General features: G+C 49.2%; 20 protein-coding genes across 20 annotated transcripts; 8 read left to right on the top strand and 12 right to left on the bottom strand.

The window, feature by feature from the left end:
* Positions 1-2,692: 2,692 nt before the first annotated feature.
* DSM5745_02329 (uncharacterized protein) lies at positions 2,693-3,283 on the top strand (the record flags this gene model as incomplete). The annotated part of the gene is made up of 2 exons (XM_026744345.1): positions 2,693-3,006; positions 3,082-3,283. 2 exons carry the CDS (start codon positions 2,693-2,695, stop codon positions 3,281-3,283), a joined length of 516 nt encoding a protein of 171 aa, XP_026607508.1.
* A 1,736-nt stretch (positions 3,284-5,019) lies between these two features.
* DSM5745_02328 (putative endoglucanase) lies at positions 5,020-7,882 on the top strand (the record flags this gene model as incomplete). Its single annotated transcript, XM_026744344.1, has 7 exons — positions 5,020-5,125; positions 5,176-5,320; positions 5,371-5,569; positions 5,638-5,878; positions 5,928-5,981; positions 6,026-7,804; positions 7,878-7,882. The coding sequence occupies 7 exons, from the start codon at positions 5,020-5,022 to the stop codon at positions 7,880-7,882; spliced, it is 2,529 nt and encodes an 842-aa protein (XP_026607507.1).
* A 972-nt stretch (positions 7,883-8,854) lies between these two features.
* Positions 8,855-9,402, top strand: DSM5745_02327 (uncharacterized protein; the record flags this gene model as incomplete). The annotated part of the gene is made up of 2 exons (XM_026744343.1): positions 8,855-9,296; positions 9,368-9,402. 2 exons carry the CDS (start codon positions 8,855-8,857, stop codon positions 9,400-9,402), a joined length of 477 nt encoding a protein of 158 aa, XP_026607506.1.
* A 3,687-nt stretch (positions 9,403-13,089) lies between these two features.
* Positions 13,090-14,601, top strand: DSM5745_02326 (uncharacterized protein; the record flags this gene model as incomplete). Its single annotated transcript, XM_026744342.1, has 1 exon — positions 13,090-14,601. One exon carries the CDS (start codon positions 13,090-13,092, stop codon positions 14,599-14,601), a length of 1,512 nt encoding a protein of 503 aa, XP_026607505.1.
* Positions 14,602-15,070: 469 nt separating this feature from the next.
* On the bottom strand, positions 15,071-16,784 carry DSM5745_02325 (putative MFS maltose transporter; the record flags this gene model as incomplete). The annotated part of the gene is made up of 3 exons (XM_026744341.1): positions 15,071-15,651; positions 15,710-16,526; positions 16,578-16,784. The coding sequence occupies 3 exons, from the start codon at positions 16,782-16,784 to the stop codon at positions 15,071-15,073; spliced, it is 1,605 nt and encodes a 534-aa protein (XP_026607504.1).
* A 3,836-nt stretch (positions 16,785-20,620) lies between these two features.
* Positions 20,621-22,770, bottom strand: DSM5745_02324 (uncharacterized protein; the record flags this gene model as incomplete). Its single annotated transcript, XM_026744340.1, has 3 exons — positions 20,621-22,381; positions 22,437-22,601; positions 22,666-22,770. The coding sequence occupies 3 exons, from the start codon at positions 22,768-22,770 to the stop codon at positions 20,621-20,623; spliced, it is 2,031 nt and encodes a 676-aa protein (XP_026607503.1).
* A 1,010-nt stretch (positions 22,771-23,780) lies between these two features.
* On the bottom strand, positions 23,781-24,439 carry DSM5745_02323 (uncharacterized protein; the record flags this gene model as incomplete). Its single annotated transcript, XM_026744339.1, has 4 exons — positions 23,781-23,952; positions 23,994-24,163; positions 24,242-24,358; positions 24,422-24,439. 4 exons carry the CDS (start codon positions 24,437-24,439, stop codon positions 23,781-23,783), a joined length of 477 nt encoding a protein of 158 aa, XP_026607502.1.
* Positions 24,440-25,413: 974 nt separating this feature from the next.
* On the bottom strand, positions 25,414-26,465 carry DSM5745_02322 (uncharacterized protein; the record flags this gene model as incomplete). Its single annotated transcript, XM_026744338.1, has 4 exons — positions 25,414-25,701; positions 25,798-25,913; positions 26,005-26,124; positions 26,177-26,465. 4 exons carry the CDS (start codon positions 26,463-26,465, stop codon positions 25,414-25,416), a joined length of 813 nt encoding a protein of 270 aa, XP_026607501.1.
* A 1,783-nt stretch (positions 26,466-28,248) lies between these two features.
* DSM5745_02321 (uncharacterized protein) lies at positions 28,249-29,664 on the bottom strand (the record flags this gene model as incomplete). The annotated part of the gene is made up of 5 exons (XM_026744337.1): positions 28,249-28,666; positions 28,741-28,894; positions 28,964-29,273; positions 29,361-29,545; positions 29,613-29,664. 5 exons carry the CDS (start codon positions 29,662-29,664, stop codon positions 28,249-28,251), a joined length of 1,119 nt encoding a protein of 372 aa, XP_026607500.1.
* A 484-nt stretch (positions 29,665-30,148) lies between these two features.
* On the bottom strand, positions 30,149-33,111 carry DSM5745_02320 (putative dynamin family GTPase; the record flags this gene model as incomplete). The annotated part of the gene is made up of 6 exons (XM_026744336.1): positions 30,149-31,477; positions 31,537-31,669; positions 31,726-31,979; positions 32,037-32,309; positions 32,368-32,602; positions 32,843-33,111. The coding sequence occupies 6 exons, from the start codon at positions 33,109-33,111 to the stop codon at positions 30,149-30,151; spliced, it is 2,493 nt and encodes an 830-aa protein (XP_026607499.1).
* A 411-nt stretch (positions 33,112-33,522) lies between these two features.
* Positions 33,523-37,662, bottom strand: DSM5745_02319 (aminophospholipid-translocating P4-type ATPase DRS2; the record flags this gene model as incomplete). The annotated part of the gene is made up of 3 exons (XM_026744335.1): positions 33,523-34,371; positions 34,418-34,721; positions 34,766-37,662. The coding sequence occupies 3 exons, from the start codon at positions 37,660-37,662 to the stop codon at positions 33,523-33,525; spliced, it is 4,050 nt and encodes a 1,349-aa protein (XP_026607498.1).
* Positions 37,663-38,331: 669 nt separating this feature from the next.
* DSM5745_02318 (exosome non-catalytic core subunit RRP45) lies at positions 38,332-39,314 on the bottom strand (the record flags this gene model as incomplete). The annotated part of the gene is made up of 3 exons (XM_026744334.1): positions 38,332-38,935; positions 38,986-39,105; positions 39,151-39,314. 3 exons carry the CDS (start codon positions 39,312-39,314, stop codon positions 38,332-38,334), a joined length of 888 nt encoding a protein of 295 aa, XP_026607497.1.
* Positions 39,315-39,531: 217 nt separating this feature from the next.
* Positions 39,532-40,471, top strand: DSM5745_02317 (spliceosome-associated CWC15 family protein; the record flags this gene model as incomplete). The annotated part of the gene is made up of 6 exons (XM_026744333.1): positions 39,532-39,541; positions 39,591-39,613; positions 39,661-39,737; positions 39,786-40,067; positions 40,114-40,195; positions 40,247-40,471. The coding sequence occupies 6 exons, from the start codon at positions 39,532-39,534 to the stop codon at positions 40,469-40,471; spliced, it is 699 nt and encodes a 232-aa protein (XP_026607496.1).
* A 387-nt stretch (positions 40,472-40,858) lies between these two features.
* DSM5745_02316 (RNA polymerase II mediator complex head subunit MED22) lies at positions 40,859-41,457 on the top strand (the record flags this gene model as incomplete). Its single annotated transcript, XM_026744332.1, has 4 exons — positions 40,859-40,865; positions 40,960-41,024; positions 41,128-41,196; positions 41,272-41,457. The coding sequence occupies 4 exons, from the start codon at positions 40,859-40,861 to the stop codon at positions 41,455-41,457; spliced, it is 327 nt and encodes a 108-aa protein (XP_026607495.1).
* Positions 41,458-41,993: 536 nt separating this feature from the next.
* On the top strand, positions 41,994-42,914 carry DSM5745_02315 (dihydrofolate reductase; the record flags this gene model as incomplete). The annotated part of the gene is made up of 1 exon (XM_026744331.1): positions 41,994-42,914. The coding sequence occupies one exon, from the start codon at positions 41,994-41,996 to the stop codon at positions 42,912-42,914; it is 921 nt and encodes a 306-aa protein (XP_026607494.1).
* Positions 42,915-43,305: 391 nt separating this feature from the next.
* Positions 43,306-46,100, bottom strand: DSM5745_02314 (chloride channel protein; the record flags this gene model as incomplete). The annotated part of the gene is made up of 3 exons (XM_026744330.1): positions 43,306-43,461; positions 43,518-44,847; positions 44,899-46,100. 3 exons carry the CDS (start codon positions 46,098-46,100, stop codon positions 43,306-43,308), a joined length of 2,688 nt encoding a protein of 895 aa, XP_026607493.1.
* A 1,011-nt stretch (positions 46,101-47,111) lies between these two features.
* Positions 47,112-47,972, bottom strand: DSM5745_02313 (uncharacterized protein; the record flags this gene model as incomplete). The annotated part of the gene is made up of 1 exon (XM_026744329.1): positions 47,112-47,972. The coding sequence occupies one exon, from the start codon at positions 47,970-47,972 to the stop codon at positions 47,112-47,114; it is 861 nt and encodes a 286-aa protein (XP_026607492.1).
* Positions 47,973-49,352: 1,380 nt separating this feature from the next.
* DSM5745_02312 (uncharacterized protein) lies at positions 49,353-50,337 on the bottom strand (the record flags this gene model as incomplete). The annotated part of the gene is made up of 4 exons (XM_026744328.1): positions 49,353-49,412; positions 49,469-49,818; positions 49,894-50,023; positions 50,086-50,337. 4 exons carry the CDS (start codon positions 50,335-50,337, stop codon positions 49,353-49,355), a joined length of 792 nt encoding a protein of 263 aa, XP_026607491.1.
* Positions 50,338-51,557: 1,220 nt separating this feature from the next.
* Positions 51,558-53,395, top strand: DSM5745_02311 (cytochrome P450; the record flags this gene model as incomplete). Its single annotated transcript, XM_026744327.1, has 8 exons — positions 51,558-51,614; positions 51,675-51,846; positions 51,893-52,025; positions 52,291-52,408; positions 52,503-52,791; positions 52,906-53,152; positions 53,221-53,346; positions 53,392-53,395. 8 exons carry the CDS (start codon positions 51,558-51,560, stop codon positions 53,393-53,395), a joined length of 1,146 nt encoding a protein of 381 aa, XP_026607490.1.
* A 550-nt stretch (positions 53,396-53,945) lies between these two features.
* DSM5745_02310 (pectate lyase) lies at positions 53,946-54,991 on the bottom strand (the record flags this gene model as incomplete). The annotated part of the gene is made up of 5 exons (XM_026744326.1): positions 53,946-54,051; positions 54,125-54,273; positions 54,328-54,383; positions 54,542-54,584; positions 54,644-54,991. The coding sequence occupies 5 exons, from the start codon at positions 54,989-54,991 to the stop codon at positions 53,946-53,948; spliced, it is 702 nt and encodes a 233-aa protein (XP_026607489.1).
* Between the last annotated feature and the right edge of the window lie 12,473 nt (positions 54,992-67,464).

The raw sequence follows: 67,464 nt of genomic DNA, 5'->3' as shown, positions 1-67,464 counted from the left end.
CTCGCTCGCTCGCGGCCTCGGAGTCGGACAGCAGGGATTCCATTTCCCGTCCGACACCGGCGGTTGTTCACAAATCACGAGGAAATGTAGACTACGCTACGTAGCACTAGCCGCAGGCATCCGCGGCATTGATTATGGTTATGAGCGTCAACATCCTGGCCGGGCTCTGAGGGTGCTTCCGGAGTAGAATATGCATGATCATCTGATCCAGATTCCATATCGCGTTGCGCCGGGATCAGAATCACATTCACATTCACCGGGCGGCGGGTGCAGGCGCAGGCGCCCTACGATGTGCTTTTGTTTTCGTTTTCTACACCGGACTCGAGGTCTGTATGCAGTTGCGCTATGCACGCTGCATGGAGCGTCCATGTGCTTGTGCTCCCTTCGTTACCCCTCACCCAGCTGTTCTACTAATCATCCAGGACCCAGTCGATATGGAGTTGGTCAGTGCCGCCGGAGCCCTGTTGGAACTTTCAACTTTTCCTTGAGTTTAATTCGCGGTCGCACAGAGTCAGATTGTATCTGTATCTTCATCTGATGAGATGAGATGAGGGAGATGGGACGAGAGTAGTCCTCGCAATCGGAAATCCGGAACGGAAGCTGGAGGAAGGAGGAACTTGGAAGGAAGCTCGGGGGGCTGTTATCCCCGAGTCCGAGGCCGGGTCCGTCCGTACTCCGTCCACTGGCACTGAGCCACTCTGATCGACGTGCACGGACTCTCTGGCAAAAGGGCGTCCGGCCTCCGCGGGTAAGGCGGGGACCTTGGGGCTGGGGCTTGACCCTTGGGCTAGGGAAGGTTCGGTTTGGTTGGACTGTTGGGGTGAAGTTTTATGTTTCCGAGGTTATGTTTTCGTGTTTTCACTACTACAACTATAGACTTTACGTGAGAGGAACACGAATATTGTGATTTATTGCTTTTGACCATGCACATCTACCAAGATGCCGTTGAGGTTGAATGTGTTTTCATATTCCTTTTTGCTCTTGATGCGTCCAAAAGTGCGGAGTCTTGGCTGCCTAACTCACTGCTTTCGCCTCCCCAACATGCTGCCGCGGTGATGCGGGGTAAAGGGTTAGAGTCATACAGATTACAGACGCTGAGACGCATATTGCAGAGTACTCCGTAGACTAGCTATGCATTATTATTGCGAGGGCCATATCTGTCCATGCAGTAGCAGGTAAATATTAAACAGGTCCCGCCGGCCATCTGATAAGGCTATATAAAGGTTTGGTCCAAGATGCCCCGCCGCCGTAGCTCTGAGACGCAAGGGCCAAGGCAATATAAGAGAAACTTGTTTTCTGCTTTGGTCTCAGCGTTGCTGAAGCATTGACTCCAAGCAGTTGCCCGGGGCTAGAGCTGCGCATCCAGTCCCGATACAGCAGATGAGAACTCCATCCATCCATTGGGATGTGCACCGAGTGGCCGGGGATAAGGGCCACCCTCGGCCATCTTTGGGATTATCTCGGATCAGATCAATGAGTTTAACCTTGCAGCATTGCATCTTGCGTTTTCTGCATTTTCTTACTTTGATCCGAGCTTAATCCATAGGTAGATTAGGGCTATGTCTACGTCGGGGTAGGCTCGGCGATCGCTCGGAATTGCAGTTCTGAGGGCGGGGTTGATAGAGATTTTTTGATCTGAGTTTCTGGTTGCCTGGATTACGAATGTATTTTGAGATTAAGGAGGACTTCATTACGCGACGCTGATGCAGAAGAAGTGGAAGGTGTGCCAGTTGACCGGATGCTCAATGGACACCTCTGTATGCGGACCACTCATGGAACTACTTACAAAGGCACTTTAGTAAGTCGTCGGGCTAACGACCGCTCTGCAGAAGTTGTCTCCTAAGATAATAGGCGAGAAATCATTGACCCGATACTCTAGATACCTAGACTAGAATCGATATCATCATGACCAAAAAAAACGCCTTGATTCTGATGAGTGGCGAGCGATGCATAGGAGGACGGAGTAGATATGTAGTTATACTCCGTGGATGACTCGACATCCCCACAAATTTCAAAGCTCATGATTCATGGGCTGGGATGCCGGCGGGAGTATACTCCGTAGCCTGGAGTAAATACGTACCCCAGAATGCGTAGCTCTGACTTCATGGCCCAGAACATGAACATCAGTTATGAAGTGTGTACTCGCCTCCCCACACTTTAACCTCGAACCCTCCTCTATATTATGTTTGTATAGCTACGGAGTACGTCAATGCATTTATGCACTCCGGGATGACCCTGCAAGGGACACCCCTATCCCTACCCGGACCAGCGGAGCACTCCCGGGCTCCCGAGGCAGGCGTCATGTACTCCGTATAACCTGAAGGCGCCACCCAATCCAAAGTTACTCAGTACGACATCTCATCATGATGTCGAAATCTCTCAAGCTAGGCAAAAAGATTAATGCAGCAGTTATACAACGTACGATGAATGATGTCGCTCGACGGGAGATACCGGGGATGACGTATTTGCCTCGACCGGTCTAGCCGAGCACCCGCACCCGGCCATCAACAAAACCGGACCTCATATGACCTCAACGTTCCTGACTGTCTCTGTTCCTGAACTTAAGGTTACGATCCCGTAGCTTGAAATATCCACCGCCCACATCCATCGCTGCCCTCACAATCACAACAAATAACAAGCTCCAGCTGAACTCATTAGCCCCAAGCCACTAGCATACTCTCTAGCCATCACCATGTCCCCCACACTCACAGTCCCCGCCTCAACCCCGCAAAATCCCAGATCACCAGACGCAACCGCGAACGCGAACGCAAACACAGACACAACACTCACGGGGACATGCCCCTGCGGCTCAATCTCAATTACAGTCCAGGCGTCCGACCCCTCACTACGAAACGACCAAGACAACAGCAAGAATGCCAACGCGCTCACCATCGACGCCGACAAAACCGCGATCCAGGACCGACGAAGTACGCTGAAGATGTACTTTGACCTGGAGATGATGAGCGGGCGGCAGATCGAGAAGTTCTTTTGTTCGAGCTGTGGGTCGTATGTCTCCTCTCCTTCCACTTTCACTTACATCAAGATCCATGGGTTGAGCTAGTTAGCTAACGCGCCGCCCAGACCCGTCATGTCCATGACGGCGCTCCTGCCCGGCCGCGTGAATCTCACAATGGGGTTGGCGCCGCGGGTTCCTGAGTCGGGGTTTGAGAACAGACAGACTGCGCTTCGGCCTCCTGCTCTTCCGAGGCATTCGCAGTCTGGGAAAGGGAAGCTTGATGATGCTGTTCAATGGAGCACCAAGGCGAATGCGGGGGTGGCATAGTTAAGATTAGAGTGATGGGAATAGATGAAGAAGGATGAGACGATTTAATTTGATCTGTAACGTAGCTAGATGGCTTCTTTATGTCATGAGTGATGAGATCCGGAACGATGAATGAATTGAAACATTCGAGGTTAAAACTTTCTTAGCTCTGGCTTTGTTGGTTTCGTATGGCCGGGACAATGTGTCGGGTATCGATAAAAAAAAAATAGCTGGGCAGATATGGTGGCTTCAAAGGCATCACAAAGCCCGTCCACTGTTATGGAAAGGCCAGACAAGGAAGGCAAAGCCATAAACAAAGAAAAGCTGAAAGCTGTGTCAGAATGCAGCATTAACTTCCACGACATGGATCTTTGACACCATCCCTTAAAACCACCTTATCCCTGCCTGTCTTATCCCGGCAAAACCACGCCCAATATTTCCAAGGTTGCCAATAATAGCACCAAACCAAACAAATTCGTAACAATACGTCTTCGCACTTACCTAGGGATAAACAAACCGTACACAATGCCGGCAAGCAGTGCCCAGCCGTATGACCCAACCTCCGGAGCCTTTGACATGGCCGTCAATGTCGCTCGCCGAGATATTACCCCCGGCCCGGGCATATACTATTTACTCCCGATAATCATCGTATGTCCGCTTGTCGCGGCATATATGGTCTGGATTTGGTGGGGTGATAGGAAGAGGATTAAGGAGGCGGAGCAACAGGAGCAGCAGCAGCAGCAGAGTGGTGTTTAGGTTATTGACGAGGTGGTGCAGCTGGGTCTGGGTTACCGTGATGAAAGCTGTCCTATAGGCTTAAGGGGAGGATTACGTGCGATTACTATTCTTTCAGAGCTATAAGTCTTGTAGAATCTGTTTTATATCCCTTGATTTTCTGATCGTAGAGCGGGATGCATTCCAAGGTTACTATGGTACTCAAAATGACATGATGTCTTACTGGCCCTATTCATCCAGGACCTGAAATAACCCTAGTTGGAGGCCTCACGTTCTCTGGGTACTTTCGGAATCGTATACTACATATAACAGTGAGTCTTGACAATGAGCTAGAAACTGTGTCTTCGGTGCGATTGTAAAGACCATTCCCCCGGATTAAGCTACGCATGCTAAACTCGCTAAGACGCAGGCCACTATGGGTCAACTTCACTACAAAATACATCGCTATGCCCCAGTGAATATTGTGGCTCTGATTGAAGACTTGATCTGTCTCCCTAATGCGCTCCGTGTCGGCTACAGCCTCCGCTCCCGATCCGGTTGTTCGGCTGGAGGGCCGTATTAGGGTTTGTGGAATGAGGGAAATGTAGCCGATGACAAGATCGTTAGATTGTTCGGGACAGGGGGTGGGCGCATCATCTGATGCTCTTTTAGTACCTGAGCTGTTTCTACAATGGAGTTCTCCAGCGCCGAGACACGCAATGGTGGGTTCTTTCTGCAGGAACCCACCCCGGTTTGCATCCCATGTGCATATGCATACCATACCTAACCCATCGGCGGATCGGCTCTTCTGCCGAGCAAGGATCGCAACTATGGAGTGTAAGTCATACGGAGATTTTGTACCCGCAATCTCCTTGGAGCATACTCCGCATTGGAAATGCCGGGGTATTCACAGACAGGGAGAGTCTCATGATGCGGAGAGTACCTCGTGGTGCGAGGCTATATAAACTCATCATATCTATCCACGGTCATCTGGATAGGTAGGTTTCTTCAGGCCGGCTGGTATCTACTCTCTTAGCATTGTCATGAAGAATCGCAGGCTCGCCCTCCTGGGCGCCATCGTCGCTTCGTGCATCGACGCAGCGTCCGGTGCATCGCAGTCCTATACCTGGAAGAATGTCGTTACTGGAGGTTCGTCACTACCAGCTTGACCTAATCAGATGCCAACTCTAATCGTTCAGGCGGCGGCGGCTTTGTGCCGGGGATCGTCTTCAACCCGTCCGAGCAAGGCCTGGCCTATGCCCGCACTGACATCGGCGGCGCATACCGTCTGAACTCAGACGATACATGGACGCCTTTGACGGACTTTGTGGGAAACAGCGATTGGTATGGTCATCTTCACCCTTTCTGGCTTCACTGAGTCTGACAAACGCCAGGAACCACTGGGGCATCGACGCCCTCGCTACAGACCCGGTCGACACAAACCGCGTGTACCTTGCGGTCGGAATGTACACCAACGAGTGGGACCCGAACAATGGAGCGATCTTGCGCTCAACGGATAAAGGCGAGACATGGACGGAGACGGCATTGCCGTTTAAGGTCGGTGGGAACATGCCTGGGCGGGGGATGGGAGAGGTAAGCACGTCGATATCTTAACAATGTCTGAGCTTCTCCTGGGCACTAACTACGCACAATGGCCATAGAGGCTTGCAGTTGACCCCAACGACAACCGCATCCTCTTCTTCGGAGCCAGGAGCGGCAACGGCCTCTGGAAGAGCACAGACTATGGCGCGACTTGGGCCAAGGTTTCGTCTTTTACGTGGACAGGCACGTACTTCCAGGACTCGAGCTCGACCTACACCTCTGCTGTTGTGGGCCTTGCTTGGGTGACGTTTGACTCTACGTCTGGCCAGTCGGGGTCTCCTACTCCACGGATCTTCGTTGGTTAGTAGATCCAACTTGCTTGCTCAGTCAGAGCTAATGATGGGACCAGGCGTCGCAGATACAGGCCAATCCGTCTTCGTGTCTGAAGATGCCGGTGCTACATGTAAGGCTCACCTGCACCCGATCCAACCGCTGCTGACCTTATAGGGAAATGGGTATCCGGCGAGCCCCAGTACGGCTTCCTCCCGCACAAAGGCGTCCTCTCTCCATCCGAGAATACGCTGTACATCTCGTACTCCAACGGCGCCGGCCCCTACGACGGCACAAACGGCACAGTCCACAAGTACGACATCTCCACGGCAACATGGACCGACATCAGTCCCACCTCCATGGCAGACACGTACTACGGCTACGGCGGCCTCACCGTCGACCTGCAAGCCCCCGGAACCCTCCTGGTCGCCACCCTCAACTCCTGGTGGCCGGACGCAATTATCTGGCGCAGCGTCGACTCCGGCGCAACCTGGTCGCCCATCTGGGAGTGGAACGGATACCCGAATATCAACTACTACTATGACTACGATGTTTCGAAGGCGCCGTGGCTGGAAGACTCGACGTCGACCGCTGAGTTCCCCGTCCGCGTGGGCTGGATGATCGAAGCGCTATCCATCGACCCCTTTGACTCGAACCACTGGCTGTACGGCACCGGCGCCACGATCTATGGAGGGCATGACCTGACAAACTGGGACTCAGGGAACAAGGTCACGCTGCAGTCTCTTGCAGTAGGCATTGAAGAGATGGCCGTGCAAGCGCTGATTGTTCCCCCCGGCGGCCCCCTGCTCTCCGCCGTCTTCGACGAAGGCGGCTTCTACCACTCGGACCTCGACAGCCCTCCATCCCAGAAATACCACACGCCCACATTCAGCTCGACGAACGGGCTCGACTACGCGGGCAACAAGCCCTCCAACATCGTCCGCTCGGGGTCTTCAGCCTCCGGCACCGACCCCACCGTCGCCCTGTCCAGCAACTTCGGCAGCACCTGGTCGGCCAACTACGCTGCGTCGTCGTCCACCGGAACCGGGAGCGTCGCCTTCTCAGCGGATGCCGACACTGTCCTCCTCATGTCGAGCACGCAGGGGGCCCTGAGATCCCAGTACCAGAGCACATTCACCGCCGTCTCGAGTCTCCCCTCCGGCGCGGTGATCGCGTCAGACAAGTCCGATAACGCGTACTTCTACGGTGGCGCGGGCGGAGCCATCTACGTCTCCAGCAACACGGGGTCCTCCTTCACAAAGACAGCAACTCTAGGCACCAGCTCGTCGGTAAACGCCATCCGCGCCCACCCCTCCATCGCAGGAGACATCTGGGCCACAACAGACACCGGACTCTGGCACTCAACCGACCACGGCGCAACGTTCACGCGTGTCTCCAGCGCCGTCACAGCGGGCTGGAGTTTCGGACTGGGTGCACCGTCGTCTAGTTCGTCATACGCCGTGCTGTACGGCTTCTTCACGATCGACGGCGTAACAGGCCTCTTCAAGACCGAAGACAGGGGCGTAAACTGGGCGGTTATCTCCGACGCAGAGAACGGGTTCGGCGCGGCGTCGGCGAATGTTGTGAATGCTGACCCGGAGACATACGGGCTTGTCTTTGTGGGCACCAATGGGCGCGGCATATTCTATGGCGAGCCGGCTGGGGCTCTGCCGACGGCGACGGCGACGGCTACAGCTACGGCGACGTCCACGGGTACGACTTTGACGTCGACGACTAGGACGAGTACCTCTACGGCTACGGCTACGTCTACGGCCACGCAGACTACGACGACGACGTCTACGAGAACGACCACAACTGCTACAACGACGACATCCACCACTGCGCCTACGGCAACCGCCGCGCCGTACGGACAGTGCGGAGGCAGTGGGTATACGGGGCCGACTGTGTGTCCGAGTGGATGGACGTGCACGTACGCGAACGAGTTCTACTCGCAGTGTAAGTCCGCTCTTTGATCTGTGTTGATGGGACTAGGGTTATCTGACTTGTGTTCGTGGAACAGGTACGCAAGCGTAGGTTGGTACTAGGTTGGTAGCCTGGTCTGAGATGTAGTTGGGATGTGGGTAATGTGCTTAGTACTATACTGTATGGTAGTATAGTAGCCCTACCATAGCTAAGAAGAGAATCAGCGTCCATGCTACACTGCACCTGGACAGGGAAGACCTAGGTGGGATGTCTTGGACTCACCACGCGAATCAAACCCTATAATAGTTGACCTCATGCTACGAAAGAGCCTTCGTATTTGTCTCCCAGAAGAAGAGACCTCGGGAGTAAAGGCTGATGCTAATCTCTCGATTCATAGACTGCCAATGCCTTGTTGTAACTCGGTTACTATGGAATCATATCGGCACTGGGAAATATATTTTAATAATTTCCGGGGTATCCCCGCCATCCCATCATTGTGGCACAGCCTATCCATGGACCCCTTGCATAACAGCGAGAGTCTTCTATGGATGCTCGGATTCCATCGATCAACCTTCCAATGTTTGTGACCGTGCATGCAGCAGTGGCCGGTTCCGCCTTCATTCCCTATAGTGCAGACCGAGCAATATGAATCTCGTGACAGGTTCTCGGCGACTACCAATGGATAGGGTCCACGGGTACATATCACTTGCATGGTCCATGCGTGAGCGGTAGCAGTCCTCACTGAAATTTCTCTGAAATAGCCGGCGAATCACATCCGAATGGCCATACTCGAGGCCTCGGATTCACCGGGCCCCAGATGATGGCAGGGGTCCTGTGGCTGACACGTAGCAACCCTATATCCCATTGGAATGCTCGGAGACCGTGACACACGCACGCAAGGGATAAACGTCACGATTTATTCCAGACAGCATTCCCCACGAACAGCTATTTATGGGCTCGCAGTCCCTCCACATCAAGGGGACCTCTTTTCCAAATCTGTGCCCTCCTCATTCTGTGCCCTCCTCATAGCCTTGATACCCCATCCCCATTCCACAATCGCAAGGACCCTTCAAACAAAGCACCATGAAGAAGTCTACCTCCACTGCTCTAGCCATCCAGGCCCTATCCAATCTAGCCACAGCGAGACTCATCACTATATCGACGACGGTCGGAGATACCGTCCTTCACCTACAGGAGCCGACCCTCGATAATTCAGTGACGTTTACCTCGGGCACCGCAGCAGTGATCAATATCCAGCAGGGCTCGTCTCCTGAAACGTTTACCTTTCAAGCCAACGGCAACAATGTTTTCATCAAGTGCGTAAGCGCAGAGGAGCCCGGTTCCTCAGAGCCGGAGCCCTGTACGGGTGTCGACGGGGATTCCTCGAGCTTCTCTCTACAGCAGGTTGGTCCTGGGGTATTTTCCATCCAGTTAAGCAACTCCGAATTGCTCTGGACGGTTGCCCAGGATGGGACTTTGACTGTGCGGCCTTTGGGCGCTCCCGGCCAGTTCTTTGCTATAGATGGTATGTGTTTTGATTCTAGATTGTGTTTAAGCCTTGTTGTTGCATCTTGCTGATGGCTGGGGATGTGGCAGGAGCCAAAGAGGGGGCTAGCAACAGTGATCTTTGATCTGACTGGGGGGGAATGTCATTTTTTTCGGGTCTTCCGTCTGCTGTTGTCCAGGTCTTTTGTATTTATCCATGCTCCGACGTGCCCAGGGGGGAAAGTATCCTGTCGGGTCATTTCGGGTCTTAATGTCTGCTGTTGCCCAGGCTTTTTGTATTTAGGTAGCCAACCTGAACCAACATAGCACAGCTTTAATGATTACAACCTAACTCTTTAACAAACAGAGCTTGATAGATTTAACCCGTTATTTACAATAAACTTGGCAATGAAGCAAATAAGGTTCTATTGTAAACTCACCTTCCAATACACCACAACTGGCTTGGCTCATGAGCTCAAGAGTAACAGGCAATGTAGGCAGCGGGCTCCACAGACGCAATTGCCTGGGGACATGCTCAGTCCCTGGTACAGAGGCTTGTCTGGGCAGGGAATTGGTGGGCGACCTTGGACCTGCGCGATTGAGGGGTTCGCATGGGAGCGTTGTACGGGCTCGCCGATCTTGCTTTTTTTTTTGTTTTCTTTTCTTGCGTGGCAATTCTGTATCTCCAGTAGATCCACATTACAAATCGAATTCAAACGGAGAGTATATGACTGGCCAGGGCTGTTTCGAGCACACGCCCAAGTCCCTGCATCGGGTCAACACGATCACCCACGCTAATGTATGCAGTCCAATGGGAAGGCACCAGTGCTCACGCGGTTCTGCCAGCGCAATAAGAATTGCCTCGACTCCTTGCTACAGACGCCAAGTGAACTGAACTGCCATAGGCGCTACAATGTGCAGTCAGTTCAGGGCCTTCAATCAGTGCTAGTTGTGCATAACGCCCCAACCCTACCCTACCTACCAGGTCTATCTTACGCATTGGGTGAGATTGTTGATTTCAGCGTCTGAGCCCAAACAGCTTGCACATAGAATGATTGAATTTCCCGTAGTCGTCCTGGATGACTTTGTCTTTCCAACCCACTTGCCGCCATTTGCTACTTAGGTAGGTAGTTGTTCGTTTCCACCGTCTGATTTTCAGCCTGTCCAGTGGATGCTTCAGACGTAGCCAGCGCCCACTATTGGTACCCGGACGGAAGCATCTTTCGTCCAGTGAAAAAGCTCGAATCGCAGTTATTATTTGTAAGCAGCAGCTATATTGATATCCGCATCGACGGTGTCACTTTTTATCAAGCTACTAGGCATCTTAACCACGATGTGAAGATAAGATCTTGGTAACCATTTCCGTAGCAGTTAGGAAATGCTTACAGGGTGCTTAGGACTACCTGGCAGAGTACAAACCAGGTTCTATTTAGGATGCAGGGAGCTCCCGGTACAAAATCCTCTTGCCTGTGTCTTGCGTCGAAATGCCGAGATCTAACTGGGCTACATCAGTCGACGCCCCTCGCAGGGAAATAGTCAGTGAGTCGCTCAAGGATTGGTAGTATACCTGGTACCCATGGTCCCCAAGGTACCCCGAGACACGGGAAAGCCTGCAGGTAGTCGAGAAACGGCCAAAATTAGCAACGCCAGTCACGAATTGATAGGGTGGGTCGTCACGGGTGAATCATTGTAGGTGTACTTGGCTTGCACTGCCTTGGTACCTTCTCAGACCTGAGGTGGGATCGCAAGATTCCTCCCTGGAAGGGTCCAGGACTCCAGAAGCACAGGCGTAGCAATTTGAGTGTGGCCGGACCCTTCGATCAAGTCGGGGTCTATTTGATTCTGATTCCCATCCGTGCTGATCGAGAACTGGCTTGAGTTAGGTCCTTCAGTGTTCTATCCTAGTCCGGTCGAATTTCAAGGAAACATGTTTGCAGACTTGTTCTTCGTGATCAAAATTAATTCAAGATAGATGAGAGAATAAGCATTAAGGGGTAAGGTGTGCAGAGAAAAGTCACGGGACGCGACAAGCCCTGAAAAGGCGCGATCTCGGCGCAAACAAGCTACCTATGCTAGCCACCTGCCCAACCAGGAGACCAGGTCGTCGCAGAGAATGGTCTGTGCTCGTAACCTAGCTCCCCTTTGTCCGCTGCAAGCGGCGAGCCAGAGGAGGTATGCCCTTTCCCCAATCCAGAAACTCGGAAGCACCCCAACCGGGCCCGAGTCAGTTCGAGACGACCCGAAACACGCCCCGCGATCGATCGCCAACTGATCCGTGTGGGGTGCTATCCCTGAACCAAGATGGCCTGCAGCAGTGGTGCGACCTCTGAATGGACAGGCTAGTTTCAAGCACAGACTAGGTCGATTCAGCCTCGATCGGTTCGAACCCTGGCATGACTCGAATGTGACTAGGGTCTCAATCTGACACGATGAATACCAGCGGTAAATTAGCAGGGTCTCAGGGTCCCCTGCTCTAGAGCTGTGCAAGTTTGGTTGAGACTAAGATAGCTAGGTACCATAGGTGGGATCGCTCGGAGAAGGCTGGGGGACTCCGGGGCGAGAGCTCGGAAGGTTCTTAGAGCCTGCCCGGGCCTGGGGAGCTCAATCTGAAACGGCCCTAGCTCCAGCATTCTGGGGCCTGCTAAGTATAGCCCGGGACCTAGGGTTGGATCTGTGATGCTCACCCGGCCCTGATCTTATTCTTGACCCTCAGGCTTGGATGGCGACTGTCCCATGTAGTTCTAGATAGACTCCTCAACCTTAACTATGGATAGGCATGGCAAGGCCATCGAGAATCGAACACACTGCCACGACGCAGAGCTTGCTAGGTGTTAAGGTCCGGTGTAATTTATACTGGAAAACAAACCTGCAGGTGCTTAGGCATCGAAGCCCCTGTGCAAAAATGGCAACTTGACTTGGCGAACCTGAATCACGCACTGACTCATGGTACCCTGAGTGTTCCCTTTTAAATTTGTTCCAGACCCTACCTTGGTAGCGCTCCACCCGTGGACTGTTTGACCCGTGTGCTCCGAGGGTTTGCGATCTGCGTCCTTGGCTTAAGGGTTGGTTGTATACAGGTTGTTGCAGCGCATTCAGTGGAGTACATACCCTAGGTGCTACAGCAGCTGCGGCGATCGGGTTCTCTATTGGAGGTAGACACCAAACTAAAATGCCCTAGCCTGGGCAGCCTTTATCCGCACATCCAAGCATCGCGGTTTGAAGATGTCATATTTTAGTTCTTCAGGAATCTCCAAAGGTAGCCATATGGATGCAGGTCCGGGTGCGCATGACGGCCCCCCAGGAGCAGGGACAGTGAGTCCATGCAGAACCAGACGGCCTAGGCGAGTCTAAGGGCCACGAAAGTCACCCTTGGCCTGGATGGTCTTGACTGGACCGTATCGCCTGGTCTCATTCTCAGACCTGTCCCGTGCGTTGCGGTGTTTGCGACTGAGACACCGAGTGGTCTTGTCCTCATGCGGGCCCTAGCTCTCTAGGGTTAACTCAGATTATGCATCCCCAGCTGGGTATCATAGCTGTCTCTCGGCGAAACGCGCTATGCTGTCGAGCTAGGGTGGTCGAGCTCGAGGAGAGAACCCAAGGAAGAGGTCAAGGCCCGGCTATATAAACCAGCATCTCCCCAGTCTCAGTCCTCCTCATCATCACCTTCAATTCGTTCCATTCCTCTTCAAATCCTCAACAGCCGTCTCGATCGCTGCGCGTTCGTTCGTTACTCTCATCTCTACTCGCTTCGCTCATATCTAAGCTGCGCTTAGTCCAACTTCCTTCTCACTCTTACCCTAATCAACAAACCAACCCCAACCACCTCAATCGCAATGAAGATCCCCGCCGTAACCCTCGCCCTCGTCGCCGCGGCCCTCAGCGCGCCTACCCCCAACAAGCGCGACAACAACCTCGCCGCGATCGACAAGCGCACCTTCGGCCTCCTCGCCGGTCTCGCCGGCCACGGACACGCGGGCCTAGGCGCGCACGCGGGCCTCAGCGGCTCCGCCTCTGGCTCTGCAGGTTCCAGCGGCGAAGACTGCGCTGAGGGTTCTGCGGCCGGTGGGATTGGTGGCTCGGCCTCTGGCTCTGCGGGTGCGTCTGGGTCTGCGGGACTCGGTGGACATGCTGGGCTTGGGGCCGGGGGGTGGGGTGGACTTGGCGGTTCTGCGGGTGGCAGTGCGTCTGGGCATGCTGGGCTCGGTGGATGGGGTGGTCTTGGTGGTAGTGGGGGATGGGGTGGTCATGCTGGTGGTTCTGCTGGCGGTTCGGCTGGTGTTGGTGGATCTGGATTTGCAGGTGCTGGCATCGGCGGTTCTGGTTCTGGCAGCGCTGGAGGATCCGCTGGGATTGGAGGCTCCGGCTCTGCTGGCGGTTCGGCTGGCATTGGAGGCTCCGGCTCCGCTGGCATCGGCGGTTCTGGTTCTGGCTCTGCTGGAGGGTCCGCTGGTATCGGGGGCTCTGGAAGCGCTGGCGGCTCTGCAGGCGGTTCCGCTGGCATCGGCGGCTCTGGCTCTGTTGAAGGGTCTACCGAAGGCTCCGGCAGCGTCGGTGGCTCCGGCAGTGCCGAGGGCTCTACTGGGGGATCTGCCAGCGGCTCGGTTGGTGGCTCTGCTGGTGGTTCAGGTGACATTGGAGGATCCGGATCCGCTGGTGCTTCTGGCGATGTTGGAGGCTCTGGCAGTGCCGAGGGCTCTACTGGAGTGTCCCCCACCGGCTCGGCTGGAGGATCTGCTGGTGGTTCAGCCGACGTCGGAGGATCTGGATCTGCTGGTGCTTCTGGTGACATTGGAGGCTCCGGCAGCGCCGGAGGCTCGACTGGAGGCTCAGCTGGTGCATCCGGCGACATTGGAGGCTCGGGCAGCGCCTCAGGCTCAACCGACGGCTCAACCGAAGGCTCTGGCTCCTCTGGCGGCGACACCTCCGGCTCCGGCAGCGCATCCACCACCGGCAACGGCGACGGTTCGGCCACGGTTGACGGCGACGGCAGCGCCTCCGGCTCCGGCGACGGCTCGGGCTCCTCCGATGTTTCTGGTACTTCAGCGTCCGCGAACGGCTCGGGCTCCTCTGACATCACCGGCTCGAGCAGCGCCTCTGGCTCCGGCAACGGCGACGGCTCCGCTGATGGCGAGGGTGGTAGCGCCTCGGCCTCGGGAAACGGCGATAGCTCTGCGGATGTTGATGGGGACGGCAGTGCTTCGGCCTCTGGGGATGGTGAGGGCTCGGCGGGTGTTGATGGGGGTAGTGCTTCTGCTTCGGCGAGCGGACATGGTGAGGCTAGCGTTACGGGTTCTGGGAGTGCGGAGGGGTCTGGGAGTGGGAGTGGCGAGGCGAGTGCTATCTAAGGCGCTTGTTGAAAGCATGTCTTTTGGATCGTCGTGCTACCGGGGCGGCTTCAGTGCACCCTGCAGTGAGGCAACGATCTGGACACTCTGCCTGGACGACGAGTTGTGAAAGACAAGATCAGCAGGTTGGATCATGTTCCTGGCGCAGGATCGAGACAAGTATATGTATCTAGTTAGCTGAATGGATCTGACTTTGACAAGCACGCAACTTTGGAATGATCATACTATTGACAGTGGTAATAGTCTAGCCATTTACCCTACCTACCTAGGTGAGCTTGGACTTATGCAAAAGATGGCTCAGATTGGACTTCACAAGGTCTGCTGATTGGCTGTTTATAGATGTACTTGAGGATCATGGAACATCGGACTAAATTACTATATCTTATTCACAAATCTTGCCCTCCACCATCAAAAGCAACCGACTCAAAACGACACCCCATCGACTGCACAATGCGAATGCAAACGCCGTCTACTCATCATCCCGGATATCAACAGTAGTCTGCTTCCACTTCCTCGCCGAGACCTTCCGCTTAAACAGAATGTCAATCTCACGATACGACCGGTCCTTCATCTCCGGAACCCACAGCCAAGCGGCAGCGGTGCAGATGAACGCCGTGCCAGCCCAGACATACCCGCTCTTGCCGCCGAGGTGCCACTTATCATCGTTGAGCATGTAGCTCGACAAGAAGATGCAGGGGATGTTAACCAGGTAGTAGGCGCCGCGTCCGATACCGGTGGTCAGGGGCCTGAGGCGGATGGACGAGGTCTCGCCGATGATGACCCAGGATGCAGGGGCCGGGCCCAGGCAGAAGAGCACGGAGACGATCAGGCCGAGGGATGCTTGCGCGTTGCTGGCGGCTTTGCTGACGCCCACGGACGCCGCGATGCCGAGCGCGACGAGGAACGCGCAGTTGATGAATTGGCCGTAGATGTAGATCGTGCGGCGGCCCAGGTAGGTCGTCAGGATCCACGAGAGCATGACCATGATCCACTGGAGGGCCGAGGTGATGAGGCCGAGTGCGAATGCGGTGTTGTCGGCCATGCCGGCCTCTGAGAGATGTTAGGACCATAGGTAACTAAGGTTATAAGCAATGGCAGGTGGACTCACGTTTGAAGAAGTAGACCGCTTGGTTGGCGATCAGATTGCCCGTTAGATTCTGCGACGCGTACACACCGCACACGATCAATGTGCGGTAGCGGTCGGTCCCTTTCCACAGCTCAATGAGACTGGGTTTCTTCTCTGTCTTCTCGAGCTCGATGGTGCGGCGCATCATGGCGACTGCGTCGGCGGGGTTCTCATTGGCGCTCGCCCGGCCCAGGCGCCGGATGGACTTCTCCGCCTCCGCCAGACGGCCCTGTCGGACGAGCCACCAGGGCGATTCAGGCGCAATGAAGAGGAGGATCGCGAGGGGAGTGGGGAACATCCACTGCAGCGCAATGGGCATCCTGTACGCGTCGGAGTGATTCTTGGATTGGTAGTGGTAGGTGATACCGCCGACGATGATCGACCCAATCGCCCAGAACATCTGCAGCATCTGCGTCGCGGGCGCTCTCAACCGCAAGGGCACGATCTCGGAGCAGTAGGCGGGTGCATTGGCGATGAAGATGCCCCATGGGATGCCTTCGAGGATCTGGGAGGCGAAGAACATGCCCTGGCTGTTGCCGAAGTAGAAGATGAAGATGAAGCCGTTCAGGGCCATCAGGCCGCCGATCGTGGCCCAGCGGTATCCGATCCAGCTGGTGATGGGGCCTGCGAGGAACACCCCGATGAAGGCACCGATCGGTCCACTGCACTGGAAGGCGGACTGCCATGAAGCCTCGATGATCCACTGGTTTGTTTCATTGCTCCAGACACCGAAGTCCTCGGCGAATTTCCGTGTGGCGATGAACTGGCCCATCAGGAACACACAGTAGGACTCCATGATCTATCGCAGGTTAGAATCTGCCTGTGGGATGCCTTGGAGGCAAGAGCTTACAATGGTGCATGACATGACGAAGGCCCACCAGCTGGCAGCGGGATAGGCCTTGACAGCCTGGATCACAGTCATGTCAAACTCGGCCCTCTCGGCATGCATGGCGCCCTCGCGGTCGTAGTCGACCTTCTCGTCGGCATCGTAGATGGGTTCGCCCTTGGAGGCCTCGACCTCGGACGCGGTCTGCTTCTCTGGGATGTCGCTATTCATGACGACTCGTGCTAGTCATGCGACGACTGGGGAGAGAAAGGGGAGAACAAGAGAGTGAAACGACCGGGGGTTCGATTTTATAAGTATTGGGAAAGCCGATGCTAGCTCAATTGGTGAAGCTTATACCGGACCATCCGGCCTTGACCACTCAAGCAACACAGCTGCCCCTTGCGTGTAACGGTGTGATTTGATTAGGCTGGGGTGGCGCGGAGGAAAGCCAGAACAGTGTTAGTCGGGGGGAGATGGCCCGACCCCATCGGCCTGATTTCCCCGGAGTGCTGCGGGGGCGGGTTCTCCAGCTGTTGCTTCGGCGGTTAATTCTATCCTGGACGCTCAGGCGATGTCTTATATTGATATTGGTCTCTATTATACTTGCTAGCGATCCTTCGCTGCCTCGGAATACCGTATACCAAGACGCTAATGATGGTTTATAATTTGATGATTAGCATGTTAGGGACAACACTTTGCTGATAATCGGAATTAGAAAGAGGTCGAGGGATAAGATGTACACAGAGATTGATAGAAGAATCTTTGTCTGCAAGACGCCAAATAACTTGCCTTTTCAAATGATCCCATTCAAGTACCAAGTCTCAAGGGATAATCCTTCGCCATGTGCACCAATCACTTGGGCATCCAATCTCAGCCGTACTCCATTTAATCCACCAACCAGGGAGCGAGAAGGTTAATTCCGAGATGCACCGGTCCATAACCCCCGCACTGTTCGGTTGAGTCGGTTAATTCCGCAGTGTGGAGGGCCGGGGTAAAGCACTCCAGCTGTTTTGCCTCTTCTCCGCTTCCTCACCTCCAGCTGAAATATCAAGGACAACACCTCCCAAATCCTGCTGAAGCCACTGGTCATCTGATTGAAAGATATCCATCTGCCCACTTTGCCGGAAATAACTACCATAGGTACATGGTAATGTGACACTGTGGTGCCCTCGGCTGCCCAGATAAATCGAAAAGCTTTTTTCAATAACCTCGCAGCTCATAAGTTCATTGTTAGGCTGAGCCTTGCATTGATAGTGCTTAACATAAGTTTGATTGACTTCTGCTCGTGTCACACTACCCACCCGGACGCTTAAGTTGCGGGCGACAATGGGCCGAGCGCTGCGGGATCCAAAAGCCTTTCTTATCATACACTGTTTTCCATGCGCCTTTTCCTTGCCTCGAGTCACCGGTCCGTTTTTGGGTGGACACAGAAGGTACCCTAGTGTTAAAACCGGCGGTAATCCAGCAAGCGGCGCTGTCATGGCTAACAACCAGCTAGAGCTTCTAATAAATTATCTAACTATGGGTGTGCGCAGTGGCACCCGATGAGTTGGTACATGCAGACAAGTATGATTAGGTACTTGTCCAAGGAAAAAAAAAATTAAAAAAATTAAAATTCTCGCTTGACCCCAAGCATCGCTATCGGGAGATTTGGCAGGGCTACCCAGGGGCAGGTGCAATCTCTCCTGCGTCATTATCGCCTGCCTCATGGCTAAACAGCCACCATCCGGGCCTGATCCTCGTGGATGCCACTATCCGCTCGGCTGTCCTGGACAGAGTGCCAGCTTAGGTATGTCCGTCTTTGCGCGACCTCCGTGGCCAGCCTGATCACATCCCGACCCGACGACCTCGCCATTCTTTTTTTCTGCGGTCGACACTTTCACAACTCAGATCCGTGGCACGGACCAAATGACCTTGTTCGCTCCCTCGTCGTGCAGCTGCTTATGGACCTCTTTTGTGACGAATTAGTTGACCTGGACTTCATCAATGACCGCGCTTATGGATTCTATCGGCATTGGAACACCACGATCTCGTCAGCCTCTGCCAATTCCGCCACTCGCTAGCATACCTAGGGTGGTTTCGCAGTTCCCCAGAGAAAACGGTGTACTGCATCATCGACTCGATTCGTACTATGGCAAGAACGCAACGTTTGAAGACCTCCAGGGCTGCGGATCGTGCTCGACTATCTGCACCGATCATCAACGACGCCTCGCTGCCTCCGTTGTTCAAGGTCCTATTAGCCAACCCTGCTCAAAGCAATAGGGTGAAAACGCTACTGCTCAAAGCAATAGGATGAAGACGTTGCCGCTGTTCCAGGAAGATATGTCACGGCTGGTTAACCTGTCCTCATGCAACTTGGTTCCAGCCGATATATCCCATTGCGCCGTCGAGGGCCACCCTTTGGCTTTCCAGTGTCCTGTGACTCCGACTACATCTATGCCCGTAGGGCCCGGGCTTGGAGTTATTAGGGTGCTTACGATAAAGGATACAATGACGAGTATGAGGAATCCTGGCAGAGGCATTGGGCACCTGCATAGTCATCAGGTTGAACATGCCTACTGAGAATCATTTTACTATGACATGATTGTCGTCCCCGTCCACAGAATGAACCGACCAGGCACACCAGATAGTAGGTCCTGCTGCCTGCCCTAAGTCCCCACAAGGCCCCTTGTAACTTGGGGTACATAACTCTCCTTTATCCTTCCACAGACTGAAAAAAGCAAGGGACAAAGATTGAGCGATGGCAGTAACCACCAACACAACCACCGACCCAGACAAAGCCATGCGCCTAGCCATCGCCCGCTTCCGGACCAGAATGTCCTCCGCAAACACGCACTTCATCCAAGCCCGCATCGCCGAGATCGAAGCCCGCACCCTCGTCCCAAAGAACGAGAAGCGGGGCGCAATCGACTCCGTTTCGACCGGTACCTAGACTCCCTCGAATGGGCCGACGACGACCCCGCAACCTTGCACAACGAGAACGCGATCCGTCCCCCAAGCGACACATCCCTACCTATGCGACATCGACGTCCCCGCCGTCCTCAACGCCCTAACCTACCCGGACCTCCACGCAGACGGCGTCCCCCGCCCTCTCCTCCACACAGACGCATGGCGCCAGATGTACATCGACACGCTGCAGCGCGCGTCCCAACGCCAGGCAGACGAGTGGGAGACCGGGGCGGCGGCGCAGTGTTCTACGAGAACACCCTAGCGATCCCGAACCGCTTTGCATCCCGGCGTGCACCGAGCTAGCCCTGTTCCTTACGTACGCGGGCGGCGTGAAGGACCCGATTTCAGGTACGCGGGGATCGCCTTGTTCAACCCGTCGCTTGGAACGGGATTCCGAAACCGAGCTGGCGGGGCTGGACGAGGACGCGAGGCGCGCGAAGCTCGCAGACCCGCAGCTTCTGCAGGGTGAGGCGCGGGCAGGAACGCCTCCAGGCGCTTTTGGCCGATGACTCGTGGCTTTCGGTTCTGGTTAACAAGGGCGCGCTTGGGGAGGTCCTTCCAAGGTTGTTGACGATGACCTCGAGGTCAGGGCGGGGTTTGTCACGGGGGCGGCGTATAATGTGCGGCATGAGTATCCGGAGTGGTTTAGTGCGTAGGGTATCTTTATTGTCGGCTGTTTCCGGATGAGGAGGAGGAGGGGGATGAGGCTAAGATGAAGATGAAGATCCCTGGGGTCGAGGACGGAGACGAAGACAAGGACGAAAAGGGAACCATCCAAGACGCCGCTGCTATCCGAGACTGGGGGTGGCGCGTCGTCTTCTTCCGAGCCGAAGCGGACAATCCCACGCCTCTGTACGGGCGCCGGGCACGCTTGTACTCCATCCCCAAGTTTCTGGATTGGTACGCCAGCTGGGCCGAGCATCTGGATGCACGGGGGCTGCGGAGTCTTGAGAATCATGTTCTTGGCTGTGAGACGGATTGCGAGTCTGATTGTGAGGAGCACTGTGGCTAGATTGGGACTCTTTGTCCGCACCGGTATATCAAAATCATTTCTTATCTATCATCCACAGACAAAATGAATATAGTACATATCATACAATGACCCGCAGGCTGGGCTATCACCAGTCTCGCCCTCGCTCCCTCTCCGCCAAATGAACTATGTGGACTTCTCCACCCTCAACTTTAGAGTATCCCGCCTCATTCGACCTCCCCATCCACGTCCACGTCAACACCCACGGTAAATAACCCAGAGACCGGACCCGCCTCCAAGCACCCACAGGAACACGACCAACCCTCGCCAGCAGCGGAGGAAGATATGCAGCGCCACGACCAAGAACCAAACCGGCCATAAACACAAGCGCAAGCAGCAGTAGCAGCACGGATACAGACAGACGGCCATCCAGCACAGATTCCGGCTCCGGCTCCAGTTCCAGTTCAGGCCTCGGTTGCAGAGCCGCGAGGATTTCTTCCGGATCATCAGGGCCAGGCGATTCTGCACCAGTCCCAGCAGCCCAATACGGCGGCGTGGTAACGACCTCCTCCTCGGAGAACCCCAGGATCCGGTTATTGACATCCAGCGCTTCAACTGAGATATGGCTCAGATACCCTGGCACCGTAAACGCCGTCTCGAAGCCGCTCTTGGGCACGCTCCCAATTTCAACCCGGGGATTCGTGAAGTTCATATACCCGTATGTAGCCGTGGAATTCGAGGGACGCGGAGCACGCGCGTAAAACCGCCACCGTCGAACCTCCGTCGCGCCGTTCCAGCTAACATACACCGTCGTCGACAGCGAAGAGAACGCGGACGTATTTGCGCGCATCCCATGCGCAAATGCCACTAGCGCAGGAGGCTGCGAAGGACGCCGACTGACCCACGGGAACTTGAAGGCGCGGTACGTGTCGAAGCGGTGCGAGGCGAAGCGCGCTTCCATTAGGAGCGTCCCAGCGAGCGTATGCTCGGAGATGTAGGCGTCGTTGCTCCAGTTCACGAGGGCGTTTGTGGTCTCTGTATCTGTATCCGTGCCGTTGGGACCGGGGACGGACGACGACGACAAGCCAGACGTTCGGATGGTCTGCACATTCCCCCGGCGGTTCGTGATCTTTCCATCCGGGCGTGGATACAGGGTTAGCAGTGTTGCCGTCATACTCGTAAGATCGAGCTCGACATGCATGGCAGAGCTAAACGGCTCAAAGACGGCGCGCTCATCAGCGGCGTTGTTCAGGAAGGTCAGGCTCATGTGCGTCTCATTGGCAGTTAGGAACCGCGCGTCGTGCTGGCGCTCGAAGTGGAAGTTCGCCGTGAACGAGGACCTCTTCCCGCCGAGTCGCCAGATGATGTGCCCCGTGCTGCCGTCGATGTAGTAGATCGTGTTGCAGTGGCGCGCGGAGAGCAGGTAGTTTCCGTTTCCCGTCTTCTGGACGGAATTGAGGTGCGCGTAGTCTGGGTTTGGGGTTTCATCTGTGTGATCGAAGACGAAGGACTCGTCTAGAGCGATGTGCTCGTCCGCGAACCATTGGAATGTTCGGTGTCCGGTATCCAGGTCGAACTCGATGAACCCGCCGGTGTCGATGTGTGTGGTTTTCTCGGGCTGGCCGAAGGCAGACAGGTTGAGCTGTTTTGGGTACAGCACGATGGAGATCCCCCTGCGCGGGTTCGAGGTGATTTGCAGCTCGTGCGTGTCGTAGTCTGCGGCTGGGATGGGGGTCCGCGAGACTTCTTGATAGCGGTCGTTTAGGAGGACCATGGACCCGTCGGTGCCTGGTTCGTCGGGACTGGCGACGAGGCGTAAGGCGAGATGCGGGGTGTTGTCGATATCGACGACCTTGAAGTTCCAGACGTTGCGGTTCTCGTATTTGCAGGAGCCCGCCCAGATGAGTTCCTATGTCGGTTAACACGTCTCGGTTCTTTGCGCAGAGTACGTAGTGGGTACGTACCCCGTCTTGGTCGTAGATGTATGGCCCGACCTGGCATGGCGTCCAGCGGTTCGAGTGCTTCTCGCCGAAGAGGTACCAGTAGGGAGCCACGAACCAGTAGCCTGGGGCGACGGCATCTCGGTCGTAGTAGGTGATGTTCCACTTCATCGCTCGCAGGTGTGGCATCTGCACATGTTAATGTCGATCCGAGGGACTGGAAAGATTGGGAACCGACGGTGTGGAATTGAACCTGGTCTGAATCATCAAACAGCGCCATTGACAGGCTGGTCGAAGTGACCTGGGCCAGCACTGCCGCTGCAAGGCTGAGCAGGGAAAGAATGGTTGCAAATGCCATGTTGCTTGCTATGAGTGTGCTACAAAGTCATTGTTGGGAGTATTGAAGAAAGAAGGGTGAACAAGGAGAATCTCCCCAAACTGGAGGAAAGAAAACCTCCCTACCGTCTTAAATCTTGGAGATAGATCAAAGCAAGCGATTGGACAACAGCAAGTTTATCGAGATCGCCAGGCCCAGATCGGTTCGAGTGGACCCGGTGGGCCTGCTGTGCACGAACTGCTTCGATTAGGGCTAGCCAGGCCTATCTTGATTCCAAATTGTTTAGATCCGGGCATGCAGGCCGAGGCTAACTGTGGCAATCCAGCCGATACTGTAGTAATCAAGAGTGATTGCTAAATTCAAGCACATAAGTCAACTAGGGTAATAGGATGGCGCCTGCCGTCCTTCTTACTCGCCCATTCACCAGAGCTACCATCTACTTCAGACACAGATAATCATACTCCCAGACGCCATTGGGATAGTCCATACGGAAGACATTCCGGTCAATAAACCTCCAGCCTTGCCGATTCCAGTTCACGCGAACCAAACAGCGCCTGTAAGACTCTTCATCTTCCCCCCTGGGATCCAGAAGAGCGACCGGAACCTCCCGGACCAGAACCTCGCAGCTCTCAAGGCTCGAGGGCTTATTTTCCACCGCATGATCTCCCACATATCCACATTGAGTAAGCTTAAGCCTCGTCAACCAGTAAAACCGCGCCAGCTGATCAAAGAGCGGTTTCCACGCGCCATCGGCCAGAAACACCTCCGTCAGCTCGAGGCTCTCCAGCGTGGGCTTGAAGAAGCGGATGCTGTTGAGCGTGTGAAACGGGAGCGTTACCCGGTTAAGCTGGAGGCTTCGGAGCGGCGCGTTGCTGGGACAGATCAGTCCGGTGGGGGAGAGCGATGGGGAGTCGAGAATGCCGAGTCCGGCAAGTTGCAGATGTTCTAGATTTCTTCCGTGCTGCAGGGCTTGGAATACAGCTGTTCTTAAGCTTGGGATGTTGCCGGCGTCGTGCGCGAAATACCGCATCTTAGACATTATCTGTTTCAGATCGGAGTCTTCGCCGGACGAGAACGGAAGCAGGACCTCTGTCTGTCTTGTGTCCAGCCATTCTAATTTCGGCAGCAGGTGCAGCTGGAGGGCTTGACGGACGGCCACGGTCAGCGCCGAATGCATCCTTGCGCTCGCACACTTCTCGGACTCTCCAGGGTTGATAGTAAGCCGTCTTAGGTTGGGAAAACACGAAAGAATCCTCGGTATCTCGTCTAGTGCACGAGCTTCCATCTCCCTTGCTTGGGCCCCGGCTTCCGGATACCCCTTCCCCAGCGCATCAGTGATATAGATGTGCTGAACGGCGAGTCTGTGCTCGCTACCAGCGAGCTGGGCCAGGCCCCTCGGGATCCAGCTCTTATTCTTTTCATTGTAGTTAAATACTATCTCTATACTCTGGAAGAGCAAGCGCGAGGCACTGTGGCAGAACTTGGAGTTCACCTGGCGCAGGGCCTTGAGAGCAAAGAGCCGACTGTGAGAATACCATCCTCTACCATTAACGGCGTATGCTGTGATCTCGTCGTACAGCTCCTGCGGTAGCTTGGCGATTCCTTTTCGCTTTGGGTGATAAGGTAGGTATTTTCCGACGAATTGTTGGACGCACCTTAAGGCACGGCGTACCTGGCGCAGAGTGTTCATTTCTATAATTTCGAGTATATTTCTTGAGGCAGGTAGGAGAAAAAAGCGAAGGTTGGAGCGTCGTTTAATCCTGGATTTCGTATTCTCCATAAAGCTTTTCCGCTGGACTAGAACGCTGCAGAGTCTGAGTCAACGGTCCCCTGTTCCCTTCCAATGATAAAAGTTCAGCATGGCTTCGGCCATGGCCGGGGCGTCCGTGCGGAATGAACCTCCGGGTACCTGTTCCCTTACTCCCGGTACCATCGTGAACAGGAGGATCTAAGCGGCTATGAACTGTATTTACCAGACACCGTTACAGCTAAATCCCTAGGTCGACTCAAGGGTATCAACATTGTTGGCTGAAAGATTCAGTCGGGGGGGTAGGTACTTTAGGTACCCTAGGGCTGTGACCCGCTCAGCCCTAACACCGCGTCTACTTGCTGCGTAGCGAGATAGGGAAGTTCAGGATACGAGCAAGAAAGATCCATATAGATATATTCCCACATGTTGAAGCACAGAAATGAATGGATTTGTTTACAGATACGAAGACAGCGTATCTCCACGGTTGCCTCGCTGCCTCTACATTTTGCACCTGCACTGGTATGTACCTATGGATGGTACCTAGGTAGATATGGGTAGGTACCTAATGCCGCGAGCGATCGGAACATTCGTGCAAGACGCGGACGCCCCGCGCTTAGATTTACATGAATATAGATCACTTGCTGATCTGTTCATGGATTACCTAGAGACCCGCAATAATGATGCCCTTTCCGAGTGCGCACTGGGGTGGGAATTGTCATAGGCTAAACCGAACAGATGGATCCTCTGAAGCCTAGGGTTACTTTGGGATAGACTATTTGCAATCCTCTGCTGGACGCTGTAAATGTATATATGCCTATCTACCTACCTAAGTACCATACCCTCCCATTGTACGCGCCTAAGCCCAATGGCCACCGCACCCAATACCTCCAACATGGATAGAAACTCCTGAATCCCTAATCAACATTACTCGCAAAGTCCTTAAAGTCATCACTCCGATGCTCCTCCGTCCACGCCATAAGCGCCGCATAATCCGCACAGATGTGCTCCGTATCCCAGCCCGCCGTGCGCCCATTCGGATCCATCGGCTCGAGCGTCGTGTCCGCGGAACACAGCACGCTTTGCCGCAGGTAGTCGATGCAGTGCGGGACGTGCGTCTTGCCCTGCGTTTCCTGCACGCTTTTCACGGCGTCGCTCGTGTTGGGGCTGCGGATGAGATTGTAGTACGCTTTTTGGATGTGGTACTGCCATGCAATCCATCCATTAGTTAAGGGTCATGTTGGGAATGGCTTTGGGAATGGCTTCGGGGAATGGTTGAGGATGAGGGAAGGAAGACGTACAAGGCAGTGGATCTGGTGGTAGACGGTGAACGCCCAGTGGTCTTCTTTGTAGCTTGTGCGGTGGTTGCTGGTTACGGGGTATTGGTCGGGTGTGAGGAGGATGCCGCCGTAGCCGACTGGTATTTGGGATATGGATTAGCTTGAACTGATGCTGAGTTGAAGGGATCCCATCATCTCATGGAGGTTGCGGGAACCCAGGGAACTCACCCGGCATGATGCTATTCCACGCGTCCACAGTGCGCGGGTTAGTTTTGGGGTCATCGACGAATGTGTGGTTGGCGTTGAAGATGACTTTGCGCGTGCCCATTGGGAGTTTCAGCGTTGATACTGCGGTAATTAAGTATTTATCCCTTAAAATTAATGTTGCAATGACACTCACGGCTCGGCATCGCGGCACACGATCGTGCAAGTCCCCCAGTAACCCTCCATACCATCAACCCACCTAGACTTCCCGAGACGAGGATCGTGATCAGGGCAAGAAGGACCAAGGTGGAGCTTGCCCTAGGCTGAGGCGTGACATCTGGGTCCTTTTCCCGTCCCCAGTGGACGTGCAGGCTTTTGCTCTTCGTCTCGCTGTGTCTGCCGCTTTCGTCGTCGCTGCTGATGCTGTTTGCGTTCTCGATGCGGCTGTATTCGGGTTTGGAGTCGAACATGGCGGTTGGCAACATGGTGACTGCCCCTGAATCTGGTAATCGAGGAAGGAAAATTCGAGGTCGGTTCCAGCAGTAATTGCAACGAACTGCCTTAGGCAAGGAGGGAGGGGGGAGCATGAAGTAGCCCACCTCAAAATAACAAGTTACAAATCCATGTCCTTCAATCGGCACTTACGGGACTTTTCAACCAATCACAGGGTCACAAAGAAACTCGCGGCTGCTGTGGCACCCAGTCGATAGGGCTGCTGATGAAGTTGGCGGCGCCACGAGAACAAAGGACTGGAGGCCAGCTTTAGATACGAAGGGGACCAAAGCAAATCAAATACTTAGCGCATCTAGTTATTGCTGTCAAGTGCATTGTTGATACTATTATTTCATAGTATCTGCCAGATACTATGTACTACTGCCCCCAGGCGCTCGAGTCTCTAAACCCATAAGCTTGGGAATACTCAGGGCCAAATACAACACCCGAGCCTGTCGGCAATTACAGACAAAGAAGAAAAGCTTAAGCCGGTACTTCGCTGCCATAATAATTCGAGTGGATCTGTCCAGCCCTAACCCAGTATGGCATCAATAGAGCGGCTCAATACGGAGCTTCTATTGTAGACCCCCGGCCCCGAGCTCCTGATCAATAAAGCCGTTGGAGGTCAACATCGTCATCTCAGCATCTCACCCGTTTTGAATAAGCTACCCCGGTAACTTCAACTGCAATGCATAAGGCTTATGGACTTGGCGTCAAATACAAGTACAATTCGTCAAAGCCATGTCAAAGGTCTTTGCCCTAGAGGGGACCAACGGCATCATAATGTATCTGCATACCATGGGGAAAATGATCAACATTTCCAACGATAATTCTATACCCCTAGTGTTAAACATAACATGATAAAGCCAATGGTGACTTTGGGGCCCTGGCAGTTGCAGAACTATGTCCTGACTTTGAGCATTGCCTGGTCAACCCTGCACCCTTAGTGGTCATGCTGCAAGTCGCTACCTTGAGGATAAAAGGGGAATTATATGCGCACGCGCTTTCTGTGAATCAGTGATACATTTTCCAGTATTAGTTCCCCCGTCTTCTTACATTTCTACAGTTGATGTTCTTCGAGCGAATAGAGACTAAGGAGAATACAGCTGTAAGTAAGCACTGGACCGTTCAGCATTCCCGGTCCAGATCGTTAGGGCACTGTGGCGGAATGCCAGCTAAGCAGGCCCCTTATCCTCTTGTCTAGGTACTGTTTGTCAGGTTCACCTGTCTCTCATCAGGCCATCCAGTTATTTGCATCTCGCAGATGACCCAAGCCGATATAGCCCTCCTTCCCCCCTCCCCCCCCCAACTGTTTAGCAGAAAGCTGCAGTATCTACAAGGTTAGGCAGCGACCTTGGCGGATAGCATCCGCCGGATCTTTCACTGTTCATGATGTACCACGTTTGGACGAATGAGCCAGTTACCTAGGTACTTGTGCAAAGGTCTAGAAACGTTGGCATGGGACTGCATTCAGCGGTTGAAGGGACAGATAAAGACCAGGCTTGTCATGCTAGAACTATGGTAGGTATCTGATTTCATCCGCGCATATCTCCTAACCGACAGCACTTGCTACTCAGTTAGGCAGCCTGTCAGGAATCCATGTATTTCAGCTGTTGCTTCCAGTGGCGTCTATGGTGGAAGGGAGAATGCAGTCGCGTCGATGTCGATCATTCAAGACATCTTCTCCCCGTTTATCTCTATCTAGCCCCGTTCATGTCCAATCTATTCTTCCCTTCTTCTTACTTTATTGAAGCGCTGCCATAGCATGAATGGCTCTTAACAAGCAACCTCCTTCATAACCCCCTGAATCAACTCTTTACTCTCCCCCTCAACCTTCAAAAACACCTCCAACGCATCCCTAATCCGCCCAGCCGCAATCGGATCAGCCCTTCTAGCAGCCTCAAGTTCCGCCCCATTATCCTCAAGATAATCAACAGTCGTGCTAGCAAGTCTCCCATCCCAGTCCACAGCAGCCAGCAGATCCGCGCCCGCAAGATGCGCCAGACGTTCTGGCGTCGAGGAGACGGTATTCTGGTGCGCGGGGTACTGCGGTTTCGGGACGTCGATGAGTCCGCTTGGACGCGTTGAGGCGTCGTAGGGGAGGTTGACGAGTTCCATCAGGACCTCGGCGGATACGGTCGCGGAGTCGACGCCGAATTCGCCCTGTGCGAGGGCTTCTTTGGGGCTTATGAAGCTGCACATAGGGTAGGCACTCATTAGCATTGTCTGAACTTTCATGTGCCAGGGTGAAGGGTGAGCAGGGCATACTTGGCGTTTTTGATCAGCGGCTGCGTCTTCCCCGTCTCTTTATACAGCTGCCGATACGTCTCGAGCATCTGGATGAGCCGCGCGGACATCGTATGCTGTGTCGCGGGGTCTTCGACGTTCGGCCAGAGGGAGAGGTCGAAGTTTGCTCGGATCTCTGTAACGTATTAGCCATCGCATTAACCCGCTACCCATTCTTCTAGTAGACCCTCGGAAGACAACGCACCGTTGAAGTAGGGACTAATATACAGACACTCCGCCTGACTCGCGGCAATCGCCTGCGCAAGCGAGAAGACGGCAGTCCCCAGTGTCCGAATCCCCTCAGCTTCAAGGGTCGAGCAAACGCTCAGCGCGGGGCCGGTCGAGGGAATCTTAATACAGAAGCGCTCCTTGCTTATCCCCACAGATTCGAACTCCTTCGCGTACAGCCGTGCGTGCTCGAGGACTTTCTGAGAATCATAGGCGTATGAAGGCAAAATCTGTAGCAGGACACGGCCCGAGATGAGGTCGATATTCTTCTTGCAGAGGAGAACGGCCTATTCTCACTTAGCAGGTAGTCCCCAATCCGCCTTCATTTCTGGCCTAAGGGTTAGGCATGGAGGGAAACGGGCCCAGCAACATACCGCACGCGTATAGATCTCCACCCAACTCTTCCCCTTATACTCGTGGGCGACATCAAGCAGCAACTGTCTGTTCTTAGGCTCGCTCATCTGCCCGTGCACGTGGATCTGGTTGCTTGTCATGTCGTGGGGGATGATGGGGAGGGCCTTGATGAAGTCCGGGTCCATGGCGTCGACGTCGACATTTACTGATACATTGTCAGCACCGGCTTTTGGGCACCTCTGTAGTTGGAGATGATAGAATTATGAACGTACCTTGTTCTTCCAGCTTATGAAGCCAGGTTGGAGCATTGGTGTCGGCGGCCATTTCGATCGGGGTTGCTCCGAGGGTTGCTTAGGGAGGTAGTGGAGAAAAGAGTCGGTAAGAATGAATGGCAGAGTAATGAATGAGGTGATTGAAGCGTTCTAAGTGTGCGAGAGAAGGGAGAAAGTTTTACATGTATGTATGTGTGTTGGAGAAGAGAACCGACGAGGGGTAACAGAAGTCGGGCCGTGAGGGAGAAGGAGAAACAGGAGATGGACCGAGTCGGCCAGCTCTTCCGGCTAAATGCTTCGGATGGGCTCACATGATGGAGATGTTACCCACCGATGGATATGGATGATGAATGGGGTTGGAGCTGGGGTCTGGGGGAGTGGGTCGTGCATGCATCTTACGTGGAGTTCCTTGTCTGGCCCAACATTTGCATCAGGAACAACCCAGCTAGGTAAACTCAGCGGCGTTGGCCATTCCCAAACATGCCAGTCATATCATATCTAGCTACCGTTCTCAAATAGTATACTATCACCTCCAGCTAAAGCACACTCAGCTGCTCCCACCGCGCAAGGGCCTTTCGATACCCGTCTCTTGTCCTCTCCAGTCTTTGCCGCGTAGAAACGTCGACTGCGTCCTCCCCAGCTATCCGGCCGAGTTGATCATCGTCAAGCCGAGTGAACGTCTCAGAAGAGACAGCACGTAGTGGACATTTCGGCCCCAGCACATGCCGCTCAATCACCTGAGTCGCCACATTATCCACAAACCTATAGACAGCAATGCGATAGTAGGTTTCGAGCTTGATCTTTGTTTGGAGGACGTTGTCCACCAAGCTGGGGAGGGGGCTTCCCTGGTTTGGTGTGCTGTCTGAACCAGGATCATCATTTTGTCTTTGATTGAAGAATTCATGTCGCCGCTTGTCCAGAGAGTCCAGTTTTTGCTGAAATTCAGGATCCCCAGTGTACAGTGGTCGGACTTGGTTGTCGTCGATGAGCTCTCGCAGAGCATTGTCCGTATCCTTATTCCACTCCTCCCGTTTCCCGCTGATGAGCTTGCTGACCTCCAATCGCACGCGGTTATTGGGTATCGCCAGATGAAGCAGGATGTTGTAGCAGTCTTTAACGCACAGCTTTGCGTCCTCGACCGCGTCCCTTGCGTAGCGTGCCCAATGCGTAGACATTTTGCGGAAGACTGTTTCTTCAACATCCGGGTGAACGCTGCCGGGCAGGCCTGTTCCAAGACTGACCAAGGCCTCGTGATATATGATCGAGCTTATGCCCTTTCCGTTCTTGATGTAATCCTCCCGTGAGTGAGGATCGGAATCCCGAAGGCCCTTCCAATGGCTCTCATGTTTACCGAAACTTACAGAGAGTGCCCGTATTTTAAAAACGTCCCCAGCGAAATCGTCTAGCCGCTTCCGTATAAGGTAACGGAGACGTCGACTGGGATCTGTCGAGGCAATATCCTGATATCTAGCACGCAGAGCAGCCTCAGTCATCTCCTGCATCTTGGTGCAGAATTGCCATACGAAAGCCCGCTGCGCGCCGGGCGTGGTTCTGGCCTCTCCCATTCTTGTAAGATCATTTTCGCACGCTTTGAGTTCCTGGCGAATCTCGGAAATGATCTGAGGCATGCCTTTTTGTAGCTGCACACGACGCTCTCGATCGACATAGTTCATCAAAGCCCTGATCCCAAACCGATCCTTGGGTGCATCCCGCCAGGAAGGTCGCGAGAACTCACGTTCTTCAGCTTCGTCGCGTTCGGCATCAGTAAGGTCAGATTCAATCGGCTTTCTGTTTCGAACCCCGAACCAGCCATGTTCCAGGTGAGGAACATTTGCAACTCGGTTGTTCTGCAGCAAAGAGACCATCTACCGCGGGTGGTCAGATCGAATATGGTATTTGATTGGGGTGGGACGCTAGTCCTTACCCATTCGCCTGATCCTTCCTCTCTCTTGTCGCACTTGCTAAGAACTCCAATAGACCTGCTTTGTGATCCTGGAATGCTCTGGGCAATCTCCAAACTTCTCTGGCGACGAACATCGACGTCGTCAACGACAAGTCTAATCGTCAATTAGCCCATGATGCAGCAAACTTTGTGAGTTCTGGCCTTACTCACAGAACAATGTTTCTCTCATTTTGCATGTATTTGCGCACCAGCGCCTCAGCAATAGCTCCATCTGTGGCCGATGTCACACCGTTACCAGTAGTAGGTGAGCCATTGGGCATGGTCGAAGCCCCGTTCCGGACCAAGCCTGGCAGATCAACTATGGACCAGTGCATCTCATCTGGGCCTGAACGTTCAATGCGAAGGACTGCGTCAGATAGACGGTCACTCTTGACCGTGTCTTTTTCGAAAATACACTCAGTAGCCTAGCCGGGTTAGCATACCAGTTCTAAGTCCAAGGGAACTATCCCGGGTTTACATACCTTGTCAATCATATCCTTCAAGGCGTCCTGCGTCAGGGCTTCGCTTTTAATGCAGAAACCCTTTGTCCTTGCGCGAAACGCATCATCTCTCGCCATGAGCCGCCCGGGAGTTATAGTTGCCTTGACAGGCAGAACGGCCACCTCGGCAGTTTGGCGGAAAGATATCTGTATTGGAAATCGAGTACAGGTGTCTTGCTTCACCGGAAAAGATATCTCAGTGATCGCTTGGAGGACGGAGCTCTTTCCAGTACTTTGATCACCAACAACAACAAGCTAACAAAGTTATTGAACTGTTGGTCAATGTCAAGGAGCATGAAGGAGTGAGCCGCACCTCGGGTAGTTCAATGCTGCTGCTAAGCCCAAGCTTGTGAAGCTCGTCAATGAACGCAAGCTGCTCGGAGCTTTCCACTCCAACGAAGTGGCGGATTCTTTTTCCCATAGCGAGTTCGAATACGTCTTGTTGAACGAGTTCGGAGCACAGGCTTTGGGAACAGGCCGGATGGTCAGTTTTAACCATTTCACACCCTGGTCGACTTTGCAGGCACCGCCCCCAACCGTGGAAGTACCTGCAAACACTGATCAGCAGGTTAAGGGCGCAAATAGCGCACCAGGGGCAATCACAGTGATTCCGCAGACACCTTGCAGGGACTACCCTATTCAGCTGGGATAGTGCCTAGCGTAAGCCAATCGATGACGGGCCTTTCCAGGATCAAGAAACCAACCAGGACGATACGGAGTACAACATGGTCACTGGTTATTTGTAGCATATCAGACCAGAATTGACAAATCACGGATCATGCACTTACATCCGGAGTTCTTTGTACAACCCTGTGTAGTAGTACGTGGTTGGCGAGAAGCATGGGTTTGCTGGCGTCATTGAACCGTAGGTGATACCGCCCCCACCTCTCGCGGTTGCAGCGCGTACTGATGCCCAGGTCCAGGTGGTAGATAATGACTGCTGCTTCGGAAATGATGCCCAGAGGTCTCGGGTTTGAGATCCGTGTTTGGGACAACGTGCGGATGGTTCGTGCATCGTCGATCTTTTGCGGGTGTGGGCGTGCATTTCCGCGACCATGGCTGCTCTTAACTCCAATCACAGTGTCTCAGTCCCAGGAGTGAACCAACCAAAGGGATGGTGTCAACGCGGACCTTGAGGAACGGGGGATTCAGGATTCAGGATCAGTAAATGTGAGCGAATCACCTGACTTGCCCTGTTCACCTTCTAAAAGCGGCAACAGCTGGAGCCCCGCCTCCGCAGCAACAACATTGGAAAGTGCACCCGAGCGGGGTCCGTTGCCTGCATAATGGTCAGTGATAAAACATAAGTTACAGTCGGCTGTCAAAGTAACGCGTGTATATATAGGTGTGATGATCATTTCATTAGGTACATACATGCTGAACCTCGCTCGAAAGAGCTCCGATTCAGAGAAGGTAAATAACAGAGATGCAAATACAGGGTGCAGTGAACAAAAAGAAAAGTAACAAATCAAACCAAGTTCCGCGAACTAGTCATTTCTCCGTATCGTCCTCTTCCCCTCGTGGTATCGTAAGCATTGACAACTCTCATCTGTCCGCCCTCATCGGCCTGACTGAACGCGTAACCTCGTTGCTTGCGCATCCGCTGCACCTGTCGCACCTTGCGGATAGCCTTCTGGAACTGCTCCATGCGGGGCCGGTAGTCCTGGACGTTGTACTTCTGGATCTCTTGGACGTGGTGGTAGTGCTGCGGGTAGTACATCCGCTTGGCATACTTCCAGGCGTAGTCGCGGAGAAGACAGATGCAGGGGAGGACAATGGCCATCAGATAGAAGATGGGCGAGGTGAAGAGACGAGGGATGGTGCCGTAGTATTCTTGTGAGAACCCGATAGCGGGTGCAGCGTATCCGTAAGCCGGGAGGAACGCGAGCCAGATAATCATCGAACCAGGAATGGCGATGAAAGTGTACTTGGTCCAGATGTTGGTAATAAGTGCGGCTTTACCAAGCACAGTCGCCAGGACGGCGGTGTATAGCGCTGAGCCCCAGACCCAGTGGCCGGCGACTTTGCCGTCGCCTTGTGGCAGGTCGTAGAGGAAAATGAGCTGAGAGACGATGTACAGGAGCAGGGAATGGTAGAACCCATTGGCGATCCATGACCAGAAACTGTGGCGTTTGAAAAACATTCCTTTCTGACCGAGCTGGTACAACTGGGGATATCGGTCTAAAAGACGAGCAGAGATGAATTGATCGCAAATACCCATGGCAAATGGAGGAAGCACAGTAAAAAAGACGTTGTAGAAGGAAAGCGTCCATGATTCGTAAATGACTTCACCAGAGAACGCGTTTTGAAAAGAGTACTGCGGTCTTTAGCTTAAGCATAGCAAAAAGAGGTGGTGAGCTTACCCAAAACTGCGTCATGTAGAGAGCAATATTCTTGTAGAACGAGTATAGAATGACGCGACTGATTCGATGATAACTCCAAGCACCATGCACAAGAAGCAGTTTTCGAAGATAACGGAACTGAGCAATGGAAACATCGGCAGATCTCGAGGCTTGCAGACCTTCCACGCCACTGATACCAACACCGACGTGAGCGGCTTGAATCATGGAGACATCGTTGGCACCATCACCAATAGCCAGAAGAAGCGACTTGAGATGACGCTTGACAAGCTTGACAACCAGTGCCTTTTGAAGGGGCGAAACACGACTACTACTATTAGCTTGATTTGTGGATATGAATGGGAGACATACCAGCAAACAACGGCCTTGCATTGGACGGCAAGGTCAAGGAACAACTTCTCCATATCCTTCTCGAGAGCAAAAGTCAGAGAACGGCCGTCAATAATAAGGGCCATTTGTTCGGCTTCAGTCTGGCTCTGAACAGCCTGCAGCTTTTTCGACAGATTATCCCTGGTGGCCACAGCGCTGTCCTCGTTGATAATCAAAAGAGTCATGTCCTCAGAAATCAATTTGCAGGACATGCCAATATTGATAGCAGTCTCCTGCCTGTCACCAGTCAGGACCCAAATTTTGATACCTGCGGTTTGCAGAGTGTGAATGGTATCCGGCACACCATCCTGCAGTTTGTCCTCGATAGCGGTGGCACCAAGCAGATACAAGTCCTTCTCAATGAGCTCAGCAGCTTTGTCAAGTTCGTCCGCACGATTGCCGCCAACTGTCGTTGCCGCTTTGTCAAAGATCTGGTACCATTGCTGGAATTCAGCCTCAGGGATTTCCCGCATAGCTAGGCATAGAGTACGAAGACCATCCGATGCATACTCCTCAAGGTGTTGCAGCGTTCCTTCAACAATGGGGTTGTCCTGGTGGAGACGCTCCAGAATGACAGTATCAGCACCTTTGATGTAGATGCGGATACGCCCATCCGGGCATCTGAAGATCGTGGACATTCGCTTTCTGGTGGAGTTGAATTCGCAGACTGCCAGTAGCTCGTACTCGTATTCTTGTCCTTCCACCGTGATAATCACGGATCTAGGCTTTCTGTTGCTGAACTTGTAACCCATCTGGGCCGCACCTTCGACAAGGGCTCCTTCGTCGGGAGATGCTGCTTGATATTTGATTTTGTCGGGATCTGCTTCGGAACGTTCGGGAATAACAGTATGACAAGTAGCGAGAAGCGTCAAGAAGTGGTGAATCGCATCTTTGCTGGGATGGGATTCCAGGTTTTGGCGGAGTCTCTTGAAGTCGTGTACGCCCACCTCAGCACCATCCTCGACCGTAGCTCGTCGGTCTTCGGCGACATCCTCTCCGTACTGAATGCCCCCTATCGTACACTCTTTAAACTCCATCATGTTGCATGTCAAAGTACCAGTCTTGTCCGAGAAGATGTACTCAATCTGACCAAGTTCTTCGACCAAAGACGAGGTTCTGCAAGTAGCCGGGGTATCCGTCACATCGTAGTAGATGTCCAGATCGGAATTGATCAAGAAAGCTTGCGAGTACTTGACGATTTCGATGGTGACAAAGAGCGAAATAGGGACCAAGTTGGAGTAGAGAACCCAGTATGTAAATATGTCCATGATAAACTGTTTCCCGGGGTTTGTGCTACCGTAGTCCAGGTAGGTGAGCTTATCCTTTTCCTTCTGACGAATAATCAAGTCGCCAACGGAACTGACCACACTGAGAGCGATGAGAATGCTGACCAACATCAAAATCTGGATATTGACCATGCGCTCCACTGCAGTACGCTTGATCGGAGTTGCAGTGGCATTTCGCATCAACTTCGTTTCATGGCCGGTGAACACAACAATGCCGTGAATCCACGGAGTGTTTCGAAGGGTTGCTCCTCGGAGCATAAGCTGATCTGGCGCTAGCGGGAGCTCCCTTTCGCCTCCACCCGCGTGCATGGTCAAAGTCGCCTCATACGTATACAGACTGCTGTTTGGCTGTTCGGAGCGTATGCGTCCACTAAGCCGGCTCAGATCAGCCGGGCTGACTAAATGCGAAGTCTCCGGGATGGCTTGTTTGATTTTGAGGTTAGTCTCGCCGTCGAGATTTGCTGTCTCAATATAACATAGACCCTCCGGTTCCGAGGAGGCCAAAAGGACCAAATCAGCCGGGAAAGGCTGCTCGGACTCAATTCGGACGATGTCTCCCACAGCCACATCGACCCATTTGGTCTCCTGGAACGAGGACCCTTTGAGAACTTGCGTTTTCGAGTAGTTCAGCGACTTGTCCGAAGACCTCCGCTTGTAGTCCTCAACCAATTCCTTGATAGCTGATACCAACAACACAATAACCAACGGACCAATAGTAGTATATCGATTTGTCGGTGACACGTTAGGAATCTGCTGCAAAACGGCGGTAAACAAGAAAAACAAGTTGGCGTATTTCGAGAACTGTTCGTACAAGAATTTCGGGATGAAGGTGACGACGTTGTACTTCGCCGTAGACACATGGTTGTCGACAAACTTGTGCACTGCATTGGCCGGCGGGTTGTTCAGCTGGATCATACGAGGACCGAGAGTAGATGGGTCGACAGTCCTTCGGCCAAATCCAAACTTGAATGACGGCTTGCTCGGTTTCTTCGGACGCGGGGCGCCCTCTTCGGAAACCGTACTGTCGGCTCGCGCAGCTCGTGCCCCGGCTTCGGTCAAGGGAAGGTCCATCTCGGAGTACTCAGGCTTCATTCCCAACATGTGCTTTGCCCTACCCATGAGCCCACCTCCCATACTCAGTATGCTGTTCCGCTCCCGCATTCGAGAATCCCCCTCCATCGGATCTTGGTGCGACATATCGTAGTACCCGCCGGCTCCGTCATATTCATCCATAGAATACCGCTGGTAATTGCTGAGCCCGGAAGACTGCGAGTACGTCCGGCTTCGGGACGCATCGTGTCCCGAGTAGGGGTCGTTCATGTATACACCGGCCTGCGCCGGAGGAGGCGCGGAACCCGTCGCATGAGCACCGGCGTGCGGTGTCACCCTTCCACCGACAAAGCTGTCATAAGAAACGGACGGACGAGGTTGTGCATCTTCGGAGTCGTCGATGTTGAACTGTCGCAAGAGGTGCTCGTCATTTACCGGCGGAGGCCGCCCGGTGTTGTAGATCGGGGCCGAGTCCTCCAACTCCAGCAGGTCATCATCCCGGCCAGCGGCGGGATGACGACCTGGAGCCCTACCGCTGGCCATGATGATCGGGGAGGGCTAACACCGTCAATGTGGTGGTGCGGCCCAGGGGGAGCATCGATTTCAGGTGGGTGCTTTTCTTTGTTTGGCCCGAAGGGGGAGCTGGAAAGCAGAGTAAACCACGTGGAATATGCAGACCGATCGATAAGACTGACAGAGTTGACGAAGTAAAGCAAGAAAATGCAGGACAAGAGAAGAAACAGCTCAAGAATCTGGTGATTGCCTGGAGGGAGAATTGAGGAGCAGAGTTCGGGATGCGCTAACAGTGGTTGGGTTTGGCGTGCGGCGGTGCTCCAGCCCCGTTGATCTTACTCAACTGAAGCTTGACGTGGGCAACTGACGAGAAGGATTTAGCGGCAGTGGCACCTATATACTAGGATAAGTCGATATTAATATTCTGGGGTAAATAGTTGCTATACTTGCACGGACTTTCTTCTATATTACTCATTTTCAATGCTCTTAAACAAGCGGAACCTCTTTGTTGTCTTCTATCTCTCCGGTGTCAAACCTATAGGTAACGCTGTCAAATGTCAATCCTTATTACGGACGCGGGAGATTTTCATTTGAAATACGAGTCGCTTCTATTTTTGTTTGTATCATGAGTTCATTCATCTATCATACATCAAATCAAGCCTTCCCTTGAAGAAAAGTACTCTTTGAAATTTAAGCTGACTACGCGACCGGCCGATCATTCTCCGCTCTGGCTTGCTCCGCGAGGCCGCCCTTAGATCGTTTTGCAAGATCAGCCTGCAGGGCCTTGTCAATAATGCCGTTGACATGCTTAACCTTTTCCAACGCGACAGTCGTCTTTGTGACAAACACCAGAGCATCCACCGGGGAGCCTTGGAATTTAGAGACGTAGCAGACATCTCCGGCATTGTTCATCCCGATCACCACGTCCGCTTCTGACGCTTGCTCTTCCTTCCGCGTCGCATCGAGGATAACGAGTTTCCCCTCGTCGAATGTGTGGAATGTGACCGAAAGAGGCTTGTGGGTGATGTTCAGGGGCGCGGGAACTCTTTCATCCAGTCCGTAAACGATCACTTGGCCGTCCTTGACCACCGCATCGGGGCGACGGAAGTGCTGCAGCCCGGCCATAACTCCAATGCAGGACGCATCAATGAGGTTGCCATCGTAGTCGGTGATGTGTACATCAGCACGTATCGTCCAGCAGCTGACGCCTTTGAGGATGCAGAGGGATTCGGTATCTAAAGCGTTGGAGTGGCGAATAACTCGGTCTAGCACGTTTGTAACGTATGTTTCGAGGTCTCCTTGTCTAATCCGCAAGCATCAGCCTTGTTCAATGACACACATCGGTATCCATACCGGCCATTCTCCCAGGCGGGGGAGCCCATCGCGGTCAACTCCATGGCGATGTTGAAGATGCCATCAAACGGTCGGTCATCGTGGGGTTTCGCGACTTCGGCGGAAATTCGAACGATCAAGCTATAAAGGTTAGCGGCACCATCAACAGCGCGACAGAAAACCAACCTCGTCTTCCCCAGCTGCACTTTCACATGGCCGTATTCCTCGCCAAACGAGAGTTTGAGCGGACGGAACTCATCAGCCCCACGGCCATCGAGCCTCACGTCCTCGCGGAGCGCATCGAGGATAAAGTCGCGCTCAGCAATCGAGAGCGGTGCTTCTTTGTTCATAATTGCGGGCAGACTCGGCCCCGATGAGGGGATCTAGACAGGACGGACTTGGAAATTTCCTATCTGCAGCGTCATTGAAGCTGGGCGGGTCATCGATGTTCCAGCCAATGGCAAGCATCACAGCTAGGCGGTGAGCGGACACTGACCTGAGGCTCCTTTATCGATTGATCACGAACTTTCAACTATCTCAGACCTACTATTGAACTCACACAACACTATGACTACCGGTAAGAAGCTCATACCTGCAATGCAAGCGCTCCTACTGACGCTTTCTAGCCCACAGACCCACATTTGATCCCGTACGTCGCAACTTTCTCGATCCAGGACCGTCGCTCACAGAATATAGGCACGAGGGAAAGAGGCCCTCCGCGGCCCTGCATACCACCAACGCCTCCTCCCCGCACACACTCACCTGAAAGTCCGGTAAGTCGCCCGCGTCTCGTCACGGTCTGACTCTTCTGACGGAATAAGTCAATCTGGTCAGGGAACTGAGGGCGAATCGGCGCATCGCGACCTGCGCGCGGAACTGCTCGCGGCAGAGGCTTCTCACTTTGCCAAGAAGAACGGAACTCCCTTGCCCGAGGCATCCGTTGAAAGCACACCCAAGCGTCAGCTGGAAGGCGGTCCCGCGAACGGAGAAGATGGAGAATTAGAAGAAGATCCGGAGGCGAAACGGCGGCGGATATTAGAGGAAACAAGAGATATAGATGCAGACTCAGACGGGTCGGAGGAAGAAAGTAGTGACGAAGAGAGGTTAGTTCCATGCTGAGCTTGAAGCGCTCCATGCTAAGAGGCCCAGTGACGATGAGGACGAGGCCGCGGAGCTTATGCGAGAGCTCGAGAAGATCAAGAAAGAACGGTTGGCACAGAAGGAAAAAGAGGTTGGTACATCAACATCATGCGGGTCCGCGTAGTATACTTACCAATTCCAGGAACGCGAACGCGCAGCGCAGGAGGAGGAACAACGAGAGGTCGATATTGCGCGAGGCAACCCGTTACTCAACCCGTCAGACTTCAACATGAAGCGGCGATGGGATGACGATGTCGTCTTCAAGAATCAAGCGCGCGGAACGGACGACAAACGAGGAAAGGAGTTTGTCAATGACCTGCTACGATCTGACTTCCACAAGAAGTTCATGTCCAAGTATGTGCGATAGGCGCATCGCCGCTATCTTTCTTGCAGGCCGGTCTGCGTCTTGCGCATACTAGCTCATGATTCGGATGGGTGTTCCAGTCATCATGTTGATCTGGCGTTAGGGCGTTTGAGCTGAGATAGAGAATTGTATTTAAGCACAACAACCCATTTCAATGGACAAACAACGCCCATATCATCCATTCAAATCACAAATATCTACCCCTATCTTGGAGCAGAAATCCACGGGTTTCTATATCTACTCTTATCCATAAATTCAGTAGTGCCGGCATAAATCCACCGCCGACCCCCGCTACGATAGGTATCTCACTTCCTACCAACCCATCCAACAACAAGAAAAGCTCCAAATTAGAGAAATCTCAAGATGGACCTGCAACCGACATCAAAGAATATGCACAGTACGTCCAATGTCCCATATTCGCCCGCCATATGACCATCCATCGCAAAAACCGAATGAACTGAACGCCGGGCTCACCTATCGCACCCCTCCAGATCGCATAAACAACGACATCTCGCAATTGCTCCAGCGGTTCGAGAACATTATGGCTACAGCTACGGTGCGCATTCTCTCCTTCTCCCAGACCCAGATATTCTGCATGCGCGGTGTTCCGAGATGGGATGGGATAATAGCGTGCTTGCTAACTCGATTGTCTTCACCAGGTCGAAAGCACAAGCCACACCACCACCGCCGTCGAGACATACCAGCTCGACGTTGAGTCCACAGCACTGGTGCGTTTGACCTATAAAAGGACCAGAACTATCTATTGCCTTTACCGCAAGCTAACACTCCTTCCCCGGCAACAGATCCGCGCCGCAGAAGACATCCTCTCGCTCACCCGCACCATGAAAGAGACCTGGCTGTTTGGGAAACTCGACACGCTGGGCGAAGACGAGTCCGAGACGAAGCGCCGCGAGGAGCTGGAGCGCGATGCGGCGGTCATTCAGAAGGTCATTGAGGATGCGGGGATTCTGAAGGCCGCGAAGGAGTGAGCAGTGCTTCTTCTGTGCTGCCGTGCCTGGGAATGCGTGATGGATTTAGTTATCGGGTGAAATGGCGTTTGTTTGGCGGGATTTTATTGATAGAGGGCAAGGGAGGGCTGGCGCTTGGTGTTTGGGTACTGGGTGCATCATTTATATATCTCTGAGGTTATGGTTGAAACTTGATACCCGGAGTTTGAGTTTTTTTCTCTAACTAGACCATGTTTTTGATTTAGCTCTTTCCGGGCCTTGAAACTTCATAACTCATCTCTATATTCTATGAAAGAATGGAGAGGATTGCTATAGTTTTATAAAGCATACCCCGTAGGCTATAGCCCGCGTATCGGACTCGGAGCTCGTTCGATAAGAAAAAAAAGCAAGCTCTCCGGACCCCGCCAGCTCCGCGCAGCTCCATCCCACCACCTCAATCCATCCTAAGCAATACCTCCAGCAAACCACGAATCCACGCGTCGGAGCTTCAACTATTCACCCCATCAGATTTCTTTCCACAACATCCTCGAGCTCCTATCCACTATTCACGCCCCAAAATGCCCAGCCCACCCGCAATCCCCCCGCTCCCCCTAACGCTAATCGTCGCAACAACGCCCATCCCCTCCGCCTCCTCCGCGTCCAACCCCACCATCCGAACGCGCCTAGGCATCGGCCTAAACGGAACATTGCCCTGGCCGCGCATAAAAACCGACATGTCGTTCTTCGCGCGCGTCACGGCGCGTCCGCCGTCACCACACACACCCGGAAAGAAGACACTTACAAACGCGCTCATCATGGGGCGCAAGACGTACGATTCCATCCCGGCTAAGCTCCGGCCGCTCGGGAAGAGGAACAATGTTGTTATTTCGCGCGATGGGGACGGGAGCGTTGCGGGGCGCGTGAGGGGGGATTTGGAGGGGAAGATTGGACGGGAGAGGGAGACTGCGCTGGCGAAGGCGAAGGCGGCGCAGGCGCAGTTGGAAGAGGTGCAGGCGGGTGAGAAGGAGGGGGAGAAGAGTGGGAGTGCGGTTGTGGGGGCGGCGATTGCTGCTCCTGCGCCTGTTGCGGAGGGGAAGACGGGGGCGTTTGTGGAGGGGAGTCTTGAGGGGGCGCTTGAGCGGTTGGATGGGCTTGCTGCTGCTGGTGGGGAGGAGGGAGACGGGGTTGGGCATGTGTATGTTATTGGGGGTGCGGAGATCTATAATGCTTCGATTAAGCTGGGCTGTGGCTCTGGCTCTGAAGCGGAAAGCAACCTTAAGCGGACGGTGCGGATTGTCGTGACGGATGTGGAGAAGCTTGATGGGAGTGGGTTTGAGTGTGATACGTTCTTTCCCGTTGACCGGGAGGAGCTGGACAGTGGGAAATGGAGGAAGGTTAGTCCTGCTGAGGTGACGGGGTGGGTTGGGGAGGAGGTTACGGGGGAGTGGATTGAGGAGGGGGATGTTAGGGTGAGGATGGTTGGGTATGAAAGGGTTTAGTCTAGGTATGTGTTTGGTACATTGAGGAGATGGATAGTAGATACCCCGTGGTTCAGATAAAATCCGAGACAAAAATATACATATATGCATCGAGTAGAGTCGTCATACTGAGTATGTAGGTCATCGCTGATCATGCACATGCAAATGCAACAAAACAAACATAAATGACAAGCAAGCAAAAAACAAAAAGCAAACCAAGGAAGACAAAAAGCCAACGCTAATATACAAACAAACATCTAGACGAACAAAAAGCAAAAATATCGTAAACAAATCGACTTGGTTCGAGTATCCAGAACGGAACGTCAAAACCCATGTCAAAGTCGTAACATGCATATATACGGAGTAGGCTCCGGAACTCAGGGTCGCCCCGAAATCTGCATCTGCAGTCATTCTAGTCGTGCTCTTTCATAAACTTTACAAAAGCCTTCTTGTGGACGAGCCCAGCATACTGCCCATCATGAAGGACACAAAGGTAGCGCAAGCCAAGCTTAACAAAGCACTGGTAAACAAGGTCTATGGGGGAGTGGATGTCGAGGGCGAGGGGTGCCTGGACGAGCCCACGTTAGTGATCTTGTCAGAAGAAAGGGAGGGGAGATAACATACCGGATCTATATATCTAGTGAAATCCACCTGCAGAGTATCCTCATCGTCTGTATCAGACATGACAGATGAGGTATCGGCGGCCATGAGGCACGAGGTTCGATCCTCGTCGTCAAGACTGTCAAGGGCGTACTCGAGGTCCGGCGCGGGTATAAGTCCGATCAAGACGCCATCACGCAGGATCGGAAGACCACTGTCTAGCTCTCCGGCCATGAGGAGGTGCTGGAGTTTGGAGCGCAGCTCGCGCGCCGGGACGAGCGGGGAATCGGTAATATCGATGAGGCGGCTGCGACGGACGGGGCGGACGATGTCGCCGAGTTCGGCGTCGGAGATGGTTTGCAGTTTGTTGTCGAGGAAGGGGTAGGAGTTCATTTCGGTCAGAAAGTCGTAGATGCTGTGAGGCTCAATGGCGTCGGCGGTCCACTTGGCGCAAAGAACGGCCAGCGAAAACGGCAGGACATGGTCCAAGCTACCGGTTAACTCGAATAGGATCACGGCAAGGGTGACGGATAGACGCGTGACGCCGCACATGGTTGCACCCGCAGCGACCATAGCGTAAACTCCCGGGGTTACACAAGATTCCATGCCTGCAGTAGCGGCGCACGACGATCCGAAGAGGAAGAAGTCGGGGTACTGCAGCGCCACGTACTGCGTAATGTGGCCAACAATGCGGCCCATCAGGCCACCGACCACCATTGACGGGACGTAGATGCCGGCGGGAACTTTGATACCGAATGTGATGATCGTCAAGAAACTCTTGATGACGAATGCAAATGTCAGTGCGCGGATCACCTCGCCGATTCCATCTGGGTGCGGACATAAACCGTCTGGATCTGATTGTTCGCACGGGCTGGCCAGCTGGAACAACAGTTCGGTTACTGGGAGCTTTGTGTAAGGGTTCCAGAAGCTGATTAATCCGGTAATCAAGGCAACAAGAACCACCTCAAAAAGTGGCCAACGCTTGATGGCAGGGATGCGGCGGAAAGACTTGGCCCAAATGCTGGAAGCCTTGATGAACAGAGCGCCCGCCGCACCACCGAGTACTCCCAAGAGCATGAAGATAGCCAGCTCAAAGATCTCCCAGTCGCCTAGATACCGCACTTGAAAGAGCACAATCTTGCCGGTGCCGTAGGGATTGAGGAACTTGAGTGACAGAGCAGCGGCAATACAGCAGAAGAACGTCCGGAACAGCGTCTTTGGCGGAAAGTAGTAGCTGACCTCCTCCAGGCTGAAGAGCACACCACCGATCGGCGCTCCAAAAGCTACAGCAACGCCACTGGCCGCACTAGCACTGAGGACCTCACGCCGCTTGCCGTCGTTGAGATTGTACTTGCTGAATAAACGGCAGCAAATGTTTCCAACACAGGTCGCAATGTGCACGTACGGGCCCTCCTTGCCGAGACTAAGACCCGAGGCGACACTGAAGATCAGAGCCAAGGTCTTGATAACCAACGTCTTAAAACCGAGATAACCGTGCAGGACAAAACCACTGTTGATGACCTTGACCTCAGCAACACCGCTACCAGCCGCAGAATAGTAGATCATGTCCGGACGCATAGGCAGCGGCGGATACGGCGACGTCCCAGACCCAGACCCAGGCGAAACATCAGCATCAGTCGCCCGCTTCGAGTTGCCGGCAGCCAGATTCTCATCCAGCGTAGTCAGGCGAATCGACGACGGGACAACCGTCTTAGTCGTCAACGTCAAAAGACAAGAAATAACAGCCAGAGCCACCGACCAAAGGACGTAAACCCCAAAGTCGACCGAGACACTCCCTCCACCATGATGGTTCATCAACGCCGACCACGACCGCCAAGAAGGACACTCTTCGTCAGGGCAACAGGTCTCCCGACTCCGCAGCCAATGCGTCGTGCACACCCCACTCTTCACCCCAAAAACAAACTCCTCCGAGATGTCGACAAAGTACGCTATCGCCGCGGTGATACATCCAATCAGCGCAACCAGAAGCCAGCCCTGGGCGCCGTCGAACAAGGCCAGAAGCCGGCCGCGGATGTCTTTCCTCCGCCGCAGCTCCCGCAGCCGCACCCCGTCCGCGACGCTATCGTGCACCCAGTCCGTCGACGTGAACTGGTCGTACCACAGCCGATCGTCCATGAACGACGCGGTCATGGCGTCCTTGACGGAAGCGGCCGCGCTCACGGCCTCAGCCACATCGGCATCGATGCTCTCCCGCCGGCTGAACCGCTGATGCATCGAGTTCGCCCGGCTGTGGTGCCGCGACCGGCGCAGACTACTCCCCAGCATTGTATGCCTGAACCCGGACTCTGGTCCCGAGGACGCAGAGAAAGTAGTGTAGGAGCGCTGCGGGTTTACGCGACCGGATCCGCCTTCCTTCGCCTTGCCCAGGAGGCTGGTGTTCTCGCCGGCCTCCAAGGGGGGCTCGAGGGACTGGTAGGCGGTATGGGATTCAGAGAGGTGGCTGTATGATCTCCGCATGGCGGAGGGAGAGGGAGGGGCGGTTCGGGGGTTATGCGGAGGGCGTGGGCTGGGGCTGGCATTCTCCGGGTCGCGGTGGTCTTCCGCCGTCGGAGCGGAAGTAAAGTAGGACGGAATCGATCGGGGCATGTTGAAGAACGCTTCCCCTTACTGTTCCTTGCGGTCTTGCAGGAGTTAGCTGGCTCGGAAAGTATGTGACTCGGCTGCAAATTACTCACAGACCGGCATGATCCCCTTGCAGACGAGGCGAGGGGTAGGGACGTGATTGTGTTTGTTGATTTGGTTCAGGCCCAATAATGAGGAACGGAATTAGCTTCAGCTCCCACGGTACCCGATCGCGGCGACCGTGGTATTTGTCGAAGATGAAACACGGACAAAGATGACCGAGAAACAAAATATACTTTAAGAACGACAGAGCAGAAAAGTCAACCAGGTGCAGGGAAGTGGGAGAAATTCTCAGGAGAAAGTCAGACAGACGGTGAGGAGAAAGTCGCGGAATGGCGTCTTAGCGGCAGATGACCCGCCAGCTCCCAACCCAAAACAGTCACTCACCCTCCACTCCGCCCATCCCATGACAAGCTAGATATACATGACATCCGACCCGATGATCAGATCGCCCTGATGTTTGAGTCGGACGTCATGGGTGCCTCGCTGTCTGCAAGCCAAGAGATAAGCGCGATCCTTTGTCGCTGTCTCGCTGATGCACCCTCGGTGGAACGGCGATCCCTAACAAAGACGACGCCCTGCGCTTCAGGCGTCGTCAGTACTCGCCATGTCAAACACGCTCAAACAAGCAACACACTCCCGGCACCACTCAGGGTGAATAGGCAGATGTATCCGGCTGCGAGGATCCTGCTTTACCCGGTTTCTGGGTTGCTCCTTGGAAGGATGCGCAGCTGGTTCGGGCAGATCTATCCCGTCGTTCTTTCGGTTCCCCGTGGGGTTACTTAGGAGTACTACTGCGTCCGTTTACTCCGTACCTACAGCAGTGTAGATATGTCAACTCTAGTATGTCCCTCGCTTCACCTACCCAGCGAAAAACTACCAGCGCCAAGACCATTGCCATTACCATTACCTTCTTGTTCTAGTGGGTAAACAGTTCTGCCCTCTTGGAAGTTGCTTACTACCTGTCTAGCGAAACTATTCCGTACATGTTTCCTCGATGACCTTCATCGCCCTTCCACTGCCTGGATCCCTGCAGAGATAGTAATAATCCAGCCAGAACTCACGAGCAGCACTATGATCGGGCATATGTTTTCTCAACAAAGACTTCCACTCTCTGTCTTCCTCACTATCGGCGACCGAGGTGCAAACATACTCCCACCATACCGGAAAGTATCCGGACATCTCCCAGTCAATGATACCGGTGACAGATCCGCTCTCAACCATGATATTTACGTTAGTGAGGTCGCCGTGGGTAAATGTGTAGGGCGCAGCAGACGGCATGCGCTCTCGGAGTCGTATCCGCACAGCCTCGGGTATACTCTCTCCCAGTCCACGCTCCATGTCAGCCCAGAGCTCGTCATCAGAAGCTAGAGGACCGTGGGGTACCTCGGAGCGTTGATGTTTGAACAGAAAGTTGGAATAGACGGGACAGCCACCAAGCGCTTGAATCCGATCGGACTGTAGCTTGCGAAGCTGCGCCAGATACTCAGCTGTTTGCTTGGCTATGCTTTCTTTTTCATCGGCAGAAAGGTTGTGCCAAACTCTGCTGAGAGGCTCCCCGGGGATCCGTTTCATAAGGATCAGAGTGTGTTGGCCTTCCTCCCATGATTCGACCACAGTGGGAACAGGGATAGATGTCGTTTCCTGGATAAAGAGAATGTTCGGCACTTCAGACGTCGGGAGGCTAGCTCCTCGGTCTTTGAGAATCAAGTTCGAACCCAACGACCAGACGCCACGGTCACCGGCTTCATAGAACAGTTTGACATGGCTTTCGTAGTTGCAATGCTTTTGGCGTTCATGGGTCCAGCTACACGCTGAGCAAGGGTAGGATGCCATATCAAATAGATGATTAAAGTATCACCGACGTAAGGGATATAAAGCATCAGAGTTTGCCTTAGTATCAGTAGCACCGGAGGATTGGGCAGGAATATGCAACAAGAGCGGGGTACCAAGCCTGCCACCTGGGCAACCTAGCATATACAGAGCAAGGATGACGAGAGGAGACAGAAGAGACAAAGGTGCAATCCACAAGCAGGTAAGAGGCCTTGAGGAGCCCAGCACTTTCCCCTTCCTTGGGTTTCCATGCTCTGCAGTTCAAATCAAGTCATCCCATGCTCCGCCCGCCTTGATTCCTTCGCCCAAGGATAGAAAACATCAGTATAACGACGCATCTTCCGCATGGAATTCTGTTCTTCGGTTGGATTCCGAATTCGAGTGACTACACTACAGTATACTTGCTTGTTGAGAACCTCCCCAAGTTTAAACCCTACCTAGCTGTGCAGACTCACAATGAATCAGGATCATTCCGTGCGCGTCGAACACGATTAACCACATGCTCAACAGTGTCGAGGTCCGGAATTGGATCAACAAGCATATCTTTATCCAGATCAAGGACAATGGAATGATCCCTGGTTCACCTCAGGGTCCTGGAAAGGTTCAATGTGTGGCTGGTGTAAAGCTTCGGCCAGTTCTTCGGACGACGGCCGGCTGGTTCGAGGTAGGCCATGATAACACGGTCGAAGTCTGTGGGACTGCTGGACTCGAATCCTTGCACACGGAGGCGCAGGATGATTCGCTTGGGTGTGGGAGATCCTCGCATTTTTTCTGATGCCGGCATCTGATCCGATGGTAGGGTTAATTCCTTGACTAGGGTTGTTGGCGATGAAGGAAGTAGTCAACCTTGGAAATGATCCGGCCTGTCGGGAGCAACTGGAGAGGGTCTTGTTGGAACAGTACCTACCTACCGCCTGCTCTGAAACCTCAGCATTGCTCATTCATGATTGAGGAACCTAGGCGCCTCCAAAGTACCTAACAAGGCATCCCACACATCATTGCTGTCGCATGGTGCGACATGACGACTCTGAGTCAGGGTGGGTTCCGATGCGTCAAGTCCACAAAGTTGGCGAGGCGTGAGCCTCGGTGGATGGGGCAAAGACTTTCCCTGGAAGAAGGTTGGACCATGGTTGTTGCACTGCAAATGGAAGGATAAGGCAGTGCATGGACAGACGGGATGAGACAGATAAGACAAATAGTTGCAACATGTGCTTGCTTGGCAGGGACACGCCAGGTAGGTAGACAGAGCTAGGATGCCGGGGCAGCACGACCTTTATGTATAAGGGACCTAGGCACCGCATCTATTGATATGCTGCATTGGATGTGATTATGACCGATATAACATGACTACTACTGATACTTGAAAGCATGATCAAGGTCCGGTCAAAGCTTGTTCTGGCCAGCCAGAACATCAACCCCCGTGCCCTGCGACACAGCATTATCCTAGGCAGCAGTCAGCCATCGGTACAAGATTGTTCGATAGTAGCAGGGGAACCTACAAGAAGCGACCCAGGCAGCAAAGCCGTCCCAAAGCGCATCGAGCCCGCGCCAGCTCCGCACCAAAACCTCGACGCGGTGCCGTTGATAATCTCATGCACAACCTTCTCGCTATACGCTCCCAGTTCTTCACGCCGGTTCCCATCGCCGCCCTGGGCACGGGCTGCAATCGTCGCTTCAACGGGCCTGTAAAGCGAGTCCTGCGGAAGCCGAAAGTCTTCGAAATACGTCTGTCCCATTGTTTTGACAGCGCCGGTGACGACGGACAGCACGCGCACGTGGAAGGGGGCGAGCTCGAGACGGAGAGTCTCGGCTATGATTTCGAGGGACCGCTTGGAGGCGGAGTAGGTGCCTGCGGTGGATGGGCGTGTCAGTTACGGTCTTCATTGGTTGTTCGCGTTCAGAAGAACCGCTTGCATGGACATACCCATGTAGGGGACGTTGAGGTGTCCTGCTATAGACGTGATGAAGGCGACGGTGCCGTGGGCCTGGATGAGGCGCGGGGCAAAGGCCTGCGTCAGGGCGAGAGGGCCCCAGACATTAGTATCGTAGAGCGTCTTTGTGGCCTCAGGTCTTCGTCGAGGATAGACATGAAGTGGTTGCGGCCGGCGTTGTTGACGAGGTAGTTGAGTTTGCCGCCGGTATCCAGATGTTGAGAGACAGCTTCAACGGCAGCAGCTATATGGTCCTTATTGCAAACGTCCAGAGCGAGCAGAGTCACGTTAGGGAGATCGCGGAGCTTCGATATCTTCTCGACATTGCGAGCGGTTGCGAAGACGTGGTAGTCTTGCTGCTGGAAGGTTAGGGCTAGGCCGGAGCCGATGCCGTCGTCGCTGCAGCCCGTGATGAGGACAGTCTTTCTGGACGCCATTTGGATTCTAGGAGAGTGAGGTGACGGAACCCTGGTCGAGCAGCAGAGCAGGAGGAGAGCTCTTTGCTTGCAGGGCCAGATCAAGGACAGCCTCCGATTGGCGTAAGCCTTAACTCCGCCACTGGTCACGGCCCGGAATAGGCATCCAAGTCCGTCCCCGGACTTTGAAGATCCGACCTCCTTCGCAACTGCTAGCCTAGCATACCGCTAGACCAGAAAAGTCAATTGGCTATAGGCCTGCCCTTGTGCTCCAAGTCTTCAACACTTCTAAGCCTTAAACTCCGCAGCTTAAGGTCTTTGTGGCATAGGAGGGGCCAATCCATGCTTGCTGCTGGGCGTACATTGGGGGCGGTTCTGTGCAGAGCTGTGTTACTTCTCAGTAATCATCTAGCAATTTCCGTACAACTCATCAAGAGAAGCCCGCTTAATTGGGAACCTGCTGCTTAACTCTGGATACTATATTCTTTGGATCATGATAACCGGTGCTGACACCCCAGAGGCAAAGCTTACCACATGTACATCATCGGGACACAGAGAATTACCACTCCTAGCCCAGATACCTATCAGCGAGATCAGGTTCAAAGTTGTGCAGTACAGGGTAAGTGATATCCTTGCCAGCCGTCTTGGTTTTGCTTGCAAATAATATCAAGACATGAAAATCACGCATACAATGATGCCTGACACCGAGTATTGTTATTTGGATTCTGTCCATGTTTCAAGGTTGTTTGCCAAAGGATATCAATTCAAACCAGCGCTTGTCCTTCAGCAAACGTGGGGGCCTCAGATCTCTGCCACTATAAAGTATTGTACAACACTGCACAAGCAGACTCCTCATTCCATCTATCCTTGAGACTGTCTGACATCTAATCTCCATCGGGACCTCAATACATCTGTCACCAAAACAATGTCGGACGCTCTTTCCTCCTGGCTCTTTGCAGCAGCCTGCGTATTCCTGATAGCAAACGAGCTGTACTACTCGGTGTTCAAGGTATGTCAACTGTGTCTCTGCTCCACGACACTGCAACTAAGCCATCCACCAAACAGAAGATTTCCATCTTCTCATCCATTTCTAGCATCAGGAAAATAACCCGCGACTTCGTACGTGCAAGTCCAACCACAGCATAACAAAGGAATGAACCCTGTCATAACATCCCCAGCGAAACCACCGGTATTACCGCCCCTGGGCCCCAAAGCCGATTCTGATTCCAGCAACGCGGAAAATGATGACCGAGCTGAGCGAGACACCAGTTCTCTCGCAGCGGGCTGCCTATGCAGATGTAAGTCCACCCAGCACAGGGTACCCACTCGCTCGCTCAGACAAGCTCTAACGAGCCTAGATGTTTGGCTTCAAGCATACCTTAAATGGCCATGACTCCGACGAGATCACCACGAGGAAGTCGCGCCTGTTTGGCCGCGTCCTGCAGGTGCGAGGGCCGGCCCAGTTCCAGGAGCTATACCCTTTTCTTCATCGTCACTTGAGGACCGCTCTGGATGAGGATCTTACGCTTGGTACGTTAGGCTCGCTCAGTGCAAGCTGACTACCATAGTTGAGTAGGGTGTCTTGCCTATGTATACGTGTCACTAATGAGCCCGCTTTTGAGAAGACATCACATCCATCCGGTTATCTTCATTCAGCGAAAAGATCCTCTCCCGTCTGATGGGCATGTGGTTTTTCGGGGAAACGATGGGTAAGTGTTCCAAGGTTTACTTCCGTTTCCCCAAATGACACCACGACACACTATCCTAGGATGAAATTGGATAACCTGTCTACGTAGCGTCTGACCCGCGCCTCCGAGACGCTCTTTTGAACTACCCACATCAGATAAAGGCATGCTCGGCCGCCTTCCAGCTAACTCCAAGAATCCTTGCACCGTACGTTAAGACCCAGCCCTGCAATGCCACGCGAGTGGTATAAATCCTCCCTACCTACTAACATGACGACTCCGCACGCAGTCTCATCCACGCAATAATCACCCGCCGCGGAGCAGCAATGCACCTGATCCAAAACACCCTAATCGACGCAATAACCGGTGGGATGGAAAGGCTAGATGAAAAGCCAGAGATCACGAAGGTCTGCGCTGGCCCCTGGAATCCCCTGCCCTTGCAGCACGGGCACGCATTCTGGTCTACCTTACCTACGCCGACTGACAAATGCCCATGACCAGTTAACGCTCCTCCACCACCTCCTCGATTCAACCGCGACAGACCGCACGTACTGGACCCCGGCGCGCCTCTCCCAATCAATTCTGGGCCTCTGGCTCGCAGCCTCACACCAGCCCTGGATCAATCTCCACGCGATCCTGATCGAGCTGTGCCTGCGTCCAGAGTGGCAGGATGCGCTTCGAGACGAGGCCTTGGCGCACCAGGCCGGGGACCTCGCGAGCAAGATCAACGCCCTCCCCCTCTTAGATAGTTTCATGCGCGAGACAGCGCGCGTGAATTCGTTGGATCGAGGTATGGACCCGCCCGCCCATCTCCCATGGGCAGTCAATTCCAGTCTGGCCGTTGCGCCAGTGGAATGAGGGAGTACCCTACCCTATATTTAACATCCACTAATCCACTGAGCAGTCTCAATCCGCCGCAAAGCCCTAACCGACTATACATTCTCGACACGGCTCCTCGTCCCCGCAGGCTCAACCCTAGCCGTATCCTCGTACGCCGTCTCCCGCAACGCCACGGTCTACGCGGACCCCGAGGCCTTCGACGGGAGGCGCTTCGTCAACGGCTGCAACGGGGCGCAGTGCAAAGACCCCGCGTCCAGATTCGCGGATGTCTCGGAGAACCACTTGATCTGGGGGTATGGGTCGCTTGCCTGGTTCGTTTGATCCTTCCAAGCTGGTCATGTATCAGGTGGAGCTTAAACTGACTGACTGAGTCTTTTAGCCCCGGGAGACACCATGCGAGTTTCATCCTCAAGATTGTTATCGTGCATATTGTTACCAACTATTCCTTGCAGTTGGTGGATGCCGAGGGTCCGAGGTGGTGGGCTTGGGAGGACTTCCGGATGCCGTATGCGTCGACGCGGGTGGTTTTTAGTAAGAGGACTAAAGCCAGGTGATGTCTGATAGTATTGAACAAGGCACAAGGGCGGGGAGCGGGGTCGAATTTGACGGTAGTACTCTATGGGTGCCACAATTGGATGGACGAATCTACTTGACCTTGGAATATCTTGACTGGCCCCAGCGAATCAGTATCTACCTACATCAAAGCCAGCTGAAAAGGACCTTTTTATTAAAGCAACCGCAGGTCCACTCAAGACAGTAAATGTAGGCTTGACACCCAATCGGTTTCGGAATCCGGTTCCAGCAGCACTATACCGTTACGACATGTAAAGACAGCCCAGTCGATACTTGGGGGCATTGGCTTACAGAGCGTGCTCGGGCCCGCCTTTACGCAAACAGACCCAGACGAGATACGAAATGGAGAACAAGTACAAGAACAAATGTGATTTTCAGGGCTTCCAACAAATTCAAGCAGGGCTAGTGACCGCGCAAAGAAGTGCTATGCAGACCGCAACCGCAAATCCTACTCGTCGTCTACAGTGACCGATGAATCCTCCACCTACGCCTCCATCGCGAGCTAACCCTACCACCTCCGGCTTCGACTCTTTAACCAGAGCAGGCCCCGACCTTCGAAGGCTCGCAGCCGCCAGCGCAGCCAGAGTACATCTGGCACGGTGTCTTGGCATCGGTGCAGACGTTGTTCAAGGTGCATCTGCGTTTGGATGTTAGATCATTATGGTCTTATGGCTGAGGGTCAAGGTTCAGGTAGGACCAGGGAAACATACGTGTCGCCGTAGTTCTGGTTGATGCCGCAGATCTCGCCGCCGTCGTACGCGGTGACGCCCTCGATGTAGACGTTGCGCTTGCACTGGGAGCTGCAGTTGCCGCAGGAGCGGTAGACCTTGCCGTAGTCTTCGGCGTAGAAGTTGATGATCTGGACCGTGTCAGTGGGATGGTATGAGTGGCATATTATTGGGTGTAGACTCACGTTGACGGTTCCGCAGCCGTTGTGCTGCACTATCTTATCGCTGGCGTGGTACGCACCTATCCGAGCAGGTTAGGAGCGGTTTGGCCAATGGATGCGGAGGGGAAGTCCGAGGAGGAGGGGGGTTGGGGATAGCTGTGCATTGCATAGTTGGGGCATGGTAGCGAGGACATGATGAAGGGTAAAGACACTTTGTTAAGAGGACTCAGTTACGTACCACCGCCAATGATCCAGGTGTGGTCTCCCGCCTTGTCGCCGCGCTACCAAAGAAGTAACCGTCAGTAATGAAATCCGGCAGCGGATGGAGATAGAGACATACAACAGTGATAGCATCCTCGCAGACGTCCTCGAACCAGACGAACTCCAGGGTGCAAGGGCCCTCACAGTGGACACCTTCCTTCTGGTTCTTGCCAATGATGACGTTCTTCAGGGTAGCACCGGACTGGAGAATGAAGACGGCGTCGTCGTTACCACCTTCGCCGTCACTGCAGGCGCCGGAGCCGCGGTCATACTTGGCCCAACCGGCATCAAAGGTCTGACCGGCGGCAATCTCGATAGGAGCGCTGTTGGAGTATGAACGGGTAGGTGTAGGGACTCCTCCCTCATAGCCCAGACAGGCAAGGGCAACGGGAATCAGAGCAGAGGCTAGAGCGAGTTTGGACAGCATGGTGGCTAGTGAAACTGATGATCAATGATGACACGAGCTGATTGCGCAAGCATGTCGATCGAGAGGTTCGCGCGGGTTCTTATACTGCGAATAGCGGTATATGCGACGACCGGCAGTTCGTACCTATTGGTGGAGCGATGAAAAGGAGATATCCCAAGCGGTCAGTATGTTTCATGAATCACGAGAACTCTTCGCAGCGGCATTACAGTCTTGGCCATGGTCATCTTTGTTTTGTTCCCTCCAATAGTAGAGGAAGACCTTGGGACATGGGCGGACACAGAGGAAGAACTCTGCATCGCGGGTCCTGGCGGTCCGGCAGATAGATTGACGAGGCGGGTGTTGGTTGGACTGCCAAGATGAGCAATATATCTCGTCCCAGCCAAGACTGGAGCGGTCTCGGGATTTGTCCTGCTTTGATGCATCACCGGTGGAGGGGTGGCGTCTGTCGCGACTCGAAGGTTGCTCTTGAAGAATCCCCTGCATATGATTATGATAAGGGTCTGTGGCGCTGCCCCTGGTTTGATGAAGGATCAGGGTCCGCTCAGGGTCCAAGAGACACCGGTGTTACATCGCGTAACCTATTCCGACATATGCGCCGTGATTGTCGTATCTATCGCTATATTCGGTCATGGACTTGAAGATGTAGGGTTCGGAGTACCCCACAATGCAGCAACCCCTGTCGAATTACCAGGATTCCCCAGGCTAAGCCACTGCCAAAAAGTTTTCCTGCATAAACGAATCTTCACGCGCAGGGATCAGGACATGATTAGTCCGTCCAGTGCAGACAGTATCCGTCTGCTCCGCATCAGATACGGATATGAACAGCAGCTGCCAGGTGGTCGAGTATTTCCACGTCGGAGAATCATTTCTTTGTCTTGGTCGAAGAGTTCGCTCGGCAGGGTTCTTAGCAGTCAGAGACTTGAGGGCCCGGCGTTTCAGAGTGCCGCCCTATCTTGGCCTCTAAATAAGCTTAGAATCCCATCCCCACAGATGTTTGAAGGTATTCTTCCTTGGTAGGCAAATCTGCTGGATAACGAGTATGAATGTCCGGCATTGTAGAATAAAAATCCAAAGCCAGGCCAGACTTGTCAAGTTCAGATAAGGTCTGTTCACTCTGTAAGATGAGAGTGATTTGCGCAGGGTGGCAGCAGTTGCGGAGGAGACGGAGCCCGGTCCGGTGGACTTTTGCTGCTGTGCGGATAATGCTGGGACCGGCCCATTTCTCCTAATCCCCAACTGTCACAATGCCCAGTTCACAAGTCTAATCCTGGCAAGTCAGCTGTTATGATAACAGTTATGCAACGGGCATGCAATGCAACACTGCTATCAGGCCAGATCGGTATGCACAGCTTGGGTCCATTGGCCATGAGCAATGAGCACTGTGACAAGAATCAATCTTTTTCATTCAATAAAAGGTTAAGCGCTGGATGCGACAACCTGCTTCATGGAGTTTAGCTGGTTTTTGAATAGCTGTGAAACAAGTATTTCCCAAGAGGGAAAACTAATCAACCAGTGTCAAAGCATCCGGCGCCAGCAATCCAAAACCTGCTTCCGCGAAAAGGGTTGGTTAGGGTACCAAGGATGTTGGGCACGCCCTTATTAAGGGGATCAGCTAAACTCTCAATGCGATTTGACTGCCTTTCGCTGCACCTTTTTGTCGCGCGTGGGGCATTGACCTCGCAGGACGAGATGCTTGCACACTGAGTATAGCTGCTGAGCAAAGTCATCAAACTCACATTGTCGTTGCATGCTTGCAATGTCATCGCTTTGGAATGAGCGAAGGACTTTCTGAAGAACGCGGCGAGAAGCATCTAGCCCTACCAAAATGGCACCGCTGCAGAAACACGGAGAGAGCCGTGGAGTACGTTAGAATGAGTAAGTGTCAGTTCCACCAGACGGATTAATTGCCTATATTCCTTGAGAGCGCCGAGAGTGGTAAGGACCAAGGAAACGGGGTCTAGCTCGTGAAGATTGCAGTCGGCGGATTGCGCCCAGGTACGGGAAAGATGAATGCGGTACAGCAAATTTGACTCAAGGGCCAAAGCCCGCTCCAAAAGATCTCCTGAGCCCTCAAGGACGCCAGATTTCCGGAAGTGAAATCTAGCTGGTAAACCGGGGAGATGGTGATATCGGCGGAGGCAAACTTTCCGTTAGTTCAAGGGTTGTTGGGTGATGCGGGTCCCCCCAAAGGATGTTGAGCTGCAAAAAAGTTTAGGATCGTGGGTATCGCCGCGCAAATCATGCAAAGAGGCCGTCCTAGATGGAAAGGGGTGGCCGACTGAACCACTGCTCAATCGGCCGATATAACCGTTTGATCACTTCCATTCGGAAGGGATATATTGTTTTCGAGAACACTATCCGCAAACATGGTCTGTGGTCATGCTGGCGCGAACGGTCTTGGAGATAGTAATAGTAAAGACCGCGGCAAGCATTGTCATTATCACCAAGGTAGTCAATTCGCGCAGAGAGCAGCTCCAATAATGTCGGCGTGAGTTCGAAGAAGATATCTCTGTGGTTTACTTGTGTAGTAGACAACGGGTAATCTCAATAGCCTTTTAGAACAAGGGTGCAATAATAGTATTGGCTCTGGAAGCGAGTCTCCAAGGGGACTCCCAAGGTGGGTTTGGCTGCGACCATTGGTTTGGGAAGACCGGGTTACTTGGTAGATCTCAGTGTCTCCTTCCCACATGGCCGAGGTGTGGGACGGGGTTCGTTTGGGGCACGAGAGGTGTAGACGCAGCCATGTTTCGAGGCTGACAGGCACTGCAGACTACTACGGGTAGGGTAGTCCACCAGAACATCGGATCTTCTTTGTGCAATCAGCAATGGACCCAGTGAGTTTTCCAGAGCAGAGCTCAGAATTAGGGGGTCCTTCAATGAAATGACAAGGGGTCGGCCGAATGATTCGAGCCAGCGCTTACCGAAACCTTGGAAACAGCTATTTATACTGTTTGCGGTTAGCCCTCCACAGCCAATGCGTGGCTCGGCCGTACTTATTAAGAGTCTAGACTAGTCCAGCGAGGATATATAAAAGGGGGACGGAGAGTTGAGAGTTGTAATGCAGAGGGATCAATCCAGTGTGAGGTGCCCAGCCTGCCCGACCTCGGGACGGGACTCGGGAGAGAGCAGTTGTTCCGAATTTGGAAGGCGCCCAAGATGAGCGGACGGAAGAACAGATCTTCCGGGGTCAAGCCCACCCTTGTACCTACCATAGTCGGATGTGGGGCAAGTCAACAATCACTTTATTCCACAGATGGACCGTCCATGTTCTTTGCAAGGTTCTCCTCACACTACTAGAGGCTAAGCTCTCACAATGCCTTGTGCATCTGCTTCTATTACCACGCCCTCCTCCAGTTGCTGTTCTGGACAGCGTGAAGAGACTAAGCTCGCTGATCTATGTTTTCCCCAGATTTCCGACCATGACCCACAGGAAGAGGATCCCAACACCCCCACTTAGGGATGGACAAAATGGCTGACGGTAATTACGGAAAGTTGAAATTTAAGGATTTTTTTGGTAAGGAATAATTCCTGATAAAAAAATAAAATCACGTGACTTACCGCCTTTTAATTAAGTTAGCACCATGGTAAAATTATTAAGCAAAAAACTACTAGTAAAGTAATAATTTTAACTTTATATATAAAATTAACTTTTTTTTAAAAAGCGTAAATGTAGGTAAGTTTAGATCTTTATAATATTACTTTTATTAACTAATAAAAAGTTTTTATTTAAAATATTATTATAAATATTACTGCGGCCGCTTTTTTTATATATATTTTTAAATTACTTACTTACTAGTTACTAAACTGCCTGTAAATTAGCCCCTAAACTTAATTAATATAAGGTTATTTATATAGCTAAAGGAATAGCGGCTAGTTAATAAGCTTATAAATTTATTTACTAAATATTTAAACTAGCTTTATAATATTTTTTTTATTTATGCTAATTAAAAAGTTACTAAGCTAAAGAAAACTTTTTTTTAACTCCTAATTTTTAATAAACATTATTTTATTAAATTTCTTTAATATAGGGGCCTGCGAAACACTAGGAATCTTATTAATAAAATAAATATTTTATTAAATAAAAGTAAGCTTTTTAACTTACTTTATCCCTAACTAGTTATAAAGTTTAGTATATTATAGCTTTATTATAAAAAATAATCTCTTGGCTACTACTAAATTAATAATTATATAATAAAAATAAAGGGCTAAATTAACAAGTTTTAAAGCAAGATATTTTTATTTAAGCACTTAAGTTAGTTTTTTTTTTATAAGATTTATATAATAAAAAGAACTTATTTACCTATTTTATTAATTAAAAGGCTATAAAAGTAGTTCCTTTTTTTAAATTACTTTATTATAAAAGTAGTCTTGCTAATTTTAAAATAAAAAAAAGTTATTTAAACCTTCCTGGTTGCTATACTTAACCAGCAACTTATTAATTTTTTTTATTTATTTTTAATTTACTAGCGGAACCTGCTTGTAAGTATTGTGGAGGGGCAGTGCTAGAGCATGGGAGCTAAAAAAGCTAAATAGTGGTGGAAACCTAGGACTGGACAGTACGTAGTACAGGTAGGAATAATAATAAAAAAAAAATATATATATTAAGGTAAATAATAAATTAGGTACAGGAGGCCGGTAGCAAGGCTATAAATATTATAAAAATTAATATTAAGGTGTAACCCTATTATATTTTTTTAAGGGGAAATTAAAACTTACTAGTAAATAAAACTTTTTTTTACTTATATTTTTTGCCCTTTTTTAAGATAATATTTTAAAATATAATAGCTAGCTATACTTTACTTAGCTAGCCTTTACTAGGCCTTTTTTTTTACCTTTTTTATTTTACTTTTTTTTTTATTAATGTTGTGTACAGGTAATAATTAAGTAGTTTAATAAATATATTTTAAAGCTTGTTAATTCCGCCAGGGTAAAAAGCATTAATAATAATTAATAGGTAACTTAGCTTTATTTAATACTTTTTTAATAATTATAGCTATATGGGCAAAAATAAGGGTAAGAAATAATATTATTTTATAATAATTATAGCTAAAGTTACTAAAGTACTTTTTTTTTAGCTTTTAAAACTATATATATATATTTATAATAATAAAAATAGCCTTTTTTCTCTAGGACTTAAAAAAGTTATACCTAATAAATATATTTAAGTTAAATACTAGCTTTATTTTATTAACTACCTTAGTTAAATCCTATTTATAATATTTTACTAAGGTATTACTAATAGCTCCTAGCCCCTGGAGTTAAATAGTTAAGGTAAATAATTATAAAATTTTTAAGTAATAATTTAAAAAACTAGATAAAAAAATAAGGCCAGGCATAAAATTATAATATATAGTAGCTAATTTTTTTAAGTACCTTTTTTTATTATTTTAAGTATTTAATAATTAGCTAATATAATAATATACTAGGGTAGTACTATATACCTTATTTTTATAGCTAGTTTAGTAAATCCATGCGGTACTAGTAAGTATATAATTTATATAATAAGCTATAAGCAAGGATTTTTTTTTTAGTTTATATAAAAATATTTAATATTATTTTTAGTTTATTTTTTATTTTTCACGCGGTTAATTAAATTAAAAAAGTTATTAATACTATCTTACGCCTTTACCCGTGCTAGCCATGCCTTTACTTTATTTTTTTAATATATACCTAGTAAAACCTTGGTGTAATTATTATTATTTTTTATATTTAGTAATAATAATTTTTAAATAATATTTACTTTTTATTTATTTTAAAGCGCTTGGTTAATATTAATATTTATATATTAAAAGTAGGTATAGTCTCCTTGCTAGGCATACTTTATATAATATAAATATAAAATTAGTTAGTACTTATAATTAAGCCTTAATATAATATATTAAGCTTAATAAAATAGGTTCTAGTGCATAAATTATTAAATAATAGTATAATAAGTATTTTATAGCTAGCTATAGTTTGGCACCCCTTAGTACTTGCACAGGTGGTAAAAATAAATATTTATTTTTTTTTAGGTAAGGTTTAAAAATTAGGTATTTAGTTTATATTTTTTAGGCGCTAGATCTTTAAGTTCTTTAGCTAAATAATTAAAAAAACTATTAATATTAATAAAACCTTAGTTATTAAATAAACCTTTATAATTTTTTTTTTATAATTTGCTAAAAAGAGTACCACGGGTAATTTTTATAATATTAAGGTATAAAAATAATTTAAAAAGCTAGGAATACTTATAATAATATTAATAAATACCTAGCATGTTTTTTAGGCGCGAAGGTTAAACTTTTTATTAAAATTATATAAAGTAAGCCTTGCTTACTATAATATTACCTAGGTTTAAATAATTTTTTAAAATAAATTTAATATAAGGGTATAGTACTTTATTAAGTAAGTTAATTTTTATATTAATTTTTTTTCTTAATTATTTTATATAAAGGTGGTATATATACTAGCGCTTTTTTTTTAATATTAATATAATTTTTTTATAAATTTATTACAGGGTACGTGCTTATAAAATAATATTTTATTTTTTACTAGTTTTAATTATAAAATTAATAGTGGTTAATACTTATATATAATAATAGGTATTTTTACTTTTAGTAGGCGGGGCTAATACTTTTATAAAATTAAGTAAATATAGGTTTTTAATAACTTTTTATACTAGGTTAGTCGCGCTATTTTATAATACCTTTTATATAATTATTTTTATTACTTGGCGGCTGGCGGCGCGCGGTGGTAGTTTTTTTAATTAGCTAGTTATTTCCTGTCTAGGTAGACGCAAAATACTAGTAATAAATATTTAATTTATACCTATTAATATATATAAAACTATAGTACTATAAGCTAACCCTTAATTAATTATACTTACTTATTTTTAATAGCGGGCTCCTAGGGCTAGTAAGTTAAAAAATATAATATTATTAATATACTAAAAGTAAGTTAAAATATAATTTTTAAATTTATTAAGTATTTCTTAAAAAATAATATTATAAATAATAATATATTTTATAGGTCTAGTTTTAGCTAGCTATAAAAGGCCTAAGATATATAATTTAGCCTAGCTTTAAATAGTTAAGTTATAGCTAAATAATAAAGTAAGGCTAGATTAAGGTAATAATTAGGTTAATAGCTAATTTAGGGCGCAGGAAGTCCTAGCTAGGTTTAATATATAAATAAATATATAAAAAGTTACTAGCTAATTTTTTTTAACCTTGTTATTTATAAAATCCTGGGCATAAATAAGTTTATTATTTTTTATAATTAATTTTAATTTTTTTAAGCGGTGGCTATTATAGCTAGGCTAAAAAGGCATGCTTAGGGCGTGGTTAATATTTTTAGGTATAATAATTAATATTATATATTTTTTTTATTTTTTATTACCCACGCAATTTACCATGGTATTATTAATATTATTTTAAATAGCTTGCTATTTAATGTTTAAACTTAAGTTATTAAATATTTTTTAAACTTTTTTAACTAATAATTATAATTATACATGCTTAAAAATATTTATAATAATATTTATTTAATTCTTGTTATTATAATACTTAAAAATAAGGGTATTTTAAATCCCCTTTATTTTAGCGCGCTACTTCTCCGCGTTTTTAATAGCTTTTTTAACTATATTTTAAAACTTATTTTTATTAATAGTTATAAAGTTAGTTACTTTTTATACCTTGGCCTTTAAAATATACTTCCAAAGCTTTATAATAATATTTTTTAAATTATTTTTTATAATAAATAGTATTATAAATAGCTTTTTTTATTATTTATACTACATGTTAAGCAGCGTGTTTTTAATAGCTTAAATAACTTTTTTTATACTAGCATAGGTTATTAGTTTAATTTTAATTAATTACTACTTTATAAGAAAAATAACACCCATAGTTATCTAAGTTTACTTTAGAATATTTAATAAATATAGGGTTAAGGCGCGCTACTAAAATTAATAAAGGCTTAATAATTAAAAAAAGTGGTATTAAGTAATATTAATTAATAAACCTATTTACGTATACAAAAAGGTACTTTTATTATTATAATTATTATTAGGTTTTTAAATATTCTAGCTTTTAAGTACTTAGTAGCTATAAGGTTAATAAGTTTTAATATACTTAGTACTAGCACCTTTACTAAAATAAAAAGCTTTTAACTTATTTTTTTTTTAGTATTTACATCGGGCGGCTATTACTTTCTTACTTTTTTTAAAAAGGTTAAAATTAAAAAAAAATAACAGGGCCATGGTTATAATACCTAGTATTTTAATATAGGTAGTAATAATTTAAGCAAGCAGGTAGTTAATAAAAAAAGTAATATATAATAATAAAAAATAATAAATAAAGGTAATACTATAAACTAAGGGAAACACAAGATTAAATAATAAAAGTTAAAAAAAATAAAAAATATAAAATTTTTAAAAAATACTAAGTTATAATAGTTAAAACAGGTCCAGGTAATAATAAGTAAAATATAAAAAAATTAATTTTAATTAATAGGGGGTAATATAAAGAAAATTAATTAATAAAAAATAACATAAAGAAATCTAACTAATAGTAAAATATAAAAAAAATTTACTTAGTAACTTTTTACTTAGTAACTTTTTAACTTTTTACTTAGTAACTCCTTAACTTTTTACTTAGTAACTTTTTAACTTCTTAACTTTTTACTTAATAACTTTTTAACTTATCTTAGCCGGTGGCGGTGGTATAATAATAGCTAAATTTTATTTATTTAGCACCTAGCTAGCTTCTTATTTTACTACTATATTTACTTAATTTTTTATATTTTAATTTTTTTTTACTTTTTATTTTTTTACTTTTAAATTTTTACCTTATTTTCTGGGTTTCGCGGTGCCACTGGTAAAATCTTTATTTAGGTAAAATAACTTTAACCTGTTACTATTTATTATATAAGCTATGCATGTGTTATTAAGTTTACTTAGTTAGTAAGCTTTAATATTAATATATACTTTTTTAATTTAATAAGGTTCTAGCTATTAAAACTATAGTTTAACTATTATTTTTAAATTTTACTTTTATTTATTATTTTATAGGAGCACGTAGTTACCTTTTTTTAATAATATATACTTAATAACATGGTTATTATTTTAAATATTTTTATTTTTTTTTTTAAATATATTTTAGTCGCAAAACTACTTTTTTTATATTTTTATTTCTTTTTTTAATTTACCGGGTCCTTATTATAATTAGGTCTTTTTAAATATAAATATTTTTTTAAAATAGGGTTGCCCATGTGGGTACTTTAAGTTTAATTAAAAAAACTACTTTTTAATTTATAAGTATTTAAATAAAAGTTATCCTAGTGGTTTTACAAGTTATTAACTAAATAAACCATAATATTAAGTAAAAGTATTAGGTTTAGCCTTTTTTAATACTATTAGTAAGTTTACTAATAATATTTTTAATAACTTAGTTTATATATTTAATAATAATATTTACTTTTAAATATCATGGCAAGATATTAGCTTGCTTAACCTTATATTTTTATAAAAAAATATTAATAATTTTTTCTTTTATTTTTAGTTTTTTATCCAGGACTATTTGGCGGGGAACTTTAAATTTATAAATAATATATTTAAATAAGAACTTTATAATAGCAGGTGTATTTATAGCAACTAGTGGTTTATTTTTAGGCTATTTTAATAATAGGTATGTTTTTAGTATTACATACCTAAAATTAGTGTTAAAAAGCATGTAAATAATATTAATATTAAACATGTTAAAAAAAAGCGGCGTGGTAATAAAATAAAGTTTTTTATACTTTTACTAGGGATTTTTAACTTAGTAGGTAAGGTATTTTTTTACTAAAGTTATTATATTTATATAGCTACCTAATTACTAGTACCTAAAAAATAAGTAATTATAAGTGCCTTTACGCTCCCTATGCCCTAATTTTTTATATATTATCTTAAAAATTATATAATATTTTTTTATATTATTAACCACTTATTAGACCGGCTGGCCTTTAAAGCCTTTTTAAAATAAGTAGCCTTTATATAAAATATAAATAGTAGCAGTAGCTTAAAGCTTGTAGTAATTTAACTAGCTTATTTTTAGTAATTTTAATAAGGTTACTAGGTACCAGGCAATCTTATAATGCCTTATTAAATAATAGCCTTTTAAAAATATACTTACCTTTAGGTTAAGTTTATTTTTATTTTTTTTAGCAGCGGGTTATAATTTTTTAAGATTTTTATAAATTTATTAAAGGCCCTTACCCTAGTTAATTATATTTACGCCTTAACTACTCCTAGTTCCACTTTTACCTATTTATTAATATTAATTTTAGTGTTTTTTTATACTATGTTTTTTTTTATAATAAGCCTGCGTGATAAAATATTTATAATTATATTTTTACTACCTAGTACATGCTTTATAGTAAAGTTAAATATTTAAATTTATGTTAACTAACTTATTACTAGCATGCCTAGTAAATTAAATACTAACCTATTTAACTAGCCTACCAGGGTGTTAGTATTAGTTTTTAAAAAAAAATACATGCTATATAACCAAAACTTAAGCTTTTTAAAAACTATTATAAAACCTTAATATTTTTTTTTTTAGTATTATATTATTTTTTTATATTACTTTATATACTAGAGTTATATCTTACCGCGTGTTATTTTTTATTTTTTTTTTATATAATATACGCTTTTTATTTATCCAGGCTTGTGTTTACTACTAAAATAATTATTAATAAAATAATAATATAATTAATAAGTAGCATGCATGGAAATATTATAATAATTTTTTATAAGTAAATAAAGGTATTTTTTTATTTTTTTTTTATTACTAGCAGGTGTTCTTGCAAAGCAGTAAGTGTAATAATTTAGCTTTTTAAATATAGTAATTAATAATTATTTTAAACCCTACTATTAGCCCCGCGAATTTATAAACTTACTTAATATTTTAAGGCTTGGGCTAGTAAAAAACCTTAACTACTTTTATTACTTTAAAATACCTTTTATTATAATTATATACCTATTCCATAATTTTAAGCCCCTTTATATAAAATTATAACTTTTTTACTAAAACTATAACCCTAGCAAGTTTTACTAGGTAAAGCGCGTGATTTAAGTTTACTAGGTACTTTAATATATATTATTAAATTTTTAGTAAAGCTTTTTTATTATTATACTTAGTTTTAAGTCCTTTTATACTAATATTATCTAAAAATATTTTTATTATTAGTGGTATTAGTTTTTTTAAGATTTTTTTTTTAACCTTAATAAACTAGGCAACCAAGTTTATAGCTTCTTATATAATAGTTATTTATTAAAAAAAACTTATTATAATATAAATAATAGTTTTATTTTTATTTTTAGGGTTTAGGGTAATCTAGTTATACCTAAATATTTAATTAATAAAAAATGCCATGACCATACTAGTAAACTTATTAAAAAATTTATTAATATTTAGCGGGAGGTTCGCGTCTTATATAATAACCTTATTAAGCTTAGTAATATTAATTACTAGTTAGTAAATGCCAGGTATTTTTTTAATAATTAAAAAGTATAGATTTTTATAGGGGCCTTGGGAGTATTTAAATATTTTAGCCTTTAAGTATTTTTTAAATTTTTTAATTATTATTTTTTAGGCCGCTTTTAAAATCTTAATTAAGGGTACTTATTATGCTTAGTATTTTATTATTTATAATTACTATAGGGGCGCCACCTTTAACCACACGTGGTTAATATTTTTAATCCCCTATTTTAGCGCTTTTTTTTTTAATATAGTATATTTAGTAATATTTTTTTTTTTATGTTATTAACTAGTTTTTAACTTTTAACTTTATAACTTTTTTAAGTATTAGTTAGGTTCCCCGCGGGAACTAGGCAATTTATAATTAAAAATAAAAGTTAAATTTAATACTTACTTCGGGCGCCTGGTAAAGGGGATAATATTATTTAAAATAAAGTTTTTACTAATTTTTTATACCTTTTAATATATTATCTCCTTTTGCGTTATTTACTAGTTATACTTTATTAACTTTTTTTTTAAATAGGGTTATTAGCCAAGCTATATTTAAAGGCCGTGCCCTGTGTATTTTTTTAGCTTTATACCTTATTTATTAAATATATTTTAGGGGCTTGCTTAGGTATTTTAATAATTTTTAGGTAATTTTATTAGCGGGTGCTTTATATATATTAAGTGGGTTAGGTATAAACTTAGTAATTATAAATTTATAGCCTGTAATTAGCTTAATAATTTTATATTTATTTAAATATAAAATTACCTAGCGCGAAATTAACTTAATTTTTAAATTTTTAAATAGCTAAGGGGTATTTAGGTAACCTTTAACTTACCTAGTAATTTTATATTTAATTAAATATAAAATTATTTTAACTTTTAGTTTTTCGGGCGCTTGGGCGTAGCTTGGGTATTTAGCCACCTTATTAAAAACCTTATTTATTAGTTATTTTAGGGCCCCTAGTATTATTATTTTAGCTTTTATAATAAGTA

This window comes from Aspergillus mulundensis (assembly GCF_003369625.1).
Source record: "Aspergillus mulundensis strain DSM 5745 chromosome Unknown scaffold_1, whole genome shotgun sequence".
Classification (NCBI taxonomy): domain Eukaryota; kingdom Fungi; phylum Ascomycota; class Eurotiomycetes; order Eurotiales; family Aspergillaceae; genus Aspergillus; species Aspergillus mulundensis.
The sequence above is the reverse complement of the archived record's forward strand: the minus strand, read 5'-3'. Positions and strand labels throughout refer to the sequence as shown.